We start from the raw sequence: 72,089 nt of genomic DNA, 5'->3' as shown, positions 1-72,089 counted from the left end.
CCGAACCGCCTGTCCGCCATTTTGAAATTTCACATAATTTGTTATATTTTTTTAACTATTGGACATATCCGCGCAAAAATTAGTAAGGAGCTTCGACATGATGTCCTGAAGGTACCTGGGAAGTCAGAGTACAGCGCCACCTAGGGGTTATAAACTATAACAGTTCTTATGGAACTGCTTATAACTTCTGAATACTTTGTCTGATATTAATTTCTTTGTGAAATTGTATTCACTGGATTATGCCGATTGCAACGATACCTCGTTTGTCATTTTCCAACATTCTGTTCATGTGTTATTGTAAAGCATTTGGAACATGATTTTTTCGCTACTCCTTTTACAAATTTTGTTTATTTTATGCCAGGTGCTGCTCGTATAATGTTTGGAGCAATCCGCACAGAAATGGCCGAACAGATTTTTGATATTCTGTTCTCTTTCTTAGAAATACCACTCCAAAGTTGACTGTGCCTGTGCCGTTGTCTATTTGTCATAGTAAATTAATGTGACTGTATGTTACATTGTATAGCATTACTATACAGAATGATCTTCTTGTCTTCAATCTCACTTGATCTTTTTGATTCTCATATACATTGTATTTCTGTTAGTTCTGCTCTGCACTGTCAGTTCTGCATCTGTGTTGATTGGCATATGTCAATCCTTGCAGCACCTAAGCTGTTTTTTGCTGCCCTTTGGGCTGTGTTAACTGAGTTGCGCATCTGCTTTGCTTTTCTGCGCTTTGCACATTTGCTGCGTCGTGTGGTTTTTGCTGTGCTTTGGGTGCTCATTGCGCTGAAGGTGCTTGACCCCGCAATTGCTGCTTGCAGCTATATTTATTATTATTATTATATTTCTTCTTCCCCAATGGGAGTCTATGGCAGCCCTATGAACCGTACATAGGAAAATGAAAAAAATTTGCCACACTTGTAGTGGTGGTCCTAAATAGTTATGTGACCAAATATGGGGTCTCTAGCATTAACTCTATAGCGCCACCAACACTTCAAAAATTCAATATTCAAATGGTTATAACTCTAGAATAATTTGATCAACAAAAATTCTACTTAGTACATCTGATTGCTCTCCTCACGCTCATTACAATGAACACCTTACATTAAGACTCCACCCCTTACAGTAGCGGCCATTTTGAAAAGTACAGTATTTTGTTTTTTCGCTACTACTTTTGCAGCGTTCATTGCATTGTTACGCAATTTGGCACAGATAATCTTTGGACCGAGGTGCATAGAAATGACCGAACAGAATTTTGATTTTTATCTTTGTTCAAAAGTTATAAATGCGTACATTTATCGATGTCGACCCAAAATTCGTTCTGAGTCATTATCTCGGTCATTCTTTGATCAATTGAAATAAAACTTGGTACCCTTCATAAGGACCATGAACTGGGGTACCATGTCAAATTTGAGGACAGCGCCACCTATGGGTCATGAGATATGAAAAATGGCTATTTTTGCCCATAACTTTTGAAATGTTTGATAGAAAATTATGCTCTTGGTGTCTATGGATTCCTTGGCTCATGACAAATCTGTCGATATATATTATGCCAGAAATTACCAAACCGCCTGTCCACCATTTTGAATTTTGTCATATATTGTGATAACTATTATTTGATATAATGTATCGGCACAAAAATCGGTAGGGAGCATCGGTATGATGTCCTGAAGGTACCTGGGAAATCTGAAAACAGCGCCACCTAGGGTTTATAAACTATATAAAACAGCCTATAACTTCTAAAAACTTTGTCCGATATTCATTTTCTTTGTGAATTTTTATTCACTGGTTTCTGTCGATTGCAACGATATCTCATTTGTCAGTTTCCAACATTCTGTTAATATTTTATTACATAGCATATGTGAAGTAGTTTTTTCGCTACTACTTTTGCAAATTAAGTCTATTTTATGCCGGGCTCTGCTCACATAAACTTTAGAGCAATCCGCATAGAAATGACCAAACACATTTTTTATATTCTCTGCCATTCCCGAGAAATACCTCTCCAAAGTTGACTGTCCCTGTGACATTGTCTCTTTGTCATATTAAATTATTATGACCGTATTATAACATGTTGTACATTCCTATACAACATGTTTTTCTTGACTTAAACTTTAACTGTTCTCACTTAAACTATCTGATTCTCATATAAATTGTAATTTTGTTATTTCTGCTTTGCAATGTCATGTCTGCATCTTCCTTGATTGTGCCATTTGAATGTTTGCAGCTCTGAAAACCTTGGCTAGCTACACTGCCTGTGTAGCGCAGTCTACTAAATGCATGCATCAAAACTCAGAGGTTGAGGGTTCGAATCCCACCTGATGCATGTGTTATGTTTTACTAATAAGATTTTGTTTGGAGTTAATTCTCACCTATTATTCTTAACCAGTCTGTTTTCCATGTTCTGCACTGCTTGTCATAATTTGGTTGCCAATCGCCACCACCATTTCAAAAATGCAGTAGCAGCCATTTTGAAAAGTACAGTATTCAGTTTTTTTGCTACTACTTTTGCAGTGTTTCTTGAATTGTTACACAATTTGGCTCAAATTTTCTTTGGACGGAGCCGCAGAGAAATGACCGAACAGAATTTTGATTTTTATCTTTGTTCAAAAGTTATAAATGCGTACATTTAACGATGTCGACCCAAAATTCGTTCTGAGTCATTATCTCGGTCATTCTTTGATCAATTGAAATGAAACTTGGTACCCTTCATAAGGACCATGAACTGGGGGTACCATGCCAAATTTGAGGACAGCGCCACCTATGGGTCATGAGATATGAAAAATGGCTATTTTTGCCCATAACTATTGAAATGTTTGATAGAAAATTATGATCTTGGTGTCTATGGATTCCTTGGCTCATGACAAATCTGTCGATATATATTATGCCAGAAATTACCAAACCGCCTGTACACTATTTTGAATTTTGTTTTAAATTGGGATAACTATTATTCTATATAATGTATCGGCACAAAAATCGGTAGGAAGCATTGGTATGATGTCCTGAAGGTACCTGGGAAATCTGAAGACAGCGCCACCTAGGGTTCATAAACTATATAAAACAGCCCATAACTTCTGAAAACTTTGTCTGATATTCATTTTCTTTGTGAATTTTTATTCACTGGTTTATGTCGATTGCAACGATATCTCATTTGTCAGTTTTCAACATTCTGTTCATGTCTTATTTCATAGCATATGTGAAGTAGTTTTTTCGCTACTACTTTTGCAAATTAAGTCTATTTTATGCCAGGCTCTGCTCACATAAACTTTGGAGCAATCCGCACAGAAATGACCAAACACATTTTTGATATTCTCTGCCATTCCCGAGAAATACCTGTCCAAAGTTGACTGTCCCTGTGACATTGTCTCATTAAAATTATTATGACTGTATTATAACATGTTGTGCATTCCTATACAACATGTTTTTCTTGACTTAAACTTTAACTGTTCTCACTTAAACTATCTGATTCTCATATAAATTGTAATTTTGTTATTTCTGCTCTCCAATGTCATGTCTGCACCTTCCTTGATTGGGCCATTTGAATGTTTGCAGCTCTGAAAACCTTGGCTAGCTACACTGCCTGTGTAGCGCAGTCTACTAAACGCATGCATCAAAACTCAGAGGTTGAGGGTTCGAATCCCGTCTGATGCATGTGTTATGTTTTTCTATTAATATTTGTTTTGAGTTTATTCTCACCTATTATTCTCAACCAGTCTGTTTTCCATGTTCTGCACGGCTTGCAGTAATTTGGTGGCCAAGCATCATCACCAGTTCAAATATGCAGTAGCGGCCATTTTGAAAAGTACAGTATTCAGTTTTTTTGCTACTACTTTTGCAGTGTTTGTTGAATTGTTACACAATTTGGCTCAGATTATCTTTGGACCGAGCCACATAGAAATGACCAAACATAATTTTGATATTTATCTTTGTTCAAAAGTAATACATTTGTCAACAGGAATAACTTTTAAACCATTTAATCAACTAAACTTCTATGGAGAATATTTGATGGGGTAATCTATGCCTTCCCAGTAGCTCAACCAAATGCGTGATGGGCATGAAATCCAGAGGTTGCGGGTTCAAATCCACCATACGGCGGCAATCAAAATGGTTGACAAATTTGTGTCATGTAGAGTCAAATGTTCGAACAGGTTTGACTACCTACAGGGGTTTTAAAAAATATTCTCTTCTTGAGAAAAATCTCTCCACACCTGAACATACACATTGTCACTTCAGCAATCTAACTTAAGCAGCTGTCTGTATGTATGTCTCCCCTGTAGCTCAACCAGATGAGTGACAGGCATGACACCTGGAGATCATGGGTTCAAATCCTGGCTAGGGCAGCAATTGAAGTCTCTTACTTTAGAGTCAAAAGCTTCAATTCATTATTTGTATTTTACTTTATTATTTTTACAGGTATTATTTCGTTTGTGCTCTTTTGGTTTAAGTCTCATGTGTAACATGTATGATGCTTTAGTGGTTCAATTGTTTTCTAGGTCAGCATTGGACTAATCGGTCCTTCTTTCCACATGCACATAAATATTATACTTCAAAATTTTTATTTTTTCATTATGTTCATTCTCATCTCTGAGTCCTGTGTGCTGATAGTTCCCATACATATCTGCTACATTGCATTCTTCAATTGCATGTCCTTTCAGCTTCGTTGCGTGTTGCAGGACCATTGTTGCTTGGCCCCGTATCGCTGTCTACAGCTATATTTTAGATAATGTTTATAAAAGAGTGAACAACGTGAATCAAGCGAGGAATTCATTTCGATATTTTAAATCGCCTGTCTGCCCCAACGAGCTGCAGTTGTAGCGGAATGAAAGTAGAATGAAACATTAACTTCCACAAACTATTTCTCCGGCTGCGCTGTCTACCCGTACTGCAGCTTGTTTCGCGGTCCCGAAAGCTGTCAATCATCTCCGTCTCTCATTGATTATTGTGAAAGTACTGACGTAATTATGCGGATTTAAAATCCTAAATATCATACATGTTTGATAAGATCGGGGCGGCCCCGATTTGCTTGAGAGCATATCGCAAGGTGTAAGTTTAGACTTTTAAATGTCTCACATTACAGGATAATCTGGGCCGAACTTCGGAGCCGATCAAGGTCCATTGCCCGATTTTCCCTCGGATTCTCGGGAGGGGAAAATCGGGGTAAATTCGGCCCGATTATCCTGTGGTGTGAGCCAGGCATAAGGGGACTACTTTCGGGCCCTGCGTAATATAATTGCCCCTGCTGCAGCCATTTACGGCAGCAAAGTCCTTGATTATTACACCAGAATGAGAGTATAGTTCTAACCATATCGGCCTTAAAAAAAAAAAACTATTAATTTTCCATTGGTCTTAGTAACCTACACAATGTAACTACAGAAGAGTCAAGCTTTGAATAGGAAAAATATCGAAACTCTTATTTTTTTAGCGCGATGCTAATGGTGTAATCAGATTCAATGGATTATGCTAAGCTATGCTAAAAGTGGTACAGCCAGACCCAGAGTGTTTAACTCTAGGGGAGCTGGAAAAGTAGCATATTTTCTAAAAAAGTGGAGTGTCCCTTTATGCATTTTTTTTTTATTTCCAAACTCATTATGGAGGAAGCATTGATATTTTCCACCAAGGGAGAGCTGGAGCTGGTTTGGAGCCAGAGCAAAGCAAACCGGTTCTTAGTAAGCTTGTCAGTTAATCCATGTCTTTCTTTCCTCAGTGGAAGAGAAAAATGATTTCTGAACTTTTCTTCACAGATTGTAGTTATAACCCAAACTCTTCTTAGTTCAAATCAACGCAGTTTCAAAGGTCTTTGAGGTGCTTTCACAGGCTCTGCACGATAACAGCTGAGGACGGGGGGTGGGGGTCTAGCAAAACAATTGGTTAAAAAAAGGTATATACTTTATATACAATAATTCGGATTGAGCTCAAGCCGGGAACTGTCATCACGCTCAATGGCGCATGCGCGAGCGGAAGCACCGCCCCACTCTTTACACACAAACCGGCCGAGCGTGATGACGTACTAACGCCGCAGAACTAGTTCCCGGCTTCTTCCGGCCTGAGCTCAATCTGAACTATCGGATAAAAAGTACATACTTTTTTTGTAGAAAAAAATCCTTTCGTTAGATTGTTTCGTTAAAATCCCCCTCGTCCTCAGCTGGAATTGTATTGAGCCCGTTGAAGCACTTCAAAGACCTTTGAAACTGCATTGATTTGAACTGACAAGAGTTAGGTTCCACTGAACCCTATTTTGTAAAGAAAAGTCCAGAATGTTTTCCTTAAAAAAAAAAAAAAAAAAAAAAACTATTTCTCTTTCACTGAGGAAAGATAGACATCGATATCTTGGATGGCATTGGGGTCTTTAAAGGGTTAGATCACCCAAAAATGACATTTAGCCTGTGATTTACTCACCCTCAAGCGATCCTAGGTGTATGACATACTTCTTCCAGACAAATAAAATCTGAGTTATATTAAAGTGCCCCTATTATGGAATTTTGAAAATTACCTTTCATAGTATGCATCATAGATCTAAGTGAACGAAAACATCCAGAAATGCACTTTTACCATGGATAGATGCACTTTTATCAACTTCAAAACAGAAGCACCCATTGACTTCTAATATAAATCTGGGAAGAGCCAGGGCATTTGTTAACATGATTGTATTATGATTGTATTTGTCTGAAAGAAGAAGGTTATATACACTTAGAATGACTTGAGGGTGAGCAAATCATGGGCTAATTTTCATTGCAGGGTGAACTATCGCTTTAAGGCTTTAAAGGGACACAAGGCAGCATTTTTATGTTAATAAATCATCTTCGTAAGTCGGTATATGGTTAAATGACTCATTACATGACGAATGAAGACTCTCTCGCCCGCCCCTACCGTCTGTAGGAAGAATACCCCACTTGCAAGTTCGCTGTATCCGACCCGGTGTCCTTCAGTCTCGTATAGTCTTAGATATAGAACGCATTTACTCCCAGACACTAGGGGGAGCTAGTAGAGAAATAATACTCAGACTTGCCTTGTGTGCCTTTAACATGCAATAAAGGGACAGATTTGTGACCTTGTTTACAAATAGAACTTCAAAATAGAACATTTGAGATTTTTTTCCCCTAAAATAATTGTTTTCTGTACTATTACCGTGCGTTCACACAGACGTGTTAAGAGATGGCAAAAAAAAAAAACGCTATTCGCGCGTAGTTGGATGCTTGAACATTTGGAGTTTACTCGCTTCATTCACGCCTGAAAACCGCACATGAAATTCTAGTTATTCAAGACATTTACACGGAAATTCACATCACGGGAGGGGCTTCCGCGACTCCGCTCGCTTCCTGTAATTACGTCACTACTATAGAAAGCTCCTGATTGGTTAAAGGTAGGGTAACAGATTTGATCCTGAAACATTTTTAGTTATGCTGGTTAAAAGTCTCCTCACATCCTGCAGGGTTGCTGCAGGTTTCACCAAGTCAAATTTAAGACTTTTTAAGACCTTTTTAAGACCATTATGAGTGAAATTTAAGACCAACGCGACACAATGATCTCAGAAAAAACTGCATTTGAGGTTTGTTTCTCGCCAAACCTACAGTATACAGTCAGATCACACCACCTGAAATATAGCTTATGGCATGAATTGCGTGGATTATAATAGCCTACATTTGTATCCTCTTTGAAAAATAATGATTAAAAACTGGATTGAAGTGCGATTCAGTGACACATGAAGTACTTTTCTTTTTAGAGGCCCGCACATCAAACACTTTCTTCCTCGGTCAATGATTAGTTCTACAGCATTTTAAATTACTATTTTATTTTTTGCGGACAACGCTTTTCGGGAATAAACGGAGGTAAGAAATTTAAGACTTGGGTTGATTAAATTTAAGACCTAGGATGAAAATCTGGCCGTTTTTAAGACTTTTTATGGCCTTAAATTTACCTTTCTGAATTTTAGACTTTTTAAGACTTTTTAAGACCCCGCGGGAACCCTGTCCTGATAGCAATCACTGTGTTAAGTTGTTTAAATGTATTTGTAGAAATTTATGTCATCTGTGAAAGGCGTAGGACCAAAAAATGTTCAACAAATCATAGATTTCGGTCCGAACGAACGTTTCCTTTTTTGTCCCTCATACGCAAGCGTAATTTGAATTCCCACCGCGCAGCGAGTCCATGCAGACACCATACGTCATCGGCACGTTCACGTGCGCTCACCTCCTGTCTGTAAACAGCGAGAACAGCAAACTTTCTGCTGAATTGACAACCTACACAGGAGCCACAAAACTAAAGGCATTTTTTATAACAACAACAGCAAAAACTGCCTGGATCAGCAAGAACAAAAACCCAAATTAACATCGGTAACTTTACTGCTTTACCACAAATGCATACAGCTGCAGGAGGCAGAGGGTCTGAAAGGGTCGTTGCACTGTTTATTTTGGTAAGGTAGGTACGCGATATGTTTGTATTGAGATGGATTCAGATATTCTACTTTGATGAAACATTGTGTTGCTTATGAAATTTGTGTTCGTTTACGGATAAGAGTAACGATATAGTTACTAAGTCTACACAACCAAACGTGTGCTTAAACAAATTCTGATGTAAACCAGTTGTTTATGTTGGTTATTTTGGAAGTGTTATTCACTTTGTACTGCAAAGTTTTCTCACTGGTGAATGAGAAATGAGACGTGACCGTCTGATCTGTGCGTGTTCATGTGTTTTGAAAGAGGCGTGACTTTGGATGGCGATTTGACTTGAGGGTGGGATCGGGATTTCATTGCTAGGCAGCTACAGTTAGCAGTTTTAAAAAAAATTTACCCTACCTTTAATGCGGGGCGTTTTTCCACCAAAGTTCAGATTTTTCAACTGCGCAAACTAGACACACAATTGAGGTGGATTTGCGTCTACCGAACCACGCTTAATGCCTCATTAGCAACGCAAGACCTCCAGATGCGCGTAAACACGTTTTTAAATTGACATAACATTGAAATCACTGCCGCTTTGTGCCTCTACCGTGGCTGGAGTGAACGCAGCATTATGATAGGAAATAATGTAATAATCTGACCTGGAGTAATTCAGTTTGCCCAGTAGAAAATGACTAAAACAGTCCCCTCTTGGGACCTGGGATGCTGTGGTCATCTGCAGTAGATCTCCACCAAGCACAGGCTTTTCCACATAACCTGAAATCAAATTTAAATATTTTAAAATACTCTTTACATTTAGGATTTGCGAAATTGATACGTTTAAGCATTCTTTAAAATTTCCAAACTCATTAATGGAGGAAACACTTAACCTGTTATTATGATTGATATTAAGGTTTGACCACAATACTGTGGTGAATATATCATTTGATAAAAAAAAAGTTTACTTTACTCTAATGATACAAAATAATATAAATATTTGACCACAGGATCACTTCTAACATTTCCAGGGTGTTAAAGAGGCTAAAAGAACATAACTGGGCCCGTTTTAGTCAACTGGGTGCAAATTTTAAAGAGGATAACACAGTGTAGCCAACAACAATTGTTTTTATTGTTCTCTGTACTGACAGCTAAAATGTTAAAATTGACCAAAGTTCTCCTTTAATGCACTCTAATAGTGTATAAGTAACGTTATACAACAACATTAAATATACTAGATTACATTGAAATATGTTATTAATTCTTATTACACGGCTCTCTGGAATGCTTGATTCTGATTGGTCAGTTGAGAATAATAATAATAACCGCTCCAAAATAATAACGCATAGCCGGTACTACTTTTACGAGTAAGATCGCTCCGCGCCAATAAAGATTACTGTTTGTTTGGCGCCATCTTGTGACAAACACTGGACAACCACGACAAGACACAGAGAGCTTACTGAGACTGAACTTGACAACATAGAGCATGACAGCTACGAAGCCAACACACAAAAAAATACAGAATGGGCATTAAAACTTCTCAAAGACTGGCTAAAAGAGAAAAAAATGGAGACAGACAAGTATGAAGCAGAGGATCTTAAGGTATTACGATCATTTTATGCATCTGTGCAAAGTTTCGTGGAACGATAAAAATGTTAATTTAAAACAAATATGCCAATAAAATGTTTCAAATTCATATTCATGTCCAGTTTTTTTTCTTATGTGACAAGTAGCCGTGTAATAAGCGGGATAATGTAGAGTCAGCCGGTAGTTATCGGGAAATAAGCCCCTTCAGTGTGATACAAGACCCTCCGCTTCGCGTCGGGTCCTGATCACACTGTCGGGGCTTATTTCCCGATAACTACCGGCTGCCTCTACATTATCCCTTACATATTCCTATGATTTAACCTTCTAATGAAACAACTACAATGACATTAGGAACATCCAAATGAAACATACTAGCACCTACCTACACCATGTGCAGGCCTGACCACGTGCGTCAAGCACAGCACAAATCATTCAAATGGATTCTTAAAACACAATGCATGTTTATTAACAGGTAATAAGATCTATTTTCTTTCATAAAAAAATAACTAAACAAACAACATACCTGTAAACAGACCAACATCATCAGTGGATCGACGGGGCAATGTCTTTTCTCTCACTCTGTCCTGAAGACACTGAGCATAATATGATAATTATAAGATTATGAAATTCATAATATGCTTATTACAATTAAACACTTCATCACAACCAACACGATCAAATGCTGTTGAGCACTTGAGCAAAAATATGCATTTGGACGATAAAACTCAGCATACCAGAGAAACGTCCACGAGAAAAGCACCATCACACGTCGTACATGGAGGAACCCGGGAGATGTTCCCCCGAAGACGCTCCCACCCTAAACGAAGACCCGAAGAAAAGTTCCTTTAATTTTACGTTATATTCTCTTACTTGTGAACAATGAACAAAATTGTTTGAGGTTCATTAACCCATTTTAATTACAAAACGGAGTATAACCACCAGTAAATTTAAGAAAACAATACAATATAGGAAAAAACGATTCAAATAATTCACACCAGTTACAAATGCATACTTTTTATATTGAACTGAAAACACTCTTACCTTCGTTCGAAACGCAGGAGAAAACATATTCCTTATTCCGAAATGCCAATGCAGCTCCATGATATCCGAGGATGGCTCACCTAAACTCAGTGAATCGAAAATACCGCGCAAACCCGTTGAGTGCGTTGAGACGCATCTGACATCCGTTTGTAAATTCAAACTTCTAAAACACGTGACCAAATCATTGCTGCTCATTCGACTGTTACGACCTACGACACATTCGCCGTTGTGGGCGGGAATTGGCGGCAAATTTGAATCTGTGTTGCACACATACACACACAAACAAGAGATGTATCGGAATAAAGTGTGCTGTTGAATAAAATTGTGAATGTTAAATAGTTGTATGGAGTTGAAATTAGAATAATGTTATTTTTATTATTCTGTGGAAATATTTTGATCTTTGTCAAAACAAACTCTGAATAGGCAACAAAAGTTACAATCACAAAAAAATATATATATATATATATATATATATATATTTATTTATTTATTTATTTATTTACACATACGTAGTAGCAATATGTTATAGGCCATATATGTGTGTGCGTGCGTGTGTATACACACACACACACACATATATATATATATATATATATACATATATATATATATACATATATATATATATATATATATATATATATATATATATATATATATATATATATATATTTATTTATTTATTTATTTATTTATTTATTTATTTACACATACATAGTAGCAATATGTTATAGGCCATATATGTGTGTGCGTGCGTGTGTCATTTTGCATCATTGAAAGAAGGAAGTCCAATATCTTTGTTGAGGGAGTGAGACTACAAACACCCCTTTCTCAGTCAAATAGGCACCAAATTCTAAATGTATGTTACATTTTGACTACAAATATGACACACTTTCAATAAAGATGAATGTTTCTACGGGTGAAATGCTTCTTTAAATGTGTAGGCCTGGAAAATTCCACAAGGAAAGATTCTGTTGGGGTTTTTCCCGTATGACTGTTGACCCCCCATACAAAAATGTAATATATGGCCATATATGTACATATATTTTACATAGTATGACATATATTTATACATATATTTGACTTATCTGAGAACACAATATATGCCTGCAACATATATGTACATTTATATGTCCAAACATGTGAAAAAAATATTTGGTTTCATCAATATATGATACCATATATCTGCATATATTACACTATAGTATTGTTTTTTCGCATATATGGACAACATTAATTATAAATATGTGACATGCATATTTGTTTTCCACATATCTATACATATATTTGACTTATCTGAGAACACAATATATGCCTGCAACATATATGAACATTTATATGTCCAAACATGTGAAAAAAATATTTGGTGTCATCAATATATGATACCATATATCTGCATATATTACACTATAGTATTGGTTTTTCGCATATATGGACAACATTAATTATAAATATGTGACATACATATTTGTTTTCCACATATGTATACATATATTTGACTTATCTGAGAACACAATATATGCCTGCAACATATATGAACATTTATATGTCCAAGCATGTGAAAAAAATATTTGGTGTCATCAATATATGATACCATATATCTGCATATATTACAGTATAGTATTGGTTTCTCGCATATATGGACAACATTAATCATAAATATGTGACATAAATATTTGTTTTCCACATATTTAATAAATGTATGTAAACATACATGCATGTGATACTGATGCATTTTTAAAGCTGTGGCATATGGTTATGGTACTTTGTGGATGTATTTGTCAAAAATGACAAAGAAAACACTGCATTATTGTATTAAAAATACTATATTATGAAGTCCTGTTAGTTTTGTGACCTAAAGACCCTCCCACCAGGATCACCATCAGACAGGTTTTTGCTTTTATACAGCAAGTAAAAATTATCTGGTCAGATCATCTTTAAATATGTAAGTGAGTGTTCAAGAAGATTTGAAATGTATGATCATTATGGGGAATCAACAGCTATTTTAATTACTTTTAACAAAAATGACTTCTTTAGTCAGAAAACTGCCAACTAAGTCTGTGTATATTAACAAACAGTGATAAGTTGATATGATTATTATTAATAATCACAAATCAATTACATTATTATTTTATTTTATTATTTTAGTTTATTTTAGTTTTTTATTTTATTTGTGCGGGGATTGGTAAATTGGTAAAACCTAATGTTATTTATTTGGTTGCTTTTATATCTTTTAGTATAGTGTTTGTTTAGCGAATTTACATATTATTATTATTATCATTAAATCGTGTTAAATGTATTGCTTAATTAACAATAAATAGTCAAAAGAACATAGCATATAATAAAAATTTCCTCCACTGCCTATTGAATGCGCTACACCCAGTCCAGTAGGAAGCGCTAATTACCCTTCAGTTGCCAACCGCCACTCAGGCCAAAAGCGCAGAAGAACAAAAATGACCGGGAAAATCTGACAGGACTGAGAAGATGACAACAGCACAGCGGGTTTTTGTCGTAGTAATCGTGTAGCTTGCAGTTTACTATGGTTTGATGCTTAATTTTTCTTGGGTGTTTTTGTAAGTAACGTCATGTCTTAATTTAATGTTATTGCACAATGCACAAAACTGTTCAGAATCTTTCAGTTTATATTATTCTGGTTAACCTTATGAAGCATGTACTTAAAGGAACAGTGATTAATAAGGCACTTATTTATGCAGTTAATTCATAATTTACAAAATACGATTTGTTTAAAAAAGGCAATACATTTATGTTGCCTAACAGTCACTTGAGAAATAATTATAGAAAAATAACGTGTACAGACATTTTCACAGACATTGTAATGTAACGGTTACATCTGCATGTAAATTATATATATATAAGCAGCTTTCTGGCAACAGGTGGTGTGCTTTATTAATATATTTAAAATGTTCATATCTAATGCATTTTGACATCCCTTATATTTATCTTTATGTAAGAGTTATACTTTTATTTTAGTGAGAGGGTTATGTTTGTGTTTAAGCAGACATTGCAAGCAGGCAAAGCACTTATAGCTTTACATGGCTGGAGTCAATACTACCTCACCAAAATTACAACTAATGTTTTGCTTAATCCTTGCCTAATCACAGTGTTTTTCCCTTTTATTATTTATCTTTTTGTAGGCCCATCAGAGTGATTTTCTGAGTTCTTTCACATGCTGTATGGTAAGAGTGAATTTCTGCCAGTTGATACCGGTGACAGGTGTTAATTATTAAGTTTATCTTTGTATTTTTTATTAAAGGTCAGCGAATGGATGGATTATCCAGTCAAGGTACAGAATGAAAGGTAAATGGCAAGTAATTAAGTAATGTACTAAATGTATAAACTGTAGTGTATTCAGTAGCTACTAATCACATTACCTCTATCACTCTCTCTAAAAGACTTGCCTGAGTTAGAAGAAGCTGAGCGACTCTTCAGAGTGAAGATGTTATGGTAATGTAAATCTTACTTTTTTATATTGTAGTTATATACAATATCAGAGACAGCACATCATTTTAACCCTGTTTTATGGATAAAGGGGTTTTGCACCCTAATGGCACTTTTCCATTGCATAGTACCCTACAGGTAAGGTTGAGTCAGCTCACTTTACTTTGGCTTGGTTAGCTTTTCCATTGAGTTTAGCAACACTTCAGAGTGGGAGCGATTATAGGGGTGTCAAATGTATATAGCCCAACATTCATTGCTCGACTTATCGAGACTGTTTTCTAAGATGGCTCCTGTCTGTATACGCATAATATACTGTCTTTATAAAGGATCTTCTTATTAGGGCTGTCACTTTTGAGAAGAATCAAGCACACATATCCCGCGCTTGAGCGTGTTTCTGAAAAGTAATCTTCACTGACAATAAGCACACATACTAGGGCTGGGTATCGATTCAGATGTTCCAGATCGATTCAATTTCGATTCACAAGCTATCAAATCGATTCGATTCTCGATTCAATTTTCGATTCCAGTTCTCGGGTCTGTTTTTATACTCGATTCTCAATTCAACTCAATGAATATAGATTTAATACAAATACTATATTAATAAAAAACAACAGTGAACATAAGTTTACAAGTGGGTAATTAATAAAAAGAAATTAAAAGCCACAACACTATCGTTGTTGTCTTGCTTGCGAAAACTAAAATGCTTCCATACCTCTTACTTTTTATGTGAAGGTGGCATCAACGTCGATGAAGCACCTAAAACTGCCATTTTAAGCACTGAATGAAAGAATGACAGGCTCCTTGGTAACATCACGCAAGGCAAAAAAGAGGGTGACATCTAGTGAAGAAGACTAGTAATTTTATCGTTGAACGTTAATCTTACATTCAAGGATTGCAGAAAAATATATGAAAAAAAAAATCGATTCTGCTCTTTGAGAATCGATTCTGAATCGACCACGTAAAAAAAAACTATTAATCGAAATATCCATTTTTTTGCCCAGCCCTAACACATACATACCCTATGTATGCGCGCGTTCATATACATTAACCCTGCCCGTGCTGTTTGCTTGACTGTTTTTAATGATAGAGCACACAAACCATTGATATTTGAGAAATAAAACTTACCGCTGAGTTAAGCAGATCTTACTTCACTCTGTCGTCTATGTGACATGCGACAGTCAGCACGTGATCATTTTAAATCAGTTTACAAGACAAATGCTGTTGTTGTTTAATATAAAGTTTACATCAGGGCTTTGAACCTGATTTTTTCCCCAATTGGTTCATTCCGAACAGAAACAGTATTTTAACGTTTCCGGTTTTTGGTTCAATGCTAAAGCTGACGTTCCTGAACCGGTTAGAACAAAAAAATAAAAATCCCGAACCGGTTAATAACGTTCCATGTCAGCTGTGGGACATAAAAATAAGTAGGCTGGTCATTAGGACATTAAACTTAAGAAAAATTATGTAGACTTATAAGTTAAGTCTCTATCTTGTCATCGAACATTAAAAAGGCTAAATTATGTAAGCGGCATAACTGACATGCCTACATTTGTTAAGTGCACTTAAACACACGCGCACACACACAGACTGATTCCAAACGGCGCTTCGGGAAGAAGATGCTGCATAAACAGTCGCTCCACATAAAGTGAAAATTAAGATGTTTTTCAGTGCTTTATTCGCCAAATGTATTTTATACATCAAGAGTTCTGATCTTTGAAGGGCATAGGGATAATCATATTTGATTGGAGTTAGGGCTGTCACTTTTGAGAAAAATCAAATTCATACGGATATCTAATATCATGCAAAGTATCCGAATATATTCGAATATCTAGGTGCCCCCCGCGCGCATAAAAAAACCCCCACCATAATGGAGATTCATCAAATGTATTAACAGTGACAGTCATAAACAGGACTGTCTGAATTACTTTTTTTTACTTTTGAAACAGAAGGTTATCAACTTATAAATAACAACTTATATGAAAAAAAAACTATTCAGAACAGGTACAGACAATAACTTAAACAGCAGGAAGCCCAAACGGATTTCGCGCCCACAGATTTCGGCGGAAAACTCAGCGGATGTAATGCGCTTGACAAGCAAACATATCCCGCGCTTGAGCGTGTTTGTGAGAAGTAATATCTTTGACAACAAGCACACATACATAGCCTATTCCACACGTTTGTGAGCCGTCATTGACAAGTACATTAACCCTGCGCGTGCTGTTTGCTTGATCGGTTTTAATGATAGAGTGCACAAACCCTTTGATATTTGAGAAAAAATTAAACGTACCGCTAAGTTAAGCAGATCTCATTTGACTCTGTTGTCTATGTGACGTGCGACAGTCAGCACATGATCATTTCAAATCCGTTTACAAGACAAATGCTGTTGTTGTTTAATATAAAGTTTACATTGCATTGTAAAAATCGAATGCATATTCGAATATCGAATAAAAAGTGACAGCCCTAATTGGAGTTGGGCCGGACACATTCAAATGCATGTGCGTCTGTGTGTACAGAATTTTTTTTATTTTAGTGCCTTTTTGTGGTTAAATTGTTTAAAATCACTTAAGTGTTAACATTTGTAAGCCTTTGAAACACGTGCAAATGATCAACTTTCACCATATTTAAATTAGCATATTAATCCGCAAATCGCATGCGAGCCGAACTGTGGGTTGTGATCTGTACAGATCACTGACCAACTGCGATCCGTTACACCACTAATAAGTATTAAAAAAAAAAAAACATCTTGAGATACTTGGTAGCCTACAATATTTACCTCTTATGATTGAGCATTAGAGACTTGGGCTTGAGTAGGCTATCTGCTGGTGGCAAGCTTCTCATTTCTCTGGGTCAATGACGACCGGAAGTGAACTTCACAGAGTCAAATTGCACAGAAATCTTGTCAAAGAACTGAAAAAATAACGTTATTAACCGGCTACCATTATTTTCAATTAACGGTTCTGTTCCGGAACATGTATTTTTGGAAAGTTTCTGGTTTCGTTTCTGTTCCTTGCAAAACATCAAAAGTTTCTGGTTTTCGTTCCTTGAACCGGTTCAAAGCCTTGGTTTACATTCTTCATACATGCTTATTTCATAACGAAAATGTATTAAAGGGACATTTCACTTTTTTTGAAAATATGCTAATTTTCCAGCTCCCCTAGAGTTAAATATTTGATTCAATCCAATCCATTGAATCTGATCAGACCATTAGCATCGTGCTAAGAAATAACCAAAGAGTTTCAATATTTTTCCTATTTAAAACTTGACTCTGTAATTACATTGTGTACTTAGACCGACGGAAATTAAAAGTTGCTATTTTCTAGGCAAATATGGTTAGACCTATACTCTCATTCTGGCATAATAATCAGTGACTTTGCTGATTTAGCATGGCTGCAGGAGGTGCAATGATATTACACACTGCCCGAAAATAGTCCCCTGCCATTGAATGTAACCAAGGGGACTATTTTCGGGCAGTGTGTAATATAACTACGCCTGCTGCAGCCATGTTACATCATTGATTATTACGCCAGTTTGAGAGTACATTTTCTCCGTAAGAATCAAATGTTTAACACAAGCTTTTTATTCTGCTATAACACTAAAAACAATAATATATGTAATTTTATATACAAATTATAATTCTATCTATCTGGTTCGTGTTGGTCCAATTTAATTCAGAGCACTTGTTTGGTTTGGTGTTATTATTTTCATTGTAAGCCTTTAAAAAGTAATTATTTTTGATGCAATTTTGTAATATTTACGGCTTAAATTCTATTATACATTTTTTTTTATATTTAAAATCATTCCGCAGAATTATCCAAAAAATTTCCACAGAAAAAGCAAAAAAAAGTCTGCAGAAGCCGGAGCCACGTCTTCCCTGTCTTGCGCACAATTGCCGTCGGTCTCACTCTCAGCTTCCTCCCTATTACGAGGTGTTAAACTGTAAAAAAATGTGCTACACATGGCATTTTAAAAACCGGATGGTTTATTTATAGTGGATATTTCACCTCATGTTTGAATGCATATTCGAATATCAAATAAAAAGTGACAGCCCTACTTCTTATTAAACTGTTTGTACATTTACAAAGTTCAACTTGGGGTTAAGTGCCTTGCTCAAGGGCACAACGGTGGTGACCAGGATTCAAACAAATTCTAGGCTAGCATACTAGCCAGGTTCCTTAACTGTTGTGCTACTGTCACCCCTTTTGGCTTAGTGCCTGCTTTCGAACCACACCCGTGGAGATATCTGCCAACAAATGGACAATCATTCATGGGGCTACAGATGGGGCTGCATTCAAGAATTTTCAATGTATGTGTTCAAATTCACATTCTGCGTAAAAAAAAAAGTTTCGATGAGAGGTGATGGAGGGTGGTGTTTGGCACTATGACCCTATCTCGTCTGCAAATTAAATTGGTGCAAAACTGGCCGCCATGCTTGCACTAAGTGTGGCCTTACGTTGCCTATTCACATACTTTGTCACTTAATTTTACTGACTTGCACTAGAAGAAACGGCAATAAATAATTTTTTATCTTTGTGATAAGTTTATCCACCAGTGTTTTGTCTACTTTATACCTAAAACTTTTTCTTTAAAATGTACCTTCTCAGATGCAGTTATGTCAAAGCACTCGTTTCGGCTGGCCAGATTGGAACAGACCTGAATGGGAAGATGGCAGAGCTAAGACTGACAATGTCCAGGAAAAATGTTAACTAAAAATGAGTTTTTCCTCAGCGAGTGAGTTTGGGAATGTTTTAAATGTCCCTAAAAGTTTGAAAATGTAATACTGAGGGAAAAAAGGGAGTGCTTTGAAAAGGCTTTAAAAAGAAAATAAAGTCTGAAGTTGATGGTAAATGAATTTAAAGTTTTTACTTGAAAAGTTTGTACTTGTTTGTACTTGTCAAGTCTGTGCTGAAAGTAAAGTTTGTATTTGAAAAGACTTGGAATTGTGTGTTCTGTAGAATGAGTACACATATATGTGCAGGCTGTATAAAAAACATAGTTGTGCCACTAATATAAGTGAAAGTACATGGTGTCATCATATTAGAATCATATTTGTATCCCTAATATAAGTGAAAGTACATGGTGTCATCATATTAGAATCATATTTGTATCCCTAATATAAGTGAAAGTACATGGTGGCATCATATAAGAAGCATATTTGTATCCCTAATATAAGTGAAAGTACATGGTGGCATCATATAAGAAGCATATTTGTATCCCTAATATAAGTGAAAGTATGTACTATGGAAATAAGTACATATATGCATGTATACATATATGTGTCTTGCATATATTTCACATGTATGTCCATATATGGGAAAATATATGGCACTTACATGAAAACGGCCATTTTTGCTATATTTTGAAATATATTTTTCATATATGTCTATGTATGTTACATATGTGAATTTTGCATATACTTTCATATATGCAGCAGACATACACGGGCACTGATATTATATATGTAATTTACATATATTGACATATATTACATTTCTGTATGGGCCTATTCTTCATTACATCATCCACCCTATTTTTCAACATGGACAAATCATTTTCATACAAGATAATTTTATGTATGAGACTTTTCCTTAGTCACTAGTTAAACAGCCTGAAAAATAACAAGAGTGTGGTAAACAGTAAAAATTACTTGTGCTTTATGATTATTGTGTGTTTATGATTATGATTACACACTTGCTGCACAGGTTAAATTAAAATCTCTGAGAACTGTGGGCAGGTAATTAAGTGTATTAGGGATGCTTTGCCCCATGCATTAATGTCATGAATAAACTCAGCCCTGGTAGATGATTTTACACCTCAGAACTTGCCTGAGCTGAAGGTGACCCCTAAAGATGGAGGAGATGTAATATAAACCAGACTGCATTGTTGAAAGGGATTTGGTTGTTCATAATGTGGCAAAGAAAAACGTTTATATGTGTGTTAAATCTGTGCATGTTGGACATTTGCAAGGCAACAGATACTAAATGAAGGGATAAAATCTCTATTTGCGAAGAAGTGCATCCATCATGGAGAGTATTGTGTAAACATTCTATCTCCAAGCGATGTGGAGATCTTCAGTGTAGAGTTGTGCTACAGCCTCAAATAGATATCAAAGTTTAATAAGATTGTTCTGTCCTGTAATGCTCATGATGTTTTTCATATGTTTTTTGAATGTCCAAGACTTTCCTTTATTTGTAATACTTGAAAGTTGATCACAAAATTGGGGTTTTCATATAACAATACCTTAGTTTATATTAGGATATAAATATAGAAGTTCATGGCAACAACACCAATGATTCTTGTCATTTTTTATGACAAAAGTTTGACCTATGTTTACATGTGACTGCTACTCTGAACACTTCCAAGATCACATTTATGTTCATGCAAACTCGTTTTGTGTGTTTGTTTTTGCAAATACAGCTGCTCCATTATGTCGAGCAGAGACGAGTGCTCGGAGGTCAGCAATTTTACGCGTGTTTGACTTCATGTGGCGCTGCAAGAACCGATCAGACGGATGATGTCAAGGTACCGCCAGAGCGATTTGAAATTAGACTAGTGATTCCTCAACTCGCTCTCGCGGTACTTTGACGTCATCGATCACATACGGCAACAACTCCTCCCTCCAACATGAACCAGTTTGCGTCACCACCAGCGCTGCCGGTGATTGGCTTACGTGGGCTTGAGCTTTTCTTGACGGCATATATGCACGGGTACGTGTAAATAAACACTTTTCTGAAAACTGACATGTGTGCACGATATTATTTTGGAAACCGGAGAGGTTGAAATGTCCGTTTATGAAAATAGCCGCCCACGTGTAAACATAACCTTAGTGACGTGATACTGCATGTCTGTGTGGATGAACGGCAAAAAAAAGGTCACGGTTATAAAAATACCCGTGTCCGTGTGGACAAGGCCTAAGTTTGCCATTTTGAAATCCCACCAGTGTAAAAAGGCAGGAAAATAAGGCCTAGTCCACACGGACATGGGTATTTCTATAACCTGAGTTTTTCCTCCAAACAAATCCTGTCCACACATGCTCAGTTTAAAAGAAATCTCTGTCCACATGAAAAAGCAAAAACACGCTATCAAGCACTGTCAAGAGCATGCCACACCAGCAGGCGACAATATAACCTCTGACGTCAAATACAGCAGATAACGGCGCACACTCTGACGTCGCACGACAACACTGCAACCAGCGTTTTCTTAAAATCCTCACCTTGGCAGGGATTTTCAAAAATGTTTGGTTTCAGTGCACTGATACTGCGTTTTTGCGTGGACAAACGGCCGAACCACATAAAAAAATAACACGGTTATAAAAATACTCCGGTCCGTGTGGACTAGGTCTAAGTCTTTAATAGAATCTGTGTCCATTTAGTTTACATATTACAAATACACAGATAGTGATGCTTTGTTTTGAATGGAGATGGGGTGTGAGACTGACTGTGAGTGTGTACAAAAGCTTAGTTTTTAATAATGGTTGTTGTGGATCCTGTATAAAATTTGTCTTAAGACCTGTTTCTCTCTCTCTCTCTCTCTCTCTCTCTCTCTCTCTCTCTCTCTCTCTCTCTTTCTCTCTCCCTATACTGTAGTTTGCAATGAATTGTGGGAGCATGCTAAATGCAAATTTTACAGTTATGTCTGCAATACTGTATTTTTGAAATAGGCTAATATGTAAATGCTACAGGACAACATGTAATGACACTTATTAGTTTATTTTATGTATTTATTTAAAAAGTCAGCTGTGGCACTAGTTTGGAAATAAAAGCTTTGGCACTTTACAATAACTGCAATAAATGCAGCCTATTAAATGAATTATAAACATTCATGTAGATTCTGATAATGTACATATCTTTGTCAAAAATGTTTGATAAGAAACACATTTAGACAACATGTGTGCGTAGCGCAGTACGTGTGATGTCACGACGTCATCAGCAAATTTGCGCCCGGTGCACATGCGCATTGCGAGTTTGCGCAGACAGGTGTCTACGGTCGGAGTGGAATGAAGAAGTTGCATCTGATAATTCTTCCATTGTGTAAGTAATATTTTTAATTTGTCACATTACAAACACCAGACTGTTCATCAGAGTTAAGTATTAGCGTTAGTTTCTCTGCTGAATTTATTGGGCGAGTCTGTAGCACATTATTTGATGTAATATGCGCGTGTTAGTTTGATGCACATGTTGGAAGACAGGGCTCTCGAGTCAAGTCGCACGCATTCACCGTTAGACACACGCATTTCAGTCAGTTCACACGCTCACACGCCACACCTTGTATTTCTCAGGCTGAGAAGTAAGAGATAAATTATCCTGCTTCGAGTTTTTTTGTGTACTCAACTTTACGCAGCGCCGCATGAACTGACAAAGATGACATCAGAGTACCGCGAGACATGTTGCGGAAGAGGCTGATTCCTATCGCTCTCGCGTTACTCTGATGTCATCCACTTGTCGTTTCTTGCAGCGCCTCGCCTCATGAAGTCGTACTTTGATCAAAGACAAGTACAATCCTATAATCTACTCAAAGTGCTCTTTTTTCATGTACTAATTTTGTACTTAATATAGCCTACATTTTTTGTTCCTTAGTACATATGAAATATGCTAAAATGTAATTTAAAAATGTATTTAGGTACCACTTGTAATACATTTGAACCCATCTTTGTATGAAAGATGAGTACAAGTTTACTTAAATACATTTATGTAATACAAGATAGTATGTTAAATGCATTTCACTTCATATTCATGACATCTCAAACACGGAGGAAGATATTTTGAGGAATGTTTGTAACCCAATCTTTAATGAGCCCCATTCACTTCGAAAATAAGAAAAATAATTAATACTTAGTCCTTCTAATTGATGCTATTTCTTTTTTATGTCCTGTTTGTATGAAATATAGTTTAATTTTTTTTTTTTTAGGTAGCAGCAACTGCAGCTGACATGGAATGAGGATTATCGGATTCACCTCTCACTGATCATCCAAGGTAATTTGGATACAATGAATACAAACTATTGTTACGTCCCCTGTGGACGTATTTGTTATATAATTTGGGGTTTATGACATCTATTGGGCATGTGTGTTTTCTCTCTCCCTTTCTCTCACTCTCTGTGTGTGTGTGTAGCAGGTTGCTAATTAGGCTCCAGCTGAAGGACATCAGTGAGTGAACGGCAAACCAGCATAAGAGAGCAGTGAAACCACGTTTGGGTGCTGACGGCAACGCGCTCACTCTTTGTCCTGATTCAGAAGTGTGCAGATCAAGTGTGGTCTGAGTTTGACTTTGTGAATTTTGAAATAACTGTTTATTGATTCAGCAATCATTGCTGTGGACTTTATATTTTTATTTTATTCTTTCTTACTTTCTGAGAATGCGTGTTGTTCTCAGTTTATGTAAATACTTAATTTCCTTATGTTGATGAGCGGTAGGGAGAGGGTGCCATTTAATTTGCAAACTTTTGTAGATGTTTATATTTAGTTAGGAAGAAAGGTAAGACTCTGTTGTTTGGTTTGTTCTTTTCTTTGGTAGTTATTTAGAGGTTACTTAATAGTTAGATCTGTTTTGTTTGTTGTTTTGGCCTTGCCCTCTCCTGAAGATTTGCTTACTTTATGATTATTTAACATCAACAAATAAACTACGTTTGTTGGTTAATTTTGTTGTGCTGTTTCTTCTGGATCAGGGGATTGATGTGACCGTCAGCCATTTAGGTTCATTATTTATTTTTAGTTCTTTATTTAATTGTTACAACCCCTTCTTCCCCTAGACTTAAAGGAAGGGACGTAACAAGTGGGGGCTCGTCGTTTTTTTTTTTTTTGGATCATGAATTGGGTATTTCGCTGTGATAATTCTCTGGATTGATTGGATAATTGCAACCTGATTAATTCAGAATTATTTGAGGTGAGTACTCTCTTTTTCTCTCATGTTTGACTGTTTTCAATTGGGGTAGGAAGGGAGTAAGGGAGAAAGAAAGGAATAATGGAGTTTGATCTAACAGCTTTCACTCTAGCGCCTACGTTAGAAGTCTTTGATAATTGTAGGAAGAAAGACTTGGTTTTGATAGCTGACTTTTTTGATATTAAGATTCAGAAGGATACCACCAAAACTGTGCTTAAAAGGAATCTTTATGAGAAATTGGTAGAGGCAGGTATACTTCCTACGTCACATGATGATGATGGTGAGGAGCTTCAGTCTGTTGTGGTAACGGGTGCTGAGACAGAAAATCCTTTACCCCTGGAAGGTAGTCCAAAATTTAGCTCTGTGCCTCAGGATTCAATGATTACTTTAAAGTTGAAAGAACTTGATCTTTTAATTAAAAAGCAGGAATGTGAGGCAGAGATGATAAGACTTCGTGTAGTGGAAAAACAGACGGAAAGGGATATTCAGATGCGTAAACTAGATTTAGAAGCAGAACGTTTAGCCCATAGAACAATTCCACATGTACAACCTAGTCCAATATCATCTCCCGTAAATATGAGTGGAACCAGTGCAGTTACCCAGGATTTTTCTCAAGATGCGCAGAGTGACTCATTTGATTTTAGTAAATATATCAGACTTGTGCCTCCCTTTAGAGAAGCTGAAGTGGATTCATACTTTGTTGCGTTTGAGCGTATAGCGGGTAAGCTGAAATGGCCAAAAGAGATGTGGGCTTTGCTGTTGCAGTGTAGTCTTACAGGGAAAGCCCAAGAGGTTTGCTCGGCGTTGCCTATTGAGGGGTCCCTTGATTATGAAACTGTTAAGTCCGCGGTTTTACGAGCATACGAGTTAGTTCCTGAAGCCTACCGGCAAAAATTTCGTGGTCATATGAAAACAGTCAAACAAACTTATGTGGAGTTTGTGAGGGAAAAGAGAGTCCTTTTTGAAAAATGGTGCCTCTCTAGTAAGGTGACATCTCTAAAAGAGTTACAAGAATTAATCTTGTTGGAGGAATTCAAGAACTGCGTTCCGGCCAATATTGTTGTATACCTAAATGAACAAAAGGTTGTTTCTCTTGATAATGCAGCGATATTGTCAGATGAATTTGTGTTGACCCATCGAAATGTCTTTTCGGCTAGTGCGGCTGTTAAAACTCAAATGGGAAGTACAGAGAGTTCAATGCACCGGGTGATACGTTCATCTAAGGGCGAAATGACTCGTAAACCTAATGTGGGTGGTGATAAGAGGGTTTGTTTTTTTTGCCTTGATCCAAATCATCTGGTTGCAGATTGTAAAGCGTGGAAGCAAAAGAGTGGAGCTTCTAAAGCTAAGAACGTTGCTCTAGTCGACTCTGTACAGGTTGACTCCAATAAGGATGAGACTTACCAACCCTTTTTATATAGAGGTTCGGTTTCGTTGTCAGCTGATCTGGACTTTAAGTCTGTGACCATTCTTCGCGATACTGGTGCTGCACAGTCGTTTGTATCTGCAAGAGTTTTGCCATTCTCTGAACTTTCATTTACTGGTAAAGAAGTTCTAGTACGCGGAATTGAAATGCGTTGTGTCAATGTACCACTTCATACTGTGTACTTGAAGTCTGACATTGTTAATGGCCCAGTCAACTTAGCTGTACGTGAACAGTTACCTGTTGATGGCGTTGATTTAATTCTTGGGAATGATCTTGCTGGTGGCGTAGTCTTCCCTGCACCAATTGTGTCTCATATACCGAACACTTCCCAAAGTTTAGATTTACTGGAAAAGTTTCCTTCAGTGTTCCCTGCTTGTGCCATTACTCGTGCTCAAGCACAGAAGTTTAAGGAAGTAGTGGATTTGTCAGATTCATTCATGGCTAAGGAGGTGCCTCATGCTATTGAGTGCGAGTTGTCTGTATTGCCGGATCCTGACTCTCAAACATCATTTGCTGAAGAAGCAGTAGATCTTAAAACTTTGAAAGTGGGAAAGGATCATTTAGCGGCAGCACAAAGGGCAGACCCTTCTTTAATGAAATGTATAAAGGCTGCTGAGCATACTGTTCATGATTCCATTGCAGGAGTGACTTATTTTTGGGAATATGGCTTGTTAAAGCGGAGGTGGAAACCAAAACAAGAAGAGCTAGGGTGGCAAGAGACACAGCAGATAGTGTTGCCTTTTGACTATCGGCAACAGGTCCTGAGACTCGCCCATGAGAATCTTTTAGCTGGACATGTCGGGGTAACTAAAACCTATCGCCGCATTATTAAATATTTCTTTTGGCCTGGTCTTAAGGCCTCTGTTGTGAAATTCTGTAAGTCATGTCATGTCTGCCAGATGGCGAGCAAGCCAAATCAGAAAATTCCTCCCGCACCCCTCTGCCCAATTCCCATTATAAATGATCCATTTGACAGATTGATTGTTGATTGTGTTGGGCCACTTCCAAAAGGGAAGGCAGGGCATCAGTACATCTTAACAATAATGTGTGCAGCAACTCGTTTTTGTGAAGCAGTTCCGTTACGTACACTGAGAGCTAAAGTGGTGGTAAAAGAACTCCTTAAGTTTTGTACCACTTTTGGATTACCAAGAGTAATTCAAAGTGATCAAGGCTCTAATTTTACCTCTAAAGTTTTTAAACAAGCCTTGGAGATGCTTGGCATTACCCATCAATTGTCTACTGCATACCATCCTGAGTCACAAGGAGCTTTAGAGAGGTTCCACCAAACTCTTAAGACCATGCTACGACGTTACTGTATTGAGACTGGTAAAGACTGGGTTGAGGGGCTTCCTTATCTGATGTTTGCTACTAGAGAGTCTGTGCAAGAATCTCTTGGGTTCAGCCCTGCTGAACTGGTGTTTGGGCACACTGTGCGTGGGCCATTAAAATTGCTAAGTGAACAGTTACAAAGCCAACCTCTTGAGACTGTAGCTATTGATGATTATGTGACTTCTATTTGTGAAAGGTTACATAAGGCACATGAATTGGCTAAGCTACATCTGTCGGAAGCCCAGAGCGAAATGAAGTGTCGATTTGACACCAAAAGTGTGAAGCGAGATTTTTCTCCTGGTAATCAAGTGTTGGTTTTATTACCAGTCCCTGGATCAATTTTGCAAGCTAAATTTGCTGGTCCATATGTGATTAAGAGGAAGTTAAATGAGACAAATTATGTTGTTGCTACACCAGACCGGAGGAGCAAAAGTCGTGTATGCCATGTGAATCGACTTAAGGCTTATGTGAATCGGGAATCTGAGACTAAAGTAAAGCAAACTTCAGCTAGTACTGTTTCTACAGCTATAGTGAACTTAGTACACTGTAAAAAAAAAATATTTTTTTACAGTTTTTGCCAATACATTTTACTGTGTTTTCCCTGTTTTTTTAAATTACAGAAATGTTTTATTAAAATTACAAAAAAAAAACAGTTAATTGACATGTGTAATGTAATTAAACAGAGAAACTTTGTATAAATGGAATACAGTATATATCTGTTTTTTAAACAGATTTCAATGATAATTTTAACAAAACTAACTGTAAAAATAAAGTTTTTTTTATTAACCTGCTGGCCTCTTTTAACACATGAAATACTGTAACAACTGTGTTAATTTCTGACACCCCTTAGCTTGTCACAGATTATCAGTGATCTGTTAAAAATTTAGATATCCTAGTTAAAAGTATATACTTGTGTTAAGCAGCTGCAGGCCTCTTCTTTTTTTTTTTTAAACCAGTCTTAAAACCCATATTTTCTCTTTGGCTTTTGAGACCTAGTAAGATGTCGACTTTATTTGCTTGTTTTAATTTGTTACTTTGAATGCTTTTATTGTGTGTGTATTAGTGATGCAACAATACAGTTAGTCCACGGTTCAATACAATTTTCGATTCTTGTCCACGGTTTTCGGTTCGGTTTCGGTTCTCATGACCTTGCTAAAAAAAACAGCATACCAGCATGTGTTGTGTTTTGGTGCTGGTTTTCTGGTGACCACAAACCAGCAACAAACCAGAACCAGCGCCTGCACCAGCACCAGCATCCCATGCTCGTCATACCAACAAGACCAGCATATGGTGTGTTTTGGTGCTGATATGCTGGTGACCACCAGCTAAACCAGCAACAAACCAGCATGGACCAGCATGGGAATTATGCTGGTCTATGCTGTTTTTTTAGCAGGGGACTTGGCCTATTAAATCGTTTTAAATTTTTCTATGCTTAGGTAACAGGAACAGTGAGATGATAAGAAGCAAAAAACTAGTTTTAATTGCAAATCTCTTAATTTTATGTAAATGAAAAAACACACTTCTAGTGTATACACATTTCTAGTGTATTGATAAAATAATATAAGATATTATTAAATAAAGATATATAAAAATGATATCCTAATCAAACTGGGGAACACGTGAATTCTTACATTTACAAAATAAACACATGTAAACATAAATTGGCCATTTTATACCTGTACTGAGTAAATAAAACTTTGATGGCTATACCTTAATGCACTACTGTTAAGTCCAACATCATGCTGTCTGTAGAAACCAAAAATGCGTTCCTTACTCAAGATTACTTTTAGCATCATGCAAATTCTCTTCTGGAGTTGAACTTTCCGCGGAAGACGTGTTTGAGGCAAATAACGCGCGTTTGCTGCAAAAAAAGCCAATTTGGGTCATTCGCATTGCCCCGCGCGAATTTGCATCTTTACATTGATGTTGTATCATGTAATCTACTCGCGCAAATAATTAATCCACACCACAGAATTAAAAGACAGTAATGCTGCTTTTATTTGTTGTCGGATTTTTCTGCTCGTGATCACCATGTGACTGCGCGAATGAAATCTGACACCAGCATTGCAAGCAGTTAAAGCAGCTAGTGCATAGTGACTGGATATCAACTCGCTGGAAGGCGTTTAAAGCGTAACTAAACCCCTGGTCAGAGCCTGACTCCACCCACTGCAATATTTGAAAAATGCAAGAAAAGTGGGCAGATCCCAACGGAGATAGAGGGGACGAACTAAGCTCGTATCAAGTGTGTGGTGAGATCGTAACAAGGGCGTGGTGAGCTTGAACCTGCTTACGTCACGAGTCATTTCTTGGACCCAACATCCAATAGGAAAATTCAACTGCAGTAGCCACCGTTCAACCTCAAGAGGGCAGCACTCAGACGTTTTTACACCATATATTGTAGTATTGAAACACTTTATATCCAAATGTCAAAAAACTTACTAAAATCAATGAACAGCACTAATAAAGCGTCATTCTTACAGATCATTAACTAAAAAAAGTTGGTTTGGGGTTTAGTTACTCTTTAAGTTTTATATCCCAGCGCGCAGATCATGCCGGCACGCAACACACTAACTGAAGTACAGGGAATATAAAACGGACAGATTTGAATGGATAAACCGAAAAACCGCAAATCACATGCGTGAATTGAACCGTGGGGGTCCAACCGACCGGTTCAATATTGTATTGAGAATTGTGGCATCCCTAGTGCGTGTTTATTGTACTTATGTTTATTTTTCTGTACAGCACTTTGGACAACTTTGGTTGTTGTATAGTGCTTAACAAATAAAGTTGGTATGGTAAGTTTAGCTGTTTAAAAAAAAGACCGTTGCAATTTAAATAATAAGCTACAAAAACCAATGCAAAAGACAAATCAAAAACCTCTGTGTTCAGCGAATCATTTTCACGGCAATAATTATTTAAGCCAATCAGAATTGACACCTCTGCTACGTTGGTGGCGCACGCAGGAAGAAGCGCGCGACATGATGAAGACGGCGGCGCGCTGGTGAACTACTCTGCTGTTTTCGACGAAGCAACACTTGTGAGAGGTAACATCGAAAATATTTACTGACACATTCAAAAATTCAACGCAGTACTGACATAGCTAGAGTATACATTAAGACTGACGACCGAAAACAAAACAAGTAATGTATGTCAGATGTTGCATTAGTTAGGTTGCAGATGCAGTTTAGCTTTGTGTTAACGTTAATTTACCTGAACGCAATTTAACGTTGCATTTATGAGAACATTACCTTTGTGCTGGCTTGTATTTTTGTGGCCGTGACTGTGTGGCACGTGGCTGGCTAACTAAAAAATTTAGCTAACTAAAGTTGACCACTGCTAGCGACAGCTTTCAAATATGCTGCGCATTAACTGGCCCAAAACATGGTCAAAATTATTAGAAAAAGATACTTGTTTGGGTTAAAGTGATAAGTCAACGTTGACTTTGGTTTCAAATGGTACACTAACAGCACTCTCTAGCAAAAGCATCCACGATTCTCAAAAAAAGTCAGCAAATTTAGTGTAATTAATATAGCACTCTACAGCTAAAATAACATAAGGAAAATACTCGTAGTGTGGTGCTAGATAGTCACATTGTAAAGGTTTAAGAAACAAACACACTTTATTTCAATTTCTAAAGGCTTAACACTGAGTGACTGTTTCAGAAATGCCTAAATTACATATTTTTTGTGACTGAATCTGAGACTCAAGTAAATAAAGAAAATTAATGTTGCTGTATTACAATTTTTGTAATGTAATTTTGCACAAACATTATGCAAACTAATTTTTTTCATTTCTTTTTCAGTTTTTTGATTCAATACCAGGAATTGGAACAATAGCTATCTGGAACTTCTGGAACTGAGATCAGTCAGAAGCCTTCAAGCTCAAACATTAAGTAAGTTTGCAATATGGCAAGTGTTCTAAAAGCTTTCACATGTCCTACATGTGGCATTTCTATGGAAACAGTGAAAGGGTATGTAAATCATCAAAAATTACACACAAATGAAGCACATGGTGAATATGCCTGTTGTGTAATTGGGTGCAAATCAAAGTTTATCAAGTATAATTCCTTTAAAAGTCATATGTTGCGCCAACATAGGCGGTCATCTGTTTCACAATGTGAAACCGTACAGGGTCTGAAATGTGAAAAGCCACATTGCCAGAAACAATGCATTGATCTGAAAGATCTTTTAGGTCATTTAAAGTTGCATGTTTCAAAGAAAGAAGAGGTGAAGTGCCCATTTAAAGGCTGTGGCAAAGCCTTTTCATTGAGGTCCTCTTTTACGGCACACATTTCTAGAAATCATGAAAAAGCTGCATCTGTGCACGTGTCAGCTATGTATCTTGTTGATTCTGTGCCAAGCCAGTCTTTTGATGTTGCTCAAAGTCCGTCAGATGTAAGCATTGACGAGCCTGAGGATATCCTGGACCCACCAGATATGAAAGGGCTATATATGAGAAATTTGTGTATGTTTTACATGAAGTTACAGGCCAAATACCTTGTACCTTCATCCACTATTCAGATGATTGTGGAACAAGTAGATGTGATTTACAAAGAAGTGAAACTCACCGAGTGGTCAGGGGTGTTCACTGATATGCTCACACAAAAATCGCTGCAAAAGATGCTTTCCAACAGCTGTTTTAGCATTCGTTGTTAACTTGTGGACCTATTTTTCCAAACGCCTCACACCCGTACATTCTTCTGCTTAGAGCTTGGATAATAGACACTCCAGCCCAGGTGGTGGCGCTAATCCGCCATTTCTCATTTCAAGAATAGAGACAAAGTTCCCGGCGCGGAGTAATACCGTACCTCACAGCACATCTAATACAAGTCAATGGAGTTGGCAAAAACTACGATAAAACCTGTTGGAATGCGTATTTTGCAGCGATTTTTGTGTGAGCATACCAGTGAACACCCCTGACCACTCGGTGAGTTTCACTTCTTTGTAAACGAAAGTTTAATGCATTTTAGGAAGGATTGTTCCAGTGCACCATTAAACCCATTGTAGAGCTGTGAGGTAAAACAGAAACATCCGAAAATTCTCGGGTCAGCCGCATATGTCTAAATTTCAGTCAAAACCGTTCTATTTCATCATAAACAATCTGAAAACAGGCCTTTAAGTGTAAAAAGGCCGAACTTGTCCTTTAATGTAATCCACGTTACGCGTGTTTTAATTCAAGTGTTCTGAACAAATATGGTCACTTATGAGATTTATTAACTACAGTATCAAATCATAACACATTTTAGTGTACATCAACATCACATACAAAATGTCATATCTTTTAGCATAGAATTGCATTAATCACCATTGCCATAATGTATAGACAAATTTGGTTTCACTTTACGGCCTTATTTATTTTATGTGATTTTAAATTGAGTGTTACAACTGCATTTTATATTTATAAAGAGTAAAGTGATTGTATTGCTTCAGAAGACTTGAATTTAATCTCATGGGTCAAATGGATTACACTCATGCTTTTATCTTTGTGTATCCTCAATGTTGGTTGCCTTTCATCTACATTGTTTGGATCAAAACAGCTGAGAACTTTTAAATATCTTAATTTGTATTACACAGATAAACTGTCTGTTTTGAAAATACAGTTACTGTGAGAATTATTTTTTTGGTGGACACCCTTAACTTTTTAAAGGAACACGCCCACATTTTGGGAATTTAGCTTATTCACCGTCTCCCCCAGAGTTAGATAAGTCCATACATACCTCTCTCATCTCCGTGCGTGCTGTAACTCTGTCTGACGCAGCCCCGCTAGCTTAGCTTAGCACAAAGACTGGAAATGCATGGCTCCAGCTACTATACTGCTCCCAATAAGTGACAAAATAACGCGAACATTTTCCTTTTTATGTGGTGTGATTTGTATATTCACACCGTGTACAAAAAACAAGGTCTTATGAGACACAGCGATCTTCTAACAGTATACATACTGGGAACTATATTCTCAGAAGGCGAAGCACTGCTACTGGGTGGAGTGATTTGCACAACTCTGACCGAACTCTCTGCTCCTCACCAGGGGCTTCTCGTGTGCTGCGAGCAAATCACTCCACCCAGTAGGGGTGTAACGGTACGTGTATTCGAACCGGACCGTTTCGGTTCAGGGCTTTCGGCACGGTGCACACGTGCACCGAAAGGCCGAATGCATTTTGTGTGCGCCTGTGCGGAACATAATACGTGCGTTTCCGCACGAACATATTAAGTGGCGGAAGTCTCCGCGTTCAGCGCAAGTCTTCTGTCAAACATGTAACATATTTCGGCCCGCAGAAAGATTTTTATTTACTTAGTTGTATATCCGTTTGATTATTGATGTAAACGTTTACGTGTCGTATCTAAAAGCGCATGTTAAACGCGTGTCAACGCGCTGCTTTGTTCTTTCAAAAGTGCGTGAGAGGATGCACGTCTTTCGTTGCTACGCATTCATGAGACGCACTTTCTGTGACAGCAAGAATAAGGAATGCGTGATCAGATTTTTCATCTGCATATCACGTCAATCATATCATTGTCACAATGCGATCAGCTGGTCGGGACAGAGAAGAGCTGTAACCCGGGCTTACTCAGCTGTTACTCAGCTGCGGAGGGGTTCGTAAGTAAAGTCACAGCTTACATTGACAACACAAGCAAAGATTAGGAGAAACGTGCAAAAGATCAAAGATGGCTATGTATGCAGCTCACTAATCTCAAAATGAGTGTATCATCATGTTGCTTGCTATGCAGTTACACATAGAGCAGTAATATTATTTTTATACAGAGATGGTACATAGCCAATTCAATTCTGTGAGTTAAACAATCCAAAATAAATCAAAACAGAAAATTTTTAGTGGCAAAAATGTAGGCTAATAGTTCATAAATGTATTCAGGAATTGAATTTGTTAGTTCAAGGTTTTAGTAGAAAAAGTTTAAGAGAAGGTTACCTTCTGTTATAAAATAATGTAAAAAATAACTTTGCAGTAGTATTTTATTTATAATTTTTTCATTTTATATATATTTTATCTGTTATATTTTAATAAAGTGTTTAAAAAAGTGTAAACAAATTGTAAAAAAAAGTTTAAAGTAATAAACAACCTGCAGTTTAATGTTTGCATTTCTCCCTTACTGTACCGAAAATGAACCGAACCGTGGCTTCAAAACCGGGGTTCGCACCGAACCGTGATTTTTGCGTACCGTTACACCCCTACCACCCAGTAGCAGTGCTTCGCCTTCTGAGAATATAGTTCCCAGTATGTATACTGTTAAAAAATCGCTGTGTCTCATATCACCTTGTTATTTGTACACGGTGTGACTATACAAATCACAACACATAAATAGGAAAATGTTCGCGTTATTTTGTCATTTATTGGGAGCAGTATACTAGCTGGAGCTATTCACTTCCAGTCTTTGTGCTAAGCTAAGCTAGCGGGGGCTGCGTCAGACAGAGTTACAGCACGCACGGAGATGACAGAGGTATGTATGGACTTATAACTCTGGGGGATACGGTGAATAAGCTAAATTCCCAAAATGTGGGCGTGTTCCTTTAACATGGAAAGGTAAAACCCAGATTAGTAAGGTTTTGTTGTTGTGCTAATTTGCGAGCCAAATAATGTGTTTTTTTTTGACAGACAATGTTTTTGACTTCTTATTTTCCTATGTACTGTAGGGAGTTCTCCCCTCACAGCTGAAAACTTGATGATTGCTGTGGACCAGACCATCGTGAAAGATGGGGTTACAAATTGTGGTGATGCCCTTCTGATGATGTTCGTATCCTACTACTGCCTCAACATCAGTTATCCACTGGAACTTGGAGCAACTCTGGAGTTCATGCAGAGGTAAGACTTAAAGTTTAACCACAAAATGCATTTCCTGAAGAACAAAAAGTGTGTATATATGGCCCAAAGATGGATAAATAAACAATTATCCATTTAGGAAATTAATGGACATGAAACCGGTAACAGAAGAAAGTCTAGATAAATTTTATTTGATGGCAAGATCATTACAACATTTATTCAATGACAGGAGCAAAATGAGCAGACGCTGTGCATTTCTGGGGCCTCATTTATCAACAGTGCGTAGAAAATGTTCTATATTTTGTCCTACGAATGAAATTTAGTATGTGCGTAAGTACAAAAAAATCGGTATTTATCAAACGTGCGCACGTGGTTCGTACGCACATCAGTAAGTAATCCTTGTTGATAAATCCCGCGTGTTCTTAAGCACCAAGCTCGTGCACGTTCATGGTTCATTTGCATTCCAAAACGCCTCCAATAATCCATATATGGTGCCAACACCTCCCTTTTGAATTCACGTGGTTGTGCTTTTTCCCCTCACCGCAATAATGGCAAAGAAAGTGAAAAAAGGGACTTTACAGACACAGAAATGGAGTTGCGCGTGGATGAGGTTAAATCCAAATAACACATACTGTTTGGTTCACTTAGTGCGGGAGGAATGACTAACAAAAGAAAAAAATCTGCATTGTGAACATGTTACCAGTGCGGTTAATTCCGTTGGGTCTGAGGAGAGGACACTTACAGAAATAAAAAAGTGATTTGACATTTAAATTATCAGTCAAAAAATGCGTCACAGCACACCGACGTGAAATCAGTGCAACTGGAGGAGAACAGACAAAGACAGTACTTTCCACCTTGGACAGCTGCATAGCCAGCATCATCGGCTGTGTCAAGCATTTGTCTGAGCTTTCTTTTATAGGGGTAGACACCAATTTGCCAACAAGTCACAAAAAAAATCATTAATTCAACACTGGTTTGCTGTTACTATATTAACAATAATCATTTTTAATACCTGCTTGTGGATAATAAATGCACACTTCTTTACACACTGTGGATGATCCGGTGTAGTATCGGTATTCTACCACTAGATGCTGTGCGTACGCATGCTCCGAGCTGTGCGTATATTTACACACATTTCTACGTATAAGTGCAATTTGATAAATTCCACACTTTGCGTAAAACTGTTCCTACGCAAAATTTACGCACACTTCTGTTCGTACGCACGCTTGATAAATGAGGCCCCTGGCATCTGTGGGAAGACAACTGGTATTGGTACATTATTAACTGTCTATTCCGATTTAATAGATCACAATTTTTTCCCTGTTGGACATTACATTTTTATGGCGTTTAATCAGACCCAAAAGTCGCGCGCACAAAAAACACGCGCGAGTGAGATACGAACGCGCAGAACACTATTCGCGCGCGGAAAAGCGTCCTCGCGGGAGCGCACCTCCGCTTAGCGCGCACAAATGCAGTCACGCGAGCAAGGGCTGGGATGAGCGCTCGCTCGACTCGCTCTATGCTCGCATGGCTGCACCACACGCGCTCGCTCGATCAAGATCCGTTTTGGGACTTTGGGGGCGGGACATTGACTGATGTCTCTGCATGTGTGATTGGTTGTTTGATTTAATCAGTGACACGCATAATCTTCTGTTCCTCAATTTGTATCCAGTCACTCTAGGTAGAGAAGACACGTTTAAATATGACCATTAATGTCAGAGCAGGTAATTTATTAAAACATTAGTTTTGTTTAAACCATGCAATAAGCTGCAAACAATAACCAAAAAACGCTAATTTAAGGTATCAATTTTGTTTGTTGTTTAATATGTAGATAATTTAACAAAATGAACCATATTATGGCAAAAAAAAAAAAATCAATGCTATTTTGAACATGAAAAGGTCCAGAATGGCTATGTGTGTACACACACACACACAGCCATTCTGTATAACGTCCTTATATATATATATATATATATATCTCTTTGTTTATACTACTTATTTTTGCTTTGTATATTTAACAAAAATCTTACTGTTCCATTTTAAAATGTTCACTGTATATCTTATTTCTTTTTATTTTATTTTTACACAGGCCAACTGAACATGCTTTGGGAATACATGAACAGTCTTTGTCATGCTAATAAGGTCCACTCAAATTAAAATGGTTAGATAATATCACCTTGCAAAGCTTTGTACAGGACTATACTAAAGTTTGCTCATGCTAACTTAGTCTGAACCAACTCTGTGACGTGACAATGTAATTGTAGCCTACAGTATATATTGCAAGATGATATTATCTAATTAAACCGTAACCATATAATACCTTAAAAATTGGTGTTATTTTTTTGGTTTGCAGCTTATTGCATGGATCAAACAAAACTAATGTTTTAACATAAATTACCTCCTCCGACATAATGGTCATACTAAAACGTGTCTTCTCTATCTGTGTGACGGATTATGCATGTCACTGATTAAATCAAAAAACCAATCACGGATGCGGAGACATCAGTCAATCTCTCACCCTCAAAGTCCCAAAACTGATCTTGATCGAGCGAGCGCGTGTGGTGCAGCCGCGCGAGCATAGAGAGAGTCGAGCGAGCGCTCATCCCAGCCCTTGCTCGCGTGACTGCATTTGTGTGCGCAGAACGGAGGTGCGCTCTAGCGGGGACGCTTTTCCCCGCGCAAAATGTTCTGGGCGCTCGCGAGGACGCTTTCGCGCGCGCGAAGTGTTCTGCGCGCTCGTATCTCTCGCTTGCGCGTGGTTTTTGTGCACGTAACTTTTGGGTCTGATTAAACGGCATACATTTTCACCTTCCATCAATCTTGTGGTGCGACTATCACTGTGTCCTAACCAGACACGATGCGATAAGATTCCAGCGACAAGCAATTTGTCTGTCCACACCAGACACGATTACAAGATGCAACAAAATCAATCAAAAACCACAGCTAATCAGAACAGCGTGTGGGCGGGCTCCCGCGGCAAATGCACGGCCCCAGAGATTAATTTTGTTAAAAACATAATAAATCAAAATGTATTATTTTACACTTTACACCATTTTAAACTATTAAAAATACATACGGAGTTATTAAAGCAATCTTTGTTATAGAATGAAGTTTGAACGTTCTTGTTTCCATTTGTGAAATTGTAAGACCTGAGGTAGTACGGCTACAAGGTTGGGAACAATAAATGATATTCAAAGTCACATTACACGCTTTTAACATTAAATAAAGCACATAAACGGTACCTGAGATTATCATTGCCATACTTTGCTTCTATTTCATCGCGGCTGGAACTACAACACAGTTTCTAAAATACAATCATTGTTTGTCGCCGTCACGGCTGGTTAGGACATGGTATAACACTTCCTTTATGATCTATGGAGATGTTGACACTGGCAGCAGATTTTAAAGGAACAGTATGTAAGAAATTTAAACAGTTGAGTTGCAGCCCTCAACTGATGTTTATGTTGTCATGTTGTGTATTGGCCACCAGTTGTGTGATTGCAGTACCAGTTTTAGCCACAAGTTTTGTGATTGCAATACCAGTTTTGGCCACAATCCTACATACTGTTCCTTTAACACTGGTTGTTGGAATGCATCACAGCCATTGTAGGCACAGTTGCTTAATGGGAGATACTTGTTCACCCCAAAATAAAATTGTCATCGTTTACTTGCACTCATGTTGTTTTAAACCTGTATGAATTTCTTCTTTTGAACACAAAGATATTTTGAAGAATGTTTGTAACCAAACAGTTGATGGACCCCATTGACTTCCAAATTATTTTTTTCCATACTATTGAAGTCAATAGGGTCCATCAACAGTTTGGTTACAAACAAATCTTCAAAGTATCTTCTGTGTTCAACAGAAGAAATAAATGTGTACAGGTTTGTAACAACTAAAAGTTGAGTAAATGATGAAAACTTTATTTTGGGGTGAACTATACCTTTAGATATGTCTGTCACCTGTGTAGCTCAGTTTAAGTACTTTTTACCTGGCTCATCACAATTGCTGATTATGAAAAATGTTTGTAGCACTATATTAAAGTATTTCTGTCTTCACAGATGCCTTTTCAGGATAAATCCAGATAGGGGGACCAAAGTGGAGAAGCAGCAATCTAAAAAACAGCAGTCCGTAAATCCTAAGGTTCTTTCTTTGATAACAAAAATTGCAGACTTTGAATGGCGAGAGTAGACATCTCACATGCCAGCTTCTTTCTGTTTCATACATTTCCATTTAGTTCATATACTGTTCTGTAATGTGTAAAGCGTTCATTCTGCTTGTATTTTGTGGCTCACTGTTATCTTGAGTGAGTGCAGCGTTTTAACGTGTGTTTACACGTTTTAAATTGTGTACATTTCAAAGTAAAGAGTTAAAAAAGCTCCCAGTAAAGACCGGTAATTTTAACCAGTGGGGAGAACCAGTTTCATAAAACGTGTGTGTGTGTGTGTGTGTGTGTGTGTGTGTGTGTGTGTGTGTGTGTGTGTGTGTGTGTGTGTGTGTGTGTGTGTGTGTGTGTGTGTGTGTGTGTGTGTGTGTGTGTGTGTGTGTGTGTGTGTGTGTGTGTGTGTGTGTGTGTGTGTGTGTGTGTGTGTGTGTGTGTGTGTGTGTGTGTGTGTGTGTGTGTGTGTGTGTGTGTGTGTGTGTGTGTGTGCGTGCGTGCGTGCTGCTAAACAATGCTTTGTTAAATGTTGATCACAGCATGTATTTGCAGATAACAAATAAAACAAAATTAAGATTACTGTTGTTGTTTTTATTATTAAAGCAAATCTTTGTTATTTTGCAGTCTAAACTGCAAAAAAAGTTTAAGAACTGTTATATGTATGTGTCACAGGTAGGGGTGGACCCAGGTGTAAATAAGGTCACGCCCCTTTCTCCACCTCGAGGAGATTCCCAAAGCCACCCCAATGACCAGACACACAAGGTAAGCATAAAATTAAAATATCCTTTATTAAATTACTTAAAAATATTAAATAGGGGAGGGGAAGCGGGGGACTTAAAACAACTGCCACTCTAGGCTCTCCTCCAGCACCACTGTATCTTCACACAGTCCATTCTCCTCATGTTCATCCTCGTTTTCCGTTCTTTCTCCACAGGTGGCCGCTAGAACACAAAGACACTGTTGCTGAGACTTCGAGTAATTCTCACCGGCTCTGCTGTTTACAGCTTTCTGGGTAGGTATCACGTTCACAGTTTGCTCTCCAATGATTCACTCTCGTTCTGCTCTCTCTCCACAGGTGGCCGCTAGGGCACAAAGACACTGTTACTGAGACTTCGAGTATTTCTCACCGGCTCTGCTGTTTACAGCTTTCTGGGTAGGTATCACGTTCACAGTTTGCTCTTCAATGATTCACTCTCGTTCTGCTCTCTCTCCACAGGTGGCCGCTAGAACACAAAGACACTGTTACTGAGACTTCGAGTAATTCTCACCGGCTCTGCTGTTTACAGCTTTCTGGGTAGGTATAGTTCTCCTCCGTAGGTCAACAGAGGGGCGAAGGTCCCACACCACCTCACCGGGTCGAGCGCTGCCCTATCTCCAATGCCCATAGGCCGATCGATTTCCAGACGGGGGCGCCCTTTTCGTAGAGACCACGGGGCGGCGGACCCTTTCGCCTCTGACTCTGCGACGAAAGCAGGCACAGGTAAGTTCACACCACGAAATGTTTTCCAATGGTTTACTCACGGTCACGGACAGCTCTTAGTCTGCGTCCCTTCGCACTCCAAACAGCACACTACTTATAGTAACAGTGATTTCTGTAGTCGTTGGCCTCTCCGTCCTCTGCCCAGTGGAAGAAAATGGATGATGCGGGGCTTCGTCTACAAGACACACAGCAACCCACAGCAATACACAGCACCACTCCAAACGTGAAAAAGATTTATTACACAATCTCACTCACCACACTATAAGTGCACCACAACAGGGGAAGCGCCCGGTGTCCTCCACTGCGCTTGGGCTATGATAAGGCGATGGGAAATACGACCACAATAAGTCTCGTTGCGGTGGCTGTTTGAAGTTGGACTTCTCACGGCTCGCCCACCACACTCTTGTAGGGGTAGGGCCGCCCTCCTTCTCCTGGAGGTTTCCAATGGTTACACAAGTTAATTTTTGCCAGTTACTCCACACAAAAAAGGGTATACTCACGGCGGGTAGCCTTTGTTTACGTTGTACCAGAAGGTCAATTTTCTTCCTGCTTTACTCCTTCAGTATTGGTTAGCACAAAGTTCCTTCTTACCCATAGGGTTTTCCTGTTTACTCCAGCAGGTCCACAATAAAGACTACGACGAGAGAGAGAGAGAACCACAGACAGCCACCACGTCCAAAAATGAGCACAGCTCCGCTTTCCAGCACACACTAAGCACAGGCTTGACAGCACAATGCTCTCTTCGGGGTGCTCCTTTTCTCCACTCACGTATCGCCTTTCTTTCACCCCAGGCAGCTCCTGTCTTCTTTCCGCGCGCTTCTAGCGCAGCCCGGATCAACAGAGCCTGCGGGCTCTTCAAAAGGTACGTATTTACCTCTCCTGCCCTAAGCAGAGGAGCTCTCCCCGTGTCAATCCCCCTCTCGTGCCCGAACTGCTGAACTGTCATTTAACTGTGCTTTAAATACTCCTTTCTGTGCTTCAGTTATCCAATTGCCTGGCGATCTCTTTTAACTAGGCACAGCTGTGCCCAATCGGCTGATTACAGCCTCCGCAAATCTGCCGGATGTCCGGTGTTTCCGTTCTTCGGTCTGGACGGAAACATCCGGGCGGAACCAAAGTTTCCCGACTTTTGGTTCCGCCCAAAAGATCGTCACCTTGTGACATCCTCCCCCGCCAATCCGTTCTCGTCCCGAGAACGCGTTGTTTGGGGACTGATGGAGTGTTGATGGGAGCTGTTCTTTAAAAGAAATGTGGTAGGCCATTGGGGGACTTTGGTCTCAACCCGAGGTGGACTGCCGACTACGCCAAATCTGTCACAGGTAGGGGTGGACCCAGGTGTAAATAAGGTCACGCCCCTTTCTCCACCTCGAGGAGATTCCCAAAGCCACCCCAATGACCAGACACACAAGGTAAGCATAAAATTAAAATATCCTTTATTAAATTACTTAAAAATATTAAATAGGGGAGGGGAAGCGGGGGACTTAAAACAACTGCCACTCTAGGCTCTCCTCCAGCACCACTGTATCTTCACACAGTCCATTCTCCTCATGTTCATCCTCGTTTTCCGTTCTTTCTCCACAGGTGGCCGCTAGAACACAAAGACACTGTTGCTGAGACTTCGAGTAATTCTCACCGGCTCTGCTGTTTACAGCTTTCTGGGTAGGTATCACGTTCACAGTTTGCTCTCCAATGATTCACTCTCGTTCTGCTCTCTCTCCACAGGTGGCCGCTAGGGCACAAAGACACTGTTACTGAGACTTCGAGTATTTCTCACCGGCTCTGCTGTTTACAGCTTTCTGGGTAGGTATCACGTTCACAGTTTGCTCTCCAATGATTCACTCTCGTTCTGCTCTCTCTCCACAGGTGGCCGCTAGGGCACAAAGACACTGTTACTGAGACTTCGAGTATTTCTCACCGGCTCTGCTGTTTACAGCTTTCTGGGTAGGTATCACGTTCACAGTTTGCTCTTCAATGATTCACTCTCGTTCTGCTCTCTCTCCACAGGTGGCCGCTAGAACACAAAGACACTGTTACTGAGACTTCGAGTAATTCTCACCGGCTCTGCTGTTTACAGCTTTCTGGGTAGGTATAGTTCTCCTCCGTAGGTCAACAGAGGGGCGAAGGTCCCACACCACCTCACCGGGTCGAGCGCTGCCCTATCTCCAATGCCCATAGGCCGATCGATTTCCAGACGGGGGTGCCCTTTTCGTAGAGACCACGGGGCGGCGGACCCTTTCGCCTCTGACTCTGCGACGAAAGCAGGCACAGGTAAGTTCACACCACGAAATGTTTTCCAATGGTTTACTCACGGTCACGGACAGCTCTTAGTCTGCGTCCCTTCGCACTCCAAACAGCACACTACTTATAGTAACAGTGATTTCTGTAGTCGTTGGCCTCTCCGTCCTCTGCCCAGTGGAAGAAAATGGATGATGCGGGGCTTCGTCTACAAGACACACAGCAACCCACAGCAATACACAGCACCACTCCAAACGTGAAAAAGATTTATTACACAATCTCACTCACCACACTATAAGTGCACCACAACAGGGGAAGCGCCCGGTGTCCTCCACTGCGCTTGGGCTATGATAAGGCGATGGGAAATACGACCACAATAAGTCTCGTTGCGGTGGCTGTTTGAAGTTGGACTTCTCACGGCTCGCCCACCACACTCTTGTAGGGGTAGGGCCGCCCTCCTTCTCCTGGAGGTTTCCAATGGTTACACAAGTTAATTTTTGCCAGTTACTCCACACAAAAAAGGGTATACTCACGGCGGGTAGCCTTTGTTTACGTTGTACCAGAAGGTCAATTTTCTTCCTGCTTTACTCCTTCAGTATTGGTTAGCACAAAGTTCCTTCTTACCCATAGGGTTTTCCTGTTTACTCCAGCAGGTCCACAATAAAGACTACGACGAGAGAGAGAGAGAACCACAGACAGCCACCACGTCCAAAAATGAGCACAGCTCCGCTTTCCAGCACACACTAAGCACAGGCTTGACAGCACAATGCTCTCTTCGGGGTGCTCCTTTTCTCCACTCACGTATCGCCTTTCTTTCACCCCAGGCAGCTCCTGTCTTCTTTCCGCGCGCTTCTAGCGCAGCCCGGATCAACAGAGCCTGCGGGCTCTTCAAAAGGTACGTATTTACCTCTCCTGCCCTAAGCAGAGGAGCTCTCCCCGTGTCAATCCCCCTCTCGTGCCCGAACTGCTGAACTGTCATTTAACTGTGCTTTAAATACTCCTTTCTGTGCTTCAGTTATCCAATTGCCTGGCGATCTCTTTTAACTAGGCACAGCTGTGCCCAATCGGCTGATTACAGCCTCCGCAAATCTGCCGGATGTCCGGTGTTTCCGTTCTTCGGTCTGGACGGAAACATCCGGGCGGAACCAAAGTTTCCCGACTTTTGGTTCCGCCCAAAAGATCGTCACCTTGTGACATCTGTTAAAATTAAAAGATTTAATGGTATTATAAGGATATTTTTGTGTAGAATAACCGTAATAAACCATAATTATAGGATTAGAAATTACCGTTTTCTTACAGTATATCAGTTATTATCTGTACTTAAAACTTTTTTTAAAGACAAATTTTCTGTGTTTTAGAGGTGTATGACTGTATTTTAACAATTAATTTATGTTAAAATTAAAAGATTTAATGGTTTTATTAGGATATTTTTGTGTAGATTAACAGTAATAAACCGTAATTATAGGATAAGAAATTACCGTTTTCTTACAGTATATCAGTTATTATCTGTACTTAAAACTTTTTTTAAAGACAAAGTTTCTGTGTTTTAGAGGTGTATGACTGTATTTTAACAATTAATTTATGTTAAAATTAAAAGATTTAATGGTTTTATTAGGATATTTTTGTGTAGATTAACAGTAATAAACCGTAATTATAGGATAAGAAATTACCGTTTTCTTACAGTTTTTTTACAGTTTTTTTTCTGAAAGTATTTTTCCGTTTTTTAACAGAAATTTTCTGGCGCCCCTGCTGCCAGAAAATTACCGTTTTTTTACAGTTTTTTTTTTTACAGTGTAGTTAACTCTCCTTCAGAAGAGATTGATTTACAAAGTAAAGATGTCTCTCTCTTTCCTTCTCGTCTTCAGAATTCTGTGATCTTAAATGATCTTCCTGGTTTTCTTTCTCATCTTACTAGTGATCGATCCAGTGATGTAATAAAGCTGTTAAATGATTTTTCCACCCTGTTTGGTGATGTGCCTGGTAGAACATCTTTATGTGTTCATGATATAGATGTAGAGAACGCTAAGCCAATAAAGCAACATCCATATAGGATAAATCCTCGAAAACGAGAGGTTATGCAGGCAGAAGTTCAGTATTTGCTACGTCATGGTATGGCAGTGCCCAGCCAGAGCCCATGGAGCTCTCCTTGCCTACTCGTTCCTAAACCTGACTCGACTTTTCGGTTTTGTACAGACTACCGTAAGGTTAATAATGTGACAAAGCCAGACTCTTTTCCTCTTCCAAGGATTGAGGATTGTGTAGATAAGGTGGGTTCAGCAAAATTTGTTACTAAACTGGATTTACTGAAGGGTTACTGGCAGGTGCCCCTCACTGAACGTGCATCTGAGATTTCTGCTTTTGTAACGCCTGATAGTTTTTTACAATATACAGTCCTAGCTTTTGGCATGAGAAATGCACCAGCCACATTTCAAAGAATGATGCATCAGGTCCTCTCAGGAGTGTCAGATTGTGAGGTGTACCTTGATGACATTGTAATTCATTCTGATGATTGGGTGCAACATTTGGAGACACTAAGAGAAGTTTGTAGGCGCTTGGAAGCTGCCTCATTAACCCTCAACTTAGCAAAGTGTGAGTTTGCTAAGGGTACTATCACCTACTTGGGAAAGCAAGTTGGTCAGGGAACAGTAAAGCCTATTGATGCTAAGGTATTAGCCATTCTGGAGTTTCCTGTTCCATCTAATAAACGAGAGTTGAGACGTTTTTTAGGGATGAGTGGTTACTATCGAGCATTTTGTCCAAATTTTTCCACCTTGGTCTGTCCACTTACTGATCTCCTGAGCACAAAACGAGAGTTTGTGTGGTCTGTTGACTGTCAACTTGCCTTTGAGGCTGCAAAAGATCTTCTGTGTCAAGCTCCAGTTCTCTGTGCCCCTGATTTTTCTAAACCTTTTAAGTTACAGGTGGATGCAAGTGACAGTGGTGCTGGAGCAGTATTATTGCAAGAAGATCAAAGTGGTGTTGAACATCCTGTATCCTATTTTTCTAGGAAGTTCATTGGAGCTCAACAGAATTACAGTGTTATTGAAAAAGAGGCCCTTGCACTGTTGTTGGCCCTTAAACATTTTGATGTGTACCTTGGAAATAGCCTAAACCCCATTGTAGTTTATACTGACCACAACCCTCTTGTTTTTCTCTCTCGTATGTCGGGTACTAACCAGAGATTGCTGCGGTGGTCTCTTGGTTTACAGGAATACAACTTGGATATCGTGCACAAGAAGGGAGTAGAAAACGTAATGGCAGATGCTCTTTCTAGAGCATGAGAAGCTTCAAATGAAATGTATTGTCTATTATAGAGAGAGTAGTGACTATTTGGACTTTATTTATTTATTTATTTATTTTTCTTGATCTTGACTGCATTCTTTGTGGTGGGGGTGTTACGTCCCCTGTGGACGTATTTGTTATATAATTTGGGGTTTATGACATCTATTGGGCATGTGTGTTTTCTCTCTCCCTTTCTCTCACTCTCTGTGTGTGTGTGTAGCAGGTTGCTAATTAGGCTCCAGCTGAAGGACATCAGTGAGTGAACGGCAAACCAGCATAAGAGAGCAGTGAAACCACGTTTGGGTGCTGACGGCAACGCGCTCACTCTTTGTCCTGATTCAGAAGTGTGCAGATCAAGTGTGGTCTGAGTTTGACTTTGTGAATTTTGAAATAACTGTTTATTGATTCAGCAATCATTGCTGTGGACTTTATATTTTTATTTTATTCTTTCTTACTTTCTGAGAATGCGTGTTGTTCTCAGTTTATGTAAATACTTAATTTCCTTATGTTGATGAGCGGTAGGGAGAGGGTGCCATTTAATTTGCAAACTTTTGTAGATGTTTATATTTAGTTAGGAAGAAAGGTAAGACTCTGTTGTTTGGTTTGTTCTTTTCTTTGGTAGTTATTTAGAGGTTACTTAATAGTTAGATCTGTTTTGTTTGTTGTTTTGGCCTTGCCCTCTCCTGAAGATTTGCTTACTTTATGATTATTTAACATCAACAAATAAACTACGTTTGTTGGTTAATTTTGTTGTGCTGTTTCTTCTGGATCAGGGGATTGATGTGACCGTCAGCCATTTAGGTTCATTATTTATTTTTAGTTCTTTATTTAATTGTTACAACCCCTTCTTCCCCTAGACTTAAAGGAAGGGACGTAACACTATTTTTTGCTTTCTTTTGTAATCATTAATGTTTTTTTTATTTTCTAGTGTTATCTGTATTTTTTGGTTTACACAAGGTACCTACACTGCAATAAAGAGCTTAAGTAAATAAGTAAATTTACTCTTTGTATAGTCGAATAATCCAAAAAAGATAATTTTAAATTATTTTTTATTCACTTAATTTAGATTGAAGCTAGACAAAATTTCTTTCTTGATTTAAGAATTTGAATATATTTAGACTGGAAAAAAGACAGAATTACTAAGCTCTTCTTTGCAGTGCATGCCATGAACCATACTGTCACAACCATTATTAATCCAAGTTTACTTTATATAGGTGAATTGATGACCTCAAGCAAATGGATGTTGTCATCTGAAGAGAAAGTTATCCTGGGCCCATGTTTAGAGGCATTTGGGGCATATCTGACACATATCACAATCAAGCTGCATGCACACTTGAGTTTATTCAGAGGTAATTCAGAGCATAAACTCTTAACCAATATCTATTGTATACTTGCAAGTTTTTTTGACTTCTAGGTTAGGTTTTTTAGTTAGTGACTTCTTTTTTCAGGGGAGCAAATTCAAAATATGTGTTTGTTGCGTCATGTGAACCATGTGCATCATGTGTATTGTCAAAATGAGTGCCTGCTGAACACGCATCGAAAGGGTTTATGATAAGTGACGCTCACGTTCACAAAATACTCCCAAGACACTCACTTAACACATCACACATGAGATTAAGCCAGTATCCCGCAAACGCGAGCATCTCTTTTATCATAAACCATTTAGACGTGTCTGCAGCAGGCTTGTATTTTGACATCTTGCGTGATGCACATACATTTACATGACGCGCTAAACACATATTTTGAAATGGCGAGCAACACACATGAAGAGCTAAATACATGTTGTGACGAGCTTTGCATTATGTGCCCTCGAAAAAGAAGTCACCGGCCGTCACTGGCTTTATCATGAGTTGACACATAGACAGTGATTATGCACTGTTTATCTATAAATCCCTGTCATGTTTCACACCAAACTCTAGAGCAGATACTAATAACTATGACACTACCACCACTGCATTATGGGTTGAAATTAGTCAAAATAACAAATACATGGACATTTCCCGGCGAACTTGATGCACGTTACAACTGTATTTTACCATACACGAACAAATGCCATAAGATTGGAATATATGAAATTCAGAATTTAAATGAATGTGTATTGATTTGTACAAATGGAGACATGTATGTGAATAAAATGTTTAATTTTTTTGTTTTGTATTTATATATATCATAATTTGCCCATGCAAAAATGATGTGAATTTGTGGATCAGGTGACACGCCTACATTTATCCCGTTCTGTTCATTTGGATTTTGAGATTTTCATTTTGCCGTTTAAAGCATTTTATGAGCCAAATACAAACAACTATCAATGAATGAACCAAACAAATGCGTTTCATTTTGTGTTGGAATTTAATTATGTGCATCAAACAGGATGAATGCACATGCATTGCCTGGTTCACAAATGCACATTGGTGGTTTTGTTTTTGCATGCACAAATTGTGATATTTGTGAATTTCAGTGATTATATTTTTTATTAGTTTATTACAATTTGTGTATGCAAAAACTTCAATGTGCATTTGTAAATTAGGCGATGTACATGCATTCATCCTGTTTGGTTAAATACAAACCACGCAACAAAAGTCGCAAAATTTGAATGAACCAAACATGTGAATTTACATGCATCACCTGATTCACAAATGCACATCAGCATTTTTGCATGCACAAATTGTGATATAATGATACAAAATATAATCACTGAAATTCACAAATGTCTCTGTTTGTACAAATCTATGCACATTCATTTGAATATTGAATTTTACGGACACAAAAATAAAATGCATTTGTTTGGTTTATTCATCGATAGTTGTTTATATTTGGCTCATATAATGCTTTACATGGGGAAATGAGTCTCAAAATCCAAATAAACAGAACGGGATAAATGCAGGCGTGTCACCTGAACCACAAATGCACATCTCAGTTTTTGCATTTTTATTCACATACATGTCTCCATTTGTATAAATCAATACACATTAATTTAAATTCTGAATTTTATATATTCAAATTTAAGACATTTGTTCGTGGATGGTAAAATACATTTGTACTGTGCATCAAGTTCACCAATTTTTATTTTATTGTTTTAGTATATGCTGATTTTTTATAATAAGATCTTCTGGTTGTTGTTTTTTTTAACAGAGAAGTTGTGGGCATCAGTCCGGAAACTGGATCAAAAATTTGCTGCTGGAATGTGAGACAAATAAAGGCATGGAATGAACCCAAATGTATGAACACTGCTACGAAAACTAATGGACTTTGAATGGCTTGCCAGTTAATTCCAATGGAATTGAAGAAGAGACTCTGACAAGATTTTCAAGTTTGTGTTTAATTTAAAAGTTTATCTTCATAGATAAGCAATTTAAAGGTAGGCACAGTTAAAACTATTTCTTGTGTGTTTGTTTAAACTATAAATTTATGACTGAAGTTTGGTCACTATGTAGTAATGTGTTCCTTTGTGGTTAATTAAATGCTGCAGTGCTTAGTGGTATTCGTTGTTGTATTTCCAAGGCTAAAGCCTTATTTTGTGATCTGCATTGTATTGGAGAGTTTTGGAAACTAATACTTATTATCTTAATGCATTGGAAAGTTTTGGACTATTGAACAATAAATGCATTTGGCTACATCTGTGATTTTCTGTTATTTTAAGTGTTTTAGTTTACATTACATTAAATGATTTATCACAGCAGTTAAAAAAAATTACAGAGCAAAACCCTAAAAGTTTCAATGCTGAAGAGGGATACATTTTAAACACTATAAATTTACTGATTTATGTAATTTTACTTACATTTCTACAGAAAAATAATCAATAAAACATTTACAGAAATTTTCTGTAAAAATAATTTTTTAATCTGTAAAAATGAACGGCAAATTTCTGTGGAAATTAACGGCAAATGTCTGAAAATTAACGGCAAATGTCTGAAAATTAACGGCAAATGTCTGTAAAAATTAACGGCAAATGTCTGTGGAAATTAACGGCAAATGTCTGTGGAAATTAACGGCAAATGTCTGGAAATTAACGGCAAATTTCTGTGAAAATTAACGGCAAATGTCTGTGGAAATTAACGGCAAATGTCTAAATATTAACGGCAAATGTCTGTGGAAATTAACGGCAAATGTCTGTGGAAATTAACGGCAAATTTCTGTGGAAATTAACGGCAAATGTCTGAAAATTAACAGCAAATGTCTGTGAAAATTAACGGCAAATGTTTGTGAAAATTAACGGCAAATGTCTGTGAAAATACATTTTTGATCTGTAAAAATAGTATGAATTGCCTTTAAAAAACATAATTTTGATGTGATTGTTAATTACAAGGAAATACTGTCATTTTAATGGTAAATCTTTAAATAACAGAAAATATCTGTAAAACAAAAGCATTTTACTGTTTAATGAAAAAATTGGAAAATTCTGTAAAAATATACAGAATATTACCTGTAAAAAAACGTTTAGCAGCTTTCTTGTTTATCAGATTATAAATAGTATTTAAATATTGCTTCACTTCTAATAGAAAAATACGAAATAATGGTTTATAATCTCCATATTTACATTTATGTATATTAAACTTTGCCAACAAAAGTAACATATTAATCAAATAATATTCCTTATGTAAGGAGATATCATAAGAGAAAAAAACAAATAAAATATTTTCAAAACAAAGTTTAAAGTTGGGCAAAATATGAAGTCTAACAAAAGAGCACAAATCTAACCAAAATTTTTTTGAATAAGGACAACTCCAAAATAAATGAAAAAAAGTCTCTGTATCTTTACCACAAAAAGTACAAAACATGTCAATGTTACATTTAAATCTATTTACAAGGAAATATTTACTGGGGTAACATTTATAAATGAGTTTATAAGAGATTTCTTTTACTTTGTTTGTTAATAAATATTTGTGAGGCAATTTCCAAATTTTATGCCATATCAAACCATCAACACGGCTATTCCAAAAACTTATTATAGGAGGTCTAGATACAACATCCCTTTGAAAAAGAGCGCGAACCTGTCGATTATCATGTTTCACAGAGGAAGAAGGAAAACAAATTCAACCAATAGCAGTGTCAGCGGGATTCAAATATTGCAAAGAAGTTTGGGGAGAAGTATTCTTACTAAGCATTTTTAACCCAGAGGGGACAGCATCCATGACTATAGCATATTCTTTAGGAGTGATTGGGATTTTAAATTTCAACAAAAATTCAGCATAGGATAAAAGAAAACCTTCTTGGTTAAAAAGATGACTCACCAAATTTATATCATTAGAAAACCAGTTTTCAAAAAACAATGATTTGGATTTATATAAAATATTTTCGTTATTCCATATGAAACATCTATTAGGTGAGAAATTGTGTTTATAAATTAAATTCCAGGAAAGAAGCATTTGTTTGTGAAAATTGGACAGTTTTAGGGGAATTTTAGAAATTTTGTAATTACAAAGTAAAAGAAAATGAAGACCTCCAACCTCTGAAAAAATACAATGAGGAATAATATTCCATATACTAGTTGGTTTTTTTAGGAATTGTTTAATCCAATTAACCTTAAAAGTATAATTAAGAGTGGTAAAATCTAAAAAGTTAAGGCCTCCATTCTCAATTGTGTTCATCACTACAGATTTCTTAATGTAATGTGTTTTATTTTTCCACAAAAAATTGAAAAGCATATTATCAATAGCCTTGGACATATTTTTGTTTACTGCTAATGAAAGAGCTGCATACGTTAGTCTTGAGATACCCTCTGCTTTTGTAACTAATACTCTCCCTCTCAAAGATAAGTCTCTTAGAAGCCAATGATTCAACTTTTTTTTGTCTTATCAATAATAGGGGAGAAATTAAGTTCACATCTCCTCTCCTCCTCCTTAACAATCTTTATACCTAAATAAGTGATTTCATTTTTAATGGGGATACCACAGACAGATGATAACTCACACTCCTTAAGAGACATCAATTCAGACTTATTAATATTCAAGTGAAGACCTGAAGCTTTAGAGAATTTATGGATAATATTAATAGCTTTGGGTATTTTTTCTACATCTTTTAAAAAAAGAGTAGTATCATCAGCTAATTGGCTGATGGTGATGATGTTGCCAGCAATTGAGATTCCTCTTAAAGTGCTCTGTTTAATAAAGTCAGCAAGTAGTTGTGAACAGAGTAAGAATAAGTAGGGAGAAATAGGGCATCCCTGTCTTATACCACGATTAAGATTGAACCTGGGAGAGGTGCCAGCACGCAGCCTGACTGAACAATTACTGTTAAAGTATAAAGTTTTAATTGTTTTAATGAAATAGTTACCAAAACCAAATTTTTTAAGAGCAGAAAAAATAAAGTAATGTTCAAGAGTATCAAAAGCCTTATGGAAGTCCAAAAAAAGAATGAAGCTCTTATCTGGATATAATCAATAAGATCTAAAACTAAACGAATATTATTTGAGATATGCCTGTTTCTCATGAAACCAGACTGTGTATCATCAATAATCAAATCTAATGTAGTTTTTATTCTAACAGAGAAAATAGAGGCTAAAATTTTACAATCAATATTAAGTAAGCAAATTGGGCGCCAATTATCTAAAAATAAATGGTCTTTTTTAGGCTTGGGTATTAAGGTAATTAAACCTTGTGTAAGGGAGGGTGGGAGCTTTCCAATTTCTATACTCTGAGAAAAAAGTTTTAAAAGAAAAGGAGCAAGTTCTTCAGAGAAAGATTTATAAAACTCTGAAGTTAACCCATCCACACCAGGGGATTTATTTAACTTAAGTACCTTAATAGCATGGAAGACTTCCTCTATATTAATAGGACTATCACACAGCATTTTTTTATCTTCACTTATTGACTTAACATTAGTAAGATTATCTAAAAAATCAGAGGCATCATTTTCATTCAATTTAGATTCATAAAGAGAGCTATAAAAAGATTAACAATAATCAGCAATAGATCTTGGGTCATGTGTAACTATACCATTAATATTTAAATGTGAAATTGTGTTTTTTGAATGGTTTCTCTCCAATTGAAAAAAATAAGCAGAGTTTCGTTCACCCTTCTCCAGCCATCTTTGTCTAGATCTAATGAAAGCACCCTCTGCTTTACTTTTATAAATATCATCTAATTGATTTTGAAGAGTAGCCAATTCCATTTTTTCATCATCTGAGAAAATAGGGGGAGATCTTTGAGTAAAAATTGTAATCTTAGAAATTATATTCTCTTCCTCACATTTCTTGGCTTTAGCCAATACACGTCCATAATTTCTTAAAGATTTACCAATTTCAAACTTCAATAATTCCCAGTTATTACAATAATCATTAGTTATTTGTGCAATATTCCAGTAATGTGCAATCAAACTGCGTATAGACACCTTGACAGATTCATGATCCAAAATTGAATTATTAAGTTTCCAATAAGAGTTATGATGGTTATTGGAAAAGGATTTTAGGCCAATATTAATAGAAACTGCTTTATGGTCTGTCAAAGGCATAGGGAGTATATTAATTATGATATTTTCTTTGTTTAATCTACATGAAGTTAACCAGTAATCAATACGAGACATGGCAGTGCATGCCCTATTTCTCCAAGTGAAAGATTTTAAATTAGGGAATTTCTCTCTCCAAATGTCTACTTTGCCGAATTTCTGCATAAAGGCCTTCAATTTAGCGCTGGAAGATGAAGCACGAGGAGGCCATCTGTCAAGTAAGTTGTCTAAAGTAATATTAAAATCACCTCCAGTTACTATAATTGAATTAGGGAAATTAGATAAACAAAGAGTTAACCGTGATTCTAATGTATCAAGCAAGTCATCATTTTCACCTTTAGACTTGTACCCGTAAAAATTAACTAAAATTAGAGTCAAGAAATCAAACTTTGCAGCTAAAAGAATATAATGACCATAAATGTCCACATCAGAATACAAGATGTCTCCTGAGAACCTGTTTTTCAAAATTGCAACCCCTGCTGAGTGCTCAGACCCATGTGCAAACCAAATATCATTTCCCCATTGTGCTTTCCAGAAATTAACATCGTTGTGAGTTGAATGAACTTCTTGAAAAAAAAAAATCAGACTTCTGCTGCTTAGCAAATAAAAACAAGGCCTTACGTTTAACATTCAATCTCAAACCCCTGGCATTAAGAGTAATTAACGAAAAAGACATATATGGATATAAGACTTAAAAGTGTAAAAACCGAACAAAAAAACAGATACCACTGGAATATCTGGAATATTCCATTCCCAATAAGAACAAGTGAACAACAAGTAACCCGGTGTAACGTATACTTTGGCATTCAGAAGTATAAAAGTGAGGAAAAAGAAAAGCGTTTGTGTGTTACAAAATCCTCAGCTTCAAGGCGAAACGCACAGATTTCTCATTAATAAACGTCTGCGCACCGACCAAAAAAAAAAAAACTGTTTTCCTTCAGTTCAAGCAGCTTTCATTCAAGACCACATTCATATCATGTACACACATAGTTGAAAAAAGTGATCGTGTTAAGACACCGCAAGTTTTCATCTACAGGGCGGAGGATGTACTGTTTTTCCATCAATAAACGCCCGTGCGCCGACGAAGAATGCTCTTTTTCCTTCCTTTCTAGCAGCTTCCACCAACGGCCACAGTTTCATCCTTAGCATTCTGTCTGCTTGGGTCAAATCTTCGGTGAATCTCAGCTTGTGGTTCCTGAGGTAATCAGAGTTTTTTGCCTGTCGCCATACCAAATCCCGCGTAGACCTTTTCGCGAAACGAATAATCACTGGTCTTGCCCTGCTTTCCAGCTTTCCCAGACGGTGCACAAATCGATGTCATCTTGAATTGCCACACTTGAATCAGAAATAACTGCAACGCATATGTTAGTGACTTTCAGCTTAATATTTTCATCCGAATGTTCTGGAATTCCATGCAGACGAAGATTCCATCTGCGATGATATCGATCAGACTCATTCAGTCTTTGCTCAAGCTCAGAGATCTTGGTGCTATTTAGTTTCACTGTAGATTTGCAGGTTTTCATGTCAGACTTCAATTCGTTAACTTCTTCAAACACAAAGTCAATCAATTTTTTGAGACCCTCAAATACTTGCAGTGTTGGTAGTTATCATTTTACCCAAGTTGTCGGCACTCTCTTTGATTTTGGATGTCAACGCTACAATTATGTTGTCTTGCAAATCTACAAGTGAAATGTCCCCTCGAGATTTCTTTACCTGCGGTTTCACGGGCGTATCCTGATTAGAGTCACAGACGTCGAGGATAGGACTCACACTCCGAGAGAGATCGGGACTTTGTTGGCTGTAACCGTGGTCGGTTGTGCAGGCAGATTCAACTCCAACACTAACAGGAATGTCAAATTCCAACTCTTCTGTAAGGACCTTTGATGTAGAGCTTTTATTTTTCCCTTTGCGTTTCATCATGCAATCCAAAGCATCCATGTGCAAAATACTTGATCAACGGCCGTCAAAGTGGAGAACTTTAATTAAACAAATCAAAACTAGCAACTTTGCAAACCAAAATAAAAATGATGCTTAATGCATAATCAAACTATAATTTGCGCCCGGGTTTAAATCTTAAAGCTAAAACTAGGGAATGGAAAATATAAACACCTCAGCTGCACATAAACGCTTCCTCACCGGCCGTCATCTTGCGCAACCCCAACCCCCGTCCGTCATGGCGTCCATAATTCGCGCGAGTAGAGCGTGACGTCACGTGCAAGGGGTCTATAGCTATCTGATTTTTTAAAACTGTTCCATTTACATTGAGAAGCCCCTGTCTGCAGCCTGCAGATTTGGGCGGGTATGCATCTGGGACGGTGCTGCACGTGCAGGCCCGCCCACACTGCTTCTCATTGGTTAGTGGCATGAAGTCATGATGACGTCGATTATAGCAAGTTTTCATTTCCGATGTTTATCGCTGCATGGTAAGTACAAGCTCCTGTTTTTGTTCTTTTTTATTTACAATTTTTAATTTTGAAGTGGCGTTTAGTGTGATGTTAAAATAACTAGGACCGCGCGTGTGTGCGCGCATGCGGTTTGGTGGGATTATGATTAAAACAAAGCAAAACTGAACCAAAAGAAGAAATATAGGATTTAAGAGTTAATAGTAACAACAACAAAGTTATATTCTAGGACTTTTTTCTATGAATACATTTTTAAATGTAAACTATTTTGATATGTTATTGATAAGTATACATTTATTTATTGATCAGGAAACCATTTCAGTATTCACTGAGCTTTCTGACAGCAGGGACCTTTGATTTTACAGAGGTTAGTGAAATAGCCTATACAATAGAAACCCCCCATATAATTAAAAGTAAACTAACTCAGTATTAATTTTTAACTTAGCCTGTCATACATCAGTGTCTGCTGCTTTTGGAGAATTCCCCCTTTAAAGTTTGTTTGTTTGTTTGTTTTCTTCTTTTTTTTTAATACATAGCCTACTGTTCATTGAAGCTTCAATTACCAAATGCTTAAATTTAGCATTTTAAAATAAATGTTTTTAACTATAGATAAATCATTACATGTATCAATCTAAACAAGTGGATTTCAATTATGGTCCTAAGGGATGTCATTAAGAACAAACTGTTTTTATGAGACTCTATATTTCTGAAAGAGCAACTTCAGTAAAAGAGGAGCGTAGAGAGCAGGTGTTGGTTCCCATTTCAAATCTTGAACCTAAATAACAGGGGTTTGAAAATGATGCTACTCTTGTTCTTACTCTCCAATTTAGAGGTGATGAAATCCCCCGGCCTGTGGATTATTTGACCAAGGTAAGTGCATTATAAACTCCTGTCAATTTTTCAGTTACACTTTTAATAAGTTGTATGTAAAGTTACATTTTGGACTGACTGTTTGCTACTTTAAACAGATGCCACCTGACCTTACATCCTCTGGCAGATCCTGATGGGAGTCGTTACAAAGAGGACAATATGGCTTTATGGTGACTTTCACTGAAATGCAAGGTTTTCAGAGACGTTTTCAGCAAGCCCAAGTTCAGAGAAAAGGTCCCCTTTGTATGTCCAAACAGTAAGTTTTTTAAATCAAAATTGTGAGTACTTTAAAAGATACTTGAGAAAGTCTGTCTGTCTGTCCTTCTATTTCTGTTTGTTCGTTTGTGCAATCTATCTATCTGTCTGTTCTTCCTATCTATCTGTCTGTCTATCTATCTCTACCTATCTGTCATGTCTATCCGTCCATCTGTCTGTTTGTCTGTGTCTGATAGACTGTATTGCCTTCAAAACTTTCAGCTTGAAAACTACTTTGCTGCAAACTGAAATTCTTCAAACTTCTATTTCAAACTTTTAGGATAGGCTTTCTCAAGTCAAATTTAAGCTTGTGTTGCTTGTGTTAACAAACTTTTTTAACTGGTTTATGTTGTTCATAAACAAAAAGTGAGTCTCTTAGGTACTTTACAGACAAAGCCAATAACACTCAAGTATATTTCCAATTTGCCAATTTCTTCCAAATGATTCAATATTGTTTGTTCTGTATTTTATCTAAATTAGGTGTTGTGAACTGGAGTGCATTTTCCAGACAATATGGGCAAGAGCTCCGGGTGCCCTACTCGTTGACTTTGAAATATACAAGGACTGCCCACCTGGATATGTAGGTGATGGCAGAAGGGGAATCCTGAATGGGTTTTATTCCGACAAGGAGGTTCAGGGCTATTGCTCATTTGATTGTTTTTTCAATGATGGAGGGGAACTTCAGGCTGTGTAGATTGTGTGTGTACGGTTAATGTACGTGATTATCTGTATGTGTGTATTATGTCTTTTAAACAATTATTTTTGTTTTGAAATAAAAGTTATCACTGGTATGGGTTTGGTGTTTTTGAGTCGCATGCATACTATGGTATACAGAGATTGACAATGTACTGTATGTAGTTTAACTTCATACTACTTTATAGGCATAAATGTTTAGTAATAGCCTATATTAAGCACAAAAATAAACAAGAACTATTAGAGGAGTGATTAAAATATGAAATATATAAGGTGCCATTAATGTTTACGGTAATTTTGTAATTACACAATTAAGTGCAACATAATGTGAAAAACTTTTAAAATCTACACAGATATTACACAATACTCTGAAATTCCTTAAAAGTTCACATTAGATCAGGCATAATTGAAACTATATGCTCTACTCCATTATTACTTTATACTTTTCTTTAATAATAAATCGTTTTATTAAAGTATTATTTCATAACGTCAGCGCGATCTAGCGCACATTTTAAAGATTGCACAGTTTTCAACCGCATTTCCTGTTTACCGTGGCGTCGACGTCATTACTGTGCTACTAACCAATGATACGCGTTATGGGGGGGCTGCCTGTTCAGGTCCTCCCTATGGTCATCCACGCCCCGATCTGCAAGCTGCAGTCAGGTGTACTTGTTTACATTTGGCCACATAAATGCGTCTTGGCATTTGAATCTGAATCTGATCTTTTACTCCCGCCCAAAATTCAAATACAACATTTATTACTCCGCCTTAAATAACTTAAGATGAGGTTTATTCAACAGAAGGTAGCACTTACTGTATGTTGTACTGTATGTTGGGCAGGGGATGCGCGTCTCCTTGCTCGGCATGAGCTGAAGCTCGCAGTACAGCACAGCAGGCAACCCAGTCTCACCCCATGTCGTCAATATTTGACGACACTTGACCATTCGTCATATGTTGACGCGAAGGGTATACCTTTCGCGTCATTTTTTGACGAACTGGGGACTTCAATACTATTACGTCCGTTGCATTCTCTTTCCTATTTTCTTACCATTTCCGCGTCGGTTTAGGGTTAGATTTACATAATGACATCCCTACCCAAACCTAACTCTAACCCCAACGCCAGGTGACAACTGTTTCATTTCGCGTACCTAACTCTCTAACCCCAACGCCAGGTGACAACTGTTTAATTTCGCGTAGACTGTTTAATTTCGCGTAATCTAACCCTAAACCGACGCGAAAATGGTAAGAAAATAGGAAAGAGAATGCAACAGACGTAATAGTATTGAAGTCCCCAGTTCGTCAAAAAATGACGCGAAAGGTATACCCTTCGCGTCAACATATGACGAATGGTCAAGTGTCGTCAATGGGGTGAGACTGTGTTACAGCAGGAGAGTGACGAAGCGGTGATTTAACGTACAGATCCATGACGGGAAAATCGTTCACAAAACTCTCTTTCAAAGTTTTATTGCTTTGTTTAATATCATTTGAGTTTGTCATTAAACTCTTTTATTGGTTCTAGGAAGCTTTTTACCCGCTGTCGTCGCTCCATAAAGCAACAAGCATGTCGTCTTTGTTTGTTTGCCTGTTTGATGGCTAACTTTCGGGTGACGTGCTTATGTTTGGGAGGAGTTATGCACTGAAAGATGTGGTTTCATCAACCAGATGTATTTACACTTTTCCAGTTTCTTCTGAAATGCGTCCCAGACCACCTCCTGAAGTGGTTTGAGCAATCGGATTTAAATCTGTCTCGAAAACTTTTCGGAGGGCATTTACACCTGGTCTTTTAACGATTAGATAGCTATCCAATCAGAGGAAACGCATGAAGTGACCAGGTGTAAAAAGCCCCTAACATGTCACTTAATTGAAAATTATAAAATTCATGTCTGTTGGATTGTTTTGAATTTACTGAAAACACACTGCAGACAATCTAGCAAACAATATTTTAAGAATTGCCAGAGAGTGGAACATAACTGACCAAATAGTAGCTTGTGTTTCTGATAATCCTCACAACATGAGCCTGGCCATTCACAAAACCTCATGGAAGCATCTGCCATGCTTTGCCCATACAGTTAACTTGATTGTGAGGGGTGGACTCAGTGTTATCCAAAATACACTGAATAAGATTAAAGCAATTGTGGAGTACACGCACCAAACACGATGGAACTCAACCTTTTATATGTTACAGAGATTTCTTGCTAGCAAGGATGCCATCATGACAACACTTGCACTGGTAAATGACCGACTAGAAACTCTGACACAGGATGAGTGGAAAGAAACTGAAGAAGCCTGTGAGGCTTTAAGACCATTTGAAGAAGCCACAGTGGAAATAAGTGGTGAGAGGTATGTAACAATACTCTTAGAACAATTAATTTTTATGACAGATTTGATTTAATTAAAATGTATTGTACTTTTAAAACATTATATACATTTTATAACAACATTATAAAAACTGTGTTTTGCAAACAGCTTTTGTAGACTGTAAAATGTAAAGATAAATTAAAGTGTAAGTGGCATTGTTATTGCACAGTAATATAGGACATTTAGAATTATTAATTATTAGTTATTATACTGCATTATTAAATTGAATTGTTGTTTTTGCTCACTATAGCTATCTGACTGCCTAAAAGGTGATCCTGCTTTTATGGAGTCTCCAAAAAATAAGCACAAGATACCTGAGATCAGGAGGGTTCAGAAAACCTATCATTGACATGCTTGAGACAATGACTAAAGACATGGCCACCAGGTTCCACAAGGTGGAATTTCACCATCTGCTCTCAGAAGCATCAGCATTGGACCTAAGGTTCAAAAAAAGGGCCTTTTCAGATAATCATGCAGCAAATGAAGCTTTCCAGAGACTTAAAAATTCCGCTGGGAGAGTGAGATTGTCCTCCTCAGCATGTCAAACAGAACAGCAACAGGCAGCTGCAGCATCACCATCACAAGAAACATAAGAAAGCTTGGTGTGGGGTGATTTCGATGAACAAGTTGCAGGTCTTGTGACAAGAACAAGTTTTTCAGCAGAGGCTGTTTTGGAAATACGGTCTTTGCCTTATGGCAACATCTGTTCCATCAGAAAGAATTTTCAGCAAGATGGGGCAGATAATCTCTGAAAGAAGAAGCAGAATCAGCCCCTCTCAGGCCCGACAACTGATATTTTTAAATGCCAACCTAATATAATCCTGTTGTTGTTAACCCAAACCCTGCCTATGTGTCAGTGTGTTTTTTGGAGCTCTGTTTTGAGAGATTTTGAAACATTTTTGAAAGTTTTTGCACTACTATGGTTTAGAGTTCATTGTTATATTTTTTGCACTTTAAATACAGTTTAGTATTAAAGGGGTCATATTATAGGGCTAAAAAGCACATTACTTTGTGTATTTTGTGTAATACAATGTGTTTGTGTGGTTTATGGTTAAAAAAATCTGAAACAGGTCGTCTGGTACAAAACTCATCGTTGTGAGAAAGCGCGGTGTCAACGGGTGTGAACTTATTGGCCAGCTATCCAGTGCGTTGTGATTGGCCGAATACCTCAGTAACGTAATTGGAAATATGACGCTCCTTGCCAAGTTTTGGAAGATGAGCTCCCAAAACAACAGTGAAAGCCACGAGATACTATCGTATTTACTACTACCTTATCAACACAAGCCTGAATCGGACCCAGAAAACACGGATGGCTAAGCTAATCGATCAACTTTACCAGCGCGATGTGAGCAGAACGTAACAGATGGTAAGGTAAGGATACTAAAACATAAACCATGTTTGCATTTGTGAACGTAGAAACAACAAACAATCACTAATCTGCACTTCTCAAATCTCGCGTTTGGATCATCATTAGGAAATGCATTAAAACACAGGCGCGTGTCTTTGAATCGTCAGTGAGGAAATGTATTAAATATGAAAACATCAGCTACTTACAGGATGTCAGTGTAGTTGCAAAGTTACAATTGCTACACTTTTTAGACAAAGCCTTTGTGTACATCCAGCAGTTGTACTCCACAATGTTTAGAAAGTAATCCTCCTTAAAATGTGCAGCACACAATCGAACATTTGGACTGTACTGTTCTGAAACTGTGTTGTAAATAAAACCTAACCACTGTTTTTTTAATGTTTACTCTGTTGGAATGCCAACCAAAGTAGTTTTGCAACGAAACACAGCGTCTGCTCGACATGGCGGAAAAAACAATACTACAGCGTGATTGAAAGTTACACCCTCTATCTTTGCGTATATGAGGGCGGTGTTATGAAAATGTTCAAACCAGTATGACGTCAAACTGCATGGGCGTGTTAAACGAGACGTTTTAGGTGGGCGTGGATGAGGCTTCACGTTTAAAAAGAATATCTCTTTGGATTTGAAACTTTAATTGTGCACTTTTATGTGCACAGACATCATTTAACACTCTAAAAACAAAGGAAAACATGCAATCTGACAATTTGACCCCTTTAATATTTGCACTACTGTTTACCTGCTTCTCTTACATTTTCAGAGAAACTTAAAAAGTAAAGGTGTTTACTTGATTAAACTTTACATTCCTCTAACCAGTGCTTCTTATATTTCATTTTATACTCTTTTTTTTTTAATGTTGCCCTTATTTTGTATTTTTCCACTACTGTGTTTGTTGTGGATTTTTGTAGTGATTATGAAAAATAATTTTCAGCAGAGGGTTCCATTGCCAAAAGATGACTTTATTGCATACAACAATAAGGCCGAGTTGGTGGCCAGGCAACTAAAGAGTCTTTTTCAGAATGCAACCTAATATACAGTTCTCTAAAAGTTGAAACCCCTCCCATGTAGTTGTTTTTAGCATGTTTTTATGTTTGACAGGTGTGGTAACTTCATTCCTTCCAAATGTCAGCCTATGCATTTTTAGCTCTGCTCTCAGTTACCATATTTTAAACCCTGCATACATTGCAGTCTTTAAGACTGCTAGTCTTCAACTTACATGCATGAGACATACATACTTGCAAAACACATTTAAATCTGAATACCATGCTCACCAAAGATATAGTTCTGAATTAAAAAATCTTCTTCATTCCACCCTTTGAGACTTTCACAAGTCTCACCCAAAGTGCAACTTCATAATCCAGTTCAATTAAGTTAAGATAATTAATGGCTTAACTAAGCCATCTTTCCCTTACCAATGACTAAATCATGCTGCCGCACTTTGGTGGAGTGTGGAACAAACATCTTCTCTTGGAGAAGTAAAATAATCTACTCCTTCAATTAATAAACCTTTATGATCATGGAATATACTTCATTATGTCATTGTTGCTGTAAAATCAGAACTCATAAAAACATCCATATTCATCATAAGAGTGGAAATTAGTCTCATACCTTTTCAATACTTAATATTTTCATTATCTTTTTCTGATGTAATATTACCATTTTCTAACTTTTGCAAAACCCATTTTTGATGCACTTTGTAATTTCCTATATGAAGTAACTTTTCATCTTGATATTTCCATTAACATTTGTTTCAAAATAGGGAGTACACATTAAAATAACAATCCATCCAATTAAAATCACAAATCCTTATCCTCTGATAATTTGCATCCTTTACCTTATACCTTTGATAATATTCATCCTTTAACCTATACCTTTAATCATTTGCATCATTTAACCTATGAATCATTTGACATACCAAAATATATCTTTGATAATTTGACAAACCAATCTCCCCATTTCACAAATTCCACATTAAGATTCTTTCTTCCTGTATTAGTTGCAGTTTCTATCATAAACTCTTAAGTTTATTGATAGCTTCAATGAATACCTATTTTGATGTTGTATTGTTAGCATAACATTAATCTCCATACAATAAAACTATACCCCTTTGTAGTATCTCATTGTTTTTCTAAAATTGTTAAAACATCATTAGTTAAATTTAATAAACCTTTGTTGATTATATTTAATATAATTTATTAATATTTATTTATCAATATTCTAACCATGATTTTATCTCATCTCTTGCTTAAATTGTAACGTATATATGGGAACACCAAATCAATTTAGGGATAAGCTATTTTAGTTTTATCATTTGTTTTCTCAGTATTTTGTTCAATATACTTCAATATAATCATGATGATTTCTTAAATTAACCTTAGTCTTGTACATATATATTTCTTCTCTAATTGCAAAACCACCATAAGTTATCATTTCCCATCAAATCAAAATTAAACCAAAAGAATTCTGCTAACATTACTGTTTGATCTTCATATGTCCACTGCCATGATTTCATTTCCTATACTATATAATAGCATTGTCCACCCTTTCCATACCTAACATGCTCTTGATAATAGCTCTTGAAATTTTATATTTGATTTATTCAAGATCTATGTTATAGAATATTCCCTTTAAATATCTCACATCTTTAGTTCCATAAGGTTTACTGTAACAGTCATATTCCTTAGTTTCTATGTTATTTCTATCTTTATTTGCCTTTTTTCCTATTTTAATGCTTTTTTTTAACTTTCCCAATATTGAAACTATTTACCAAAATATGCCCTATAAAATTGATATTTAAACCAGAATTTGTCAATTTGTTACATCGAACCCCCCTGTAATATCATGTTGACTTTTGACTATTCCTACCTTTTATGATTTAGAGCATAATAAGCAATTGTTCATACCAATTTCTCTTAGCTTTGAAAGTTACCCATTTGTACTATTCATTCATAATGTTTTTTTTGTTTCCCATAAAATGTCCAACATATTTTTTTCCTTCCGTTGACGTCCTTTTTCTTCTGTTGATGTCCTTGTCTCCTTTTTGTTTTGGTTTCTTTAGTATTCAATCTAGATTTTGTTCCTCCTGAGATTATTGTAGAATAAATTCTCACTGGTGTCCTCGCTGAAGTGTGACTGATCCTTGCTGATAGGTGAAAAGTTTATTGAAGAAAAGTTTGATTATTGACTACAGTTGTGTGAATTTACCATATGTTGCTGATAATTGTCAAACTGGTTATTAGCTTTATTTTTCAATTTTCATGGCTAATTCCTTGAACTTTTCCTTGTGTGTCCTTTACACATTATCAGCAACTTTATCCCTGTGTATTGCTTGTGAACTCCACTGCTTTGCACTCATTGGTTGTTGCTCCTGAAAGTCTCTTCTCATTTACATGTTTTTCTTAACTTTGTTGCCATTGCTTGATATGCCCTGAGTGGTCAGTACTTAGTTCTTTATCTGTTTGTAAACTTGAATTGCTTTTCATTTTTCTATTGTTGTCTTCTGTCTCATGTCTTTTATTATTTTCTTTTCCTCAGCTCTCCTCTTCTGTATCGTGTTTTTGGTTCTCCTTTTCTCCCCAGCTCTCCTCTTCTGTATCGTGTTTTTGTTGTCCTCTTCTCCGACTGGTATTTTAGGAACTCTGTGCAATGGCTCAGATGACATCAGATGTGCTCCTTCTCCTTGGCCTGCTGTTAGGGCAGCTCTCCTTGGTCCTTGTTTTATGTCAATCTCTCCTGAAGTCCCTCAGATATACTAGATCCCATGGCACAATATGGCATTTTATCTCCATCTCCTCATCAGGCTCCTTTTCTTTTTTCCTGCACACAAATAGCTTATGCATACAGTTAGTTTTATCACATAAGATCTCATCTTTATTTGTAATTATTCCAAAAGCTCCATCTGCAGTCGTTCCAGAGGATGTCCTTTTTGAGGATGAATTTTTGTTATATCATATAGCTCAGACATTGGTATTGCCATTGGTCGACCAATAAGCATTCCATGCAGTGTTAGTTTGCAGTCTTTCACTCGTTATTGCAAGAGTCAAAGCATCCAGTCCGTTCAGTTTCATGCTTTCACATTTTTTGCTGAGTTTGACGTTGAAGGGATGGTATACTTTTTATGATTAAGGATGGTAAACACATCTTAGTATTTTCTTTGTTCTTTATTGTTGCAGTATTCACTTTGTTTTTTGTTTTTTAAATAAATGCTGATCCATTATATAAAATGATTCCTAAAGGTATTTCAAATCTAGGGATTACTTCTTCTATCATTATTTTTTTTATCATTACTCTTGGCACAAACTTTACCTGTCGAACAGAAATTTAACCAGTATTGAATTCAGATATGGAGACCATTTCTCAAATATGGAGAATAATACCCCTTTTTTTTTAATCTTTAATTTTAATTTGTTCTTTAATACCTGTTTTTAATTTGAAATTAAAACCACCCATCTGGAAAGGTAACATTTTACTGTACAATAGAATGATTTATCCCCAATGTGTACATTAGATGTCTTGAATGTCTTTCTTTGTCCCCCTTTAGGTGCCACAAAATATTCCTAACATCCAGCGTGTTTTTTTTTCCATATTCTAAGTAAGGCTTTTGTATTAACACTATAGAAGCACTACTTCTGTATGGCATTCTGAGGCTTCTTTAGCCTCCAAATCTGCTGTGTTGTTACCATTAATACAATTATCATTCATTTTTATATAAGTTTAATCTTTTATGATTGCCAATTAATTTAATAATATTGTAGCAGAAATTAACCCCACTTGTCCAGTACATTGAATATATATTCCCTCATTATTTTGAAAGCCTCTTTGTTCCTATACCAAATTGTATATTGTTTAATTTCATAAAAACATACAAATATTTCTTCTGTTTGAATACTTAAATATATAAAGCAAAGATCAATTACAGTATTTGTCATCTGGGAAAACATTTGTTAGCAATGTGGATCTGGATATCAACTGGTTAGTCTTACAATGTCATTAATTGGATACTTCAATTAGTACTTTGTTCTCTACATCTTTTAACAATTAATACATCTTCTTTATCTTGCATGTTGTTATCATCTGCATTTATTCTTTTTATGAAAACTATTTCTTGACCAATTATTTTACTTAAACGTATAATTCTAAAGTGATTCTTAAACATAATGGATGTATCCTACTGGCTTTGTAGCTTTTTTCCATCATATCCCATAAATCCTTTGCTTCCCAGATTTTTTCCAGTATACAAGAGACCTGTGGAAATAAATCAGTCACATTAAGCAATTATTCTGTTAATTCATTTTCAACTATACTCTTAGCTACTTCTTGTTTACCTTCCTGTGATGTTATATCAATTTCTTGTCCTATATTATATTTTTTCCACTTTTTAAGTTGAATATCTTTCTCATGATCATATTATAATACACTGAAGTTCCCACTTTGATAACTTTGCATTAAAAAGTTGTGCTTTAATACATTTCCCCCTTATTCATTGTTTGTTAAACATCACTATTTATTACACTAATATACATTTGCTTTGATTCAGTTAATATCACTTTAATATACTTGTACCCTTCTGGAGAACACTAAATCCAATGGCTTATTCAAATTATGCATATCTTCCTAACCAGTAAACAGGAGTGTGATTTTGATATGAGAATAGATATGGTCATGGTTTTGTTTATTGTTTATAGACATACATTGAATTAGCAATACTTGTCCAGAGAATCATATTCTTAACAAATCTTACAACTGGACCATAAACTGGACTTTGAAAGGCTGCTGTCACCCTCCCCCCTTCACTCACAGAGCTGGTACATGGATATAGCGAAAGTCTCTCTTGGCGTGGCCAGGATTTTGTAGTCCTCAGCATGTTTTCTTTGTCTCTCCCAGTTCAAGTTGTTTTCTTTCTGGGATGGTGATGCTGCAAAGTCATTTATGATGGGTACAGGATTCTGTTTTTTTGGAGGAATTGCTGAAAGTAGCTGAACACAAGAGTCATCACTGTTATTCACTTTGCATTTCAAAACAGTGTGGTCATTTCTGGGTCTCCTTCTGGATTTCCCTCAGTCTCTTTTTTATTGTCTCTGAACAAAACTGGATTCTCTGTGTCTCCCAGTTTTCTCTTTGTGCTTTAAGAGTCCAACAGTGGCTGCCACACTGCTATGATATGTTCAAAAATAGTCCCTCCTTATGTAACGTTAGTCCGCCGGTCAGAGGTTTGCAGGATTTCTTTCATTTTTCCATTGCCACAACTTAGTCCTTCTCCCAGCCCCATGAATGCCTGAGGGTAAGTGATCAGCCTCCCAAGGTCCTTAATACCTTTATTAAACTAAGAAATTGTAAGGCCAATGGCCTAAGCCAACCTTTATCTTTTTCCCCATATCCACATTTCTCCATCAGATGACACCTCCTCTTTACTCTCCCTCTCTACTCTCTCCTTATTTTGCTTCATTAATTCTTTTTAATGTTTTTCTTATTTTTATTTCTTATTTTATTTATATCTTCCTACCTCATCTTCTTTTTCACATCTTTGTGTAAACAATGCCTCTTGGCTTTTTACTCTACACTCTTCACACTTATACTTTTTCTGATAATAATTAAAGTTCTTTCATTTAGTATCTTTCCTCATTTGTAAGATTTACTCCCAAACCTGTTTAATTTTCCTATTTTATATCTTCTGATCATTTCATTTACATTTTACCTATAATTTCCACAGTGCCCTTGAGTACTGGAAATCAACCTTCTACAGTATGCATGATAAATATAGATTAACATTTAACACACTTTCTTTTGTTCCATTATCAACTTCCTTTAACATTCTATCATATATATCTCCCCTTTAATCATTAATTGTGCCAATGCTTTTTTCTTCAAATCCATCCTTCTTTTCTTTCTTTTGATTCAATATAGATTTATTTACAATATCCATTTCTTTACACATTGCCACATCCAAACGTTTCCTTCATGACAATTTCTTGGACATATTCTTTATCAGTTCTCTGCCCAATAGATGTTTCCACAAGAAGAACTGCTATGACTTTACACTACATCTGCTAATTCTACATTTTATCCTTTCTATCTTGTTCAGCAATTGTTTAGCTCCATTAGACAATAACAAATAAAAACACTTTAGCAATATTCCAGTAGTCTTTTATACATAAACGTCAAGCTTACCATCTTCTCTCCCATATTACTTTTTCTACACTGCAAATGTTTTTCAAGCAGTTCCTTACTTAATTAATATTTCTTTTTCAATTCAATTTTTTTCATTTGTCAAGTAATACTATTTTTTCCTTTAGTCTTAAGCACAAAGATTTTTCATCGGATTAAGATTTAAAATATAGATGTAAAAACCTCCCTTCAACCTATATATACCATTTACTTATAGTTTTACCTAAAATCTCTTATTACTTTATTATATAAATAATATATTATTATTATTATTTTACTTATATTATTTCACTTCGCTGCTAGCTCCTTTCATCCACAGCACTCAGTCAGGCCTGCACTCACTCTATTTATAACATACACCCAGTCATTCACACTTTAAACATGACACCACTTGTTTTTCACTGTTGAGGATCCTTTCCACTTTTACTCACACAAACTTTTTATCATGCATTAGGGCGGTATCCACAGAATAATATTTTATCCATTCAGACCTCTATTATATAAACATATATAAAGAGCTGTTTCATAAAAATCAATTCTGCCCGTGCAGACCCCTGTCCACTTTTTAACACTTTTGTTTCATGCTCTATTTATTTATGTTTTATTTTTTATATCATTTTTATCCATACACTGTAAAATATGCAGCATTAATGTCAAATTAACATATATGTTTGTTACCTTAAAATAACAAAATAAAACATGAATGGCTTGCAAAACCAAAGTACTTTTCCTTTTGCTATCATTATTTTACAGTGTATTCGCTTATTCCATAAGCATTTTTAAAAGTCTGTTCCAGTCTACCTGTATCCGTCAAGGCCCTCTTACAGAATAAACACAGATTATTTAATTTTTTCTTATCTTTTTCATACACTGTAAATAAAATGCAGTATTGATGACAAATCAACATATGCTTAAATACTTAACCTAACAAATTGAAACATGGATTTGCTTCCAAAACCACGTTACTTTTTCTTTATACAAATTATTCATTTACAGTGTATCAGCTTATTACATCTAATCAATAGCCCTCTTGCAATAAGCATTTTTTATAATCTGTTACAGTCTATTTTATTCGTCAAAGGCCCTTCGTCAAAGGCCTTTTATATGTTTAAAAATAAACACAGATTATATATTTCATTGCCCTTCAGCAATTTAACTTTTTATTGCCCCTAAGCAATATAACAATCTGTTCCAGGTTAATGCTAAAACAAGGCTTACTTCCCAAAGCAGCACAAAAGCAGCACAATTATGACAAAACATTTTTTTATATGTGACCCAGTCTGTAATAACCATACTACAGTTTCAAAATCAAATTCTAAGATAATTAGCATCAAAGTCTGATTATAGCCATTCATTTCATTATGATTTCAATCTTTGACGTGACATTATTCAACCAATATTAAAGATATGAATAAAAATAAATATGACACACGATTTTAAGACAGGCACATTTATTTTGTTTGCAGCCAGCAATCATTTGGGTGTAGCCCATTTTAAACAACGGCAAGAATTACGCTAACGTTAGCGGTTTTCATATCGTAAGTGCTGAGGGGTTAGTTGTAACATAGCGTTACAATTAACCCCGCTGGGTCAAAATTTTTCAAGCCCACCAAAAACGTTGCTAAGAGCTGCAGACATATTTCAAAACAATGCTATGTTTTAGTCAACAAGACACTGATTAATATGACATAGCATTGGATTTGGTATCTTACATACCCAACTCAGAAACCTCAAAACAATTTACTTACATGCCACCAAAACACTCGTTCATCAATAACTCTCTGGAAAAAACTTTATACATTTCCAATAATTTGCGGAAAAAAAATACCGGAAAATCAAAATCCTTAACCTTGTGCAATTATGTAAACAGTCCGTGTTACATCTAACCCGCGTTAGTTTTTGCCCCACGCACCCTTCATGACTTAACAAGCGGATTGCTTTCCTAATGGATGTTTTAACCTGATATGTTGCCCTGAATGATGGGCATGATAAATGTCAGTGGTCTATTAACATTGTTTTGTGCATGGTCTCACCATTATCACTGTGTTTTCTGGTAAGTTGAGTTTGACTGCTGTAAAAGGCCTGTTCTTCTTGTTCCTGAGCCACATCACTGGTCTGAACAAACAAGTAACCAACACAAATTCTATTATATTGTAAATTGAACACATGTTCAATTGAAATACATGTATGCATCTGGCAGATCAACCCGTTCTCACCAAGATGCGTACAAATGACACGCAGTGTGATTATCGTGCAATAGATACGCCAAATTCCGATTTTGCGTGCATATGATACGCCAGTCCTTCCCATTCACTTATATGGCGAATCGTTTCGTGACGTTTTATTTATTGTTTTCTCATTTGTTTTCTGTTTTTTAAACCATTTTCGCTTGGGTTTAGGGTTAGATTTCACATTTGTTTAAGCAGGTTATTTAATATACAGGTTTCTCTAAGTTTTTATCTATATTTAAGCCATGGTCGCTTGGAGTTGGGGTTAGAGTTGGGGTTTGGGTTAGGATGTCATTTTTATATAACAAAAAGTTGTTCTAACCCTAAACCCAAGCGAAAATGGTAAGAAAAACAGAAAACAAATGAGAAAACAATAAATAAAACGTCACGAAACGATTCGCCATATAAGTGAATGGGAAGGACTGGCGTATCATATGCACGCAAAATCGGAATTTGGCGTATCTATTGCACGATAATCACACTGCGTGTCATTTGTACGCTTTTTGGTGAGAATGGGTTGGGCAGATACTTAATACAACCCGAATTCCAGAAAAGTTGGGACGTTTTTTAAACTTTAATAAAATGATAACTAAAAGACTTTCAAATCACATGAGCCAATATTTTATTCACAATAGAACATAGAAAACATAGCAAATGTTTAAACTGAGAAATTTTACAATTGTATGCACAAAATGAGCTAATTTCCAATTTGATTTCTGCTACAGGTCTCAAAATAGTTGGGACGGGGCATGTTTACCATGGTGTAGCATCTCCTTTTCTTTTCAAAACAGTTTGAAGACGTCTGGGCATTGAGGCTATGAGTTGCTGGAGTTTTGGTGTTGGAATTTGGTCCCATTCTTGCCTTATATAGATTTCCAGCTGCTGAAGAGTTTGTGGTCATCTTTGACGTATTTTTCGTTTAATGATGCACCAAATGTTCTCTATAGGTGAAAACAGGCAGGCCAGTTCAGCACCCAGACTCTTTTACGACGAAGCCATGCTGTTGTAATAGCTGCAGTATGTGGTTTTCGCATTGTCCTGCTGAAATATACAAGGCCTTCCCTGAAATAGACGTTGTTTGGAGGGCAGCATATGTTGCTCTAAAAACTTTTTATACCTTTCAACATTCACACAGCCTTCCAAAACATGCAAGCTGCCCATACCGTATGCACTTATGCACCCCCATACCATCAGAGATGCTGGCTTTTGAACTGAACGCTGATAACATGCTGGAAAGTCTCCCTCCTCTTTAGCCCGGAGGACACGGCGTCCGTGATTTCCAACAAGAATGTCAAATTTGGACTCGTC

At 37.1% G+C, this 72,089-nt stretch overlaps 3 long non-coding RNA genes across 3 annotated transcripts; all 3 read left to right on the top strand.

Moving 5' to 3' along the window:
- Positions 1 to 14,141: 14,141 nt before the first annotated feature.
- LOC135737350 (uncharacterized) lies at positions 14,142 to 19,348 on the top strand. The gene is made up of 5 exons (XR_010528438.2): positions 14,142 to 14,191; positions 14,269 to 14,312; positions 14,408 to 14,459; positions 18,662 to 18,756; positions 19,055 to 19,348. It is a non-coding gene; the product is annotated as an uncharacterized lncRNA (long non-coding RNA).
- Positions 19,349 to 22,193: 2,845 nt separating this feature from the next.
- On the top strand, positions 22,194 to 50,051 carry LOC135737352 (uncharacterized). The gene is made up of 4 exons (XR_010528440.2): positions 22,194 to 22,480; positions 23,358 to 23,422; positions 47,220 to 47,354; positions 49,138 to 50,051. It is a non-coding gene; the product is annotated as an uncharacterized lncRNA (long non-coding RNA).
- On the top strand, positions 29,690 to 39,210 carry LOC135737351 (uncharacterized). The gene is made up of 4 exons (XR_010528439.2): positions 29,690 to 30,127; positions 30,886 to 30,975; positions 34,725 to 34,893; positions 38,911 to 39,210. It is a non-coding gene; the product is annotated as an uncharacterized lncRNA (long non-coding RNA).
- Positions 50,052 to 72,089: the final 22,038 nt, after the last annotated feature.

Source organism: Paramisgurnus dabryanus, chromosome 17 (assembly GCF_030506205.2).
Source record: "Paramisgurnus dabryanus chromosome 17, PD_genome_1.1, whole genome shotgun sequence".
NCBI classification, from domain to species: domain Eukaryota; kingdom Metazoa; phylum Chordata; class Actinopteri; order Cypriniformes; family Cobitidae; genus Paramisgurnus; species Paramisgurnus dabryanus.
This window is presented reverse-complemented; position numbering and strand designations above follow the sequence as displayed.